The sequence below is a fragment of the Plodia interpunctella genome, chromosome 4 (assembly GCF_027563975.2).
Source record: "Plodia interpunctella isolate USDA-ARS_2022_Savannah chromosome 4, ilPloInte3.2, whole genome shotgun sequence".
NCBI classification, from domain to species: Eukaryota; Metazoa; Arthropoda; class Insecta; order Lepidoptera; family Pyralidae; genus Plodia; species Plodia interpunctella.
The window spans coordinates 9,860,970-9,933,058 of NC_071297.1; the positions used below are offsets into that span (position 1 = coordinate 9,860,970).

General features: G+C 33.3%; 1 protein-coding gene across 1 annotated transcript; it reads left to right on the top strand.

Moving 5' to 3' along the window:
• The first annotated feature begins 1,415 nt into the window (after positions 1–1,415).
• LOC128669131 (uncharacterized) lies at positions 1,416–43,901 on the top strand. Its single transcript, XM_053743644.1, has 7 exons — positions 1,416–1,641; positions 28,709–29,071; positions 33,971–34,088; positions 38,305–38,474; positions 40,043–40,117; positions 41,814–41,905; positions 42,119–43,901. The coding sequence occupies exons 1-6, from the start codon at positions 1,566–1,568 to the stop codon at positions 41,879–41,881; spliced, it is 870 nt and encodes a 289-aa protein (XP_053599619.1). The 5' UTR covers positions 1,416–1,565; the 3' UTR covers positions 41,882–41,905; positions 42,119–43,901.
• The last annotated feature ends 28,188 nt before the right edge of the window (positions 43,902–72,089 follow it).

Here is a 72,089-nt window from a genome sequence, read left to right on the forward strand (position 1 = left end):
CGTAACGAATCCATAACAATACAGATTCCAAACCGCTAAAAATGTACAAAACTTCTTCAGAGACTTTTCAATCTCAACGGAGGACCTCTTAATTTTCCTACTTTCGAAACAAAATAACATTATATCCCAACTGAAGCGGAGCTTCACTCTTTCTTATGTTCATGAAAGTTCACAAATCGGGTAGTAAACCCCCAAGTTTCGTTCGAAGCATACGGAACGGCTTTTGCCAAAAGCAGCCCTGCTTTTGGCAATTCGAAGTTATTTCGAAGTCTAGGCACGGTCGCCATTGGACCCCACACGGGGGGTTTTCCACCGCAAAGTAAAAAAAAATCTATTCTTGCCGACAGCTAAATTTAAGTCGATAATACTTTTATAGACTACAGAATAATTTATACACAACTACCTTAAAGTTTGGTTTCTGCTATAGAATATGACTTCTCTATTCCTCACGTGGATAAGAACAGATTTGACAGCTAATAACAACAAAACATACATTGGTAACAATATAGTTCCTAAAGAGCTAACTTAGGGTGGGTCGCACCAGTCAACTTTGACGGTAACTTTAACCTGAGTAGAACTGCGCAAAGTACGTTATTTTATCTAATCGATGGCGTCTAGTGCAACCCGTTTTTTTCTTATCATTTTCAATAAGCTTCGATTGTGTCATACTAATGTACTTCAGATAGGTACTTTTAGTTATTCTGTGTCCAAACTCCCGTATCACGACGGCCTAGTATCAAACCGAAACTTCGGCCATAGTCGACAACTTTAATACGACTTTCGCGGTATTCCGAGACGTTATCGTTATAAAATCGACATCATGTTTTTCTTTCTTCCTCTTTCGAGGCAGGAAAGTCAGCTGCCAGTGTTATCTTGTATCATATAAGATAACTTTCTTAGTACCTCTAAATCAAGTATTTGTGGAAAATGCCGTTACAAAATAAACATGTCCAAGCTTGTGGTAATTTTAATTGAGGAGAGTAAGTACTTTATGGGCGATTGATAAATAAAAACAATATTCAATAATGTAATAATATCTGTAAAAATCAACATCTACAATCCTATTTCTAAATATACACTAAAAAACCGGATCTACACAAAAAGCGGGCTACCTACTATTTAACAAAAGCCAAAACGGAAATCCAATTGAAATTGGTTTATGGGTGTTCAATTAAACGTGAATTAACAGAAGCAGGCAATCATCTACGAAAACGATCGTTCCTAATGATGTTTCGTTTAACGACGACAATAAAAATACAAATAGCCCTAGTGGCCATTCAGTCGAAAATTGACTAAACATGGCACGTGGTCCCTCTGAGGGAAATAGCTGTGTGAGGACACAAAACATGATACCCCTCCCTGCTTACCCCCAAGGCATTTACCCTCATGCTACACAGTTCAGTCGCTCTCGAAGCTTCGTCGCGAGCAGACGTGTAGTAACCCCCCTCGGTTGCAACAACTTTCTATTACGTCACTCGAGTGAAATTCTCATCGGTGATAATAAGTGTCCTCGAAGGGGTGTTTGCATTGGTTGAGTGGGATGTTGTATCGATGATACTGGTGCGATGGTGCGCGAAATCAGGCGTGTGGCATTCACGCACATATGCACCACATTTCTGTGGTTGCTCACCTGTATTAACGGTAAGTTTTAGTGTTTTAAGGGTCAAATTGGGTGCGCGCGGGTTGAAGCCATTCGATACGCTTGGATAGTCCGTCCGTTACAATTTCGACCTTTTCCGTTTCACTTCCACACCACAGTAGCTTTTTGTTCACTTTTATTTTGTTAGGTAATAGTGGTTTTCTTGTTATATGTAAATTTGGCGCGTTTGTATTTTAAACATCCTACATTTCCTTATGTTTGACTTTGGAAGTTTCTGGGTCGAAACACGGATGTTCCCTTTCCTGATTAAATATTTAACGGTTTCTACGAATTAGGGTTTACTGAATTCTCATTAAAATTTACGTCGTACCAACAATCTGTTGAATAGTACAAGTAAAATATTTATTTCAATGTCTTTTATTTTCAGTTTTAAAATAAATTACCTAATTATTTTTGGATAAAATCAAACTCATAGGATTGCTTATTTGAGTTTGCTCGTGTGTGATATGCTCGAAGATCTTTCCTAAATAGTTCTTGACCTCTTCGATGCATTTAAGTCTCGAGTCTGCATTTAAGTCTTTTAACCAAAAGAGGTGATGACGATTTTTCTAAATTACAAATCGACAATTATTTTCAAATCGTTGACAAATCGTTGATTAGTTTCGTTCCAATGCGTCAATTACTAAGAAATTAATATACGTTTAAAATATGCGATCTTATGTGTGAGTTTGGTGCAGGTATGAGGGATTTTGTTATACTTCTGAGGAAGCAAAATTTTACTTCCAAAAAAAATCACAAAAATTCAAAATCAAAATCTAAGCATTTACTAAGAAATCAGGCCAAATTTTGTAATTTAAAATTTGACGTGAAAGTAGTGTAGTAATATTATTGTAGTCATTTTTCAAAAAGCTACAAACTACGATAATTTATGTACAAAAAAGAAGAAGAAATTTGTTTTGCGTTTGTTCCATTACGTTTATTTACATGATCAATATAACCTTTTTAAGTTCACTGTTCGACCTTGATTTTCATAAAGTTATGGATTTTTAATTTTACTATTTTTTTACTAGATTAATACTGTTTTATAACCACTGTATATTCTGACTCAGAACTAACTCATATAAGCAGTAGTTTTCATCGACAACCACTTATAATAATAATAATAATCTCCATGGTGTGCTTGCGACTGCATGCTTTGGATTGTGCCCCACACCATTTCAGATCAAACATCTCACAAGGCCTTTATATGTTGGACCCAAGCCCCCTTGCAAGCCTCAAAGGACCGGGCTACGGCCCGTGAAACTCTTGAGAGATACAAATAATAATAATAAATCTTTATTGTCTCACCATAACCACTAAAAAGTTTACAAAACAACTTAAGAATTACTTAAATTATCTTAATAAAAAAGAAGAAGGATTATGGTGAGTTGATACCTAAAATAGGAAGACTCCTGTATCTCACTTCCCAGGGCAACGAACCCCCGGGCAACATCTAGTGTTAACAACGTGTTGCTACACGAAATCAGTGTTTCTGCACTAAGGTGCAGAAAGTTTCGCTGAGTTGTGGCCTTTTTGCCTTGCTGCAGCACATCAATTTGTTTAATTTTATGTTTTTTTATTATAAGACTCTGTTTTTTCTTTGGTGTCTGTCGCAAATCAAATAAAAGAATTATCTATCTATCTACAAATATCTACACGTATTGTATTGCCTGTGGCACGTAATCGGTCGGATACTATACGCAATTGTGTACATATAGATATACAGACATATAGACAGTAAACGTGACTGGCCCTGTACGTTCGTCAGACATCCGGAGCCAAAACAAACATATCGGGTGCGATTAATCGACTAAACATTTTGGGGCAAAGTATTAGCACTCATGTTCTAATGTTGTGGTTGAAAAAAACCGGCGCGCCGCTGACGTTTAAACGTATTCGGAGCAGCACCAACGACATTCTAAATGTGTTGTCTGACAGGATTGACTGTCCAATAATGAGACACTGGGTCATCACTGGGACAGATTCATGTGTCGTGACACACACATGAATCTCGATACAGTGACTCAATTCGTTCTAAAATACATGGACTGTTGCTTACTAACATAGGATAAGATTCCTACTAACAATTTATGGATTTTATGATCTGACAAATAAAGAATTCTTATTAAATATAATAGCATACTTTTCGTTTTACTGCAGCACATGTTAAAGTTAAAGACAAAGTCGATAGTGTAACCCACACTTAGACTAGATACGGTGTTTTGATCCATTGATATGTGAAGGCGTAGTTATATTGATACTTTAAAGTAAACTTATATAACTCGGCCGTATGAGGTTGTCGCTGCTTTAGAAGAAAACCAGTTAAAATCCTCACAAATATTACGTGTCTCACTTCAAAAATAACAAGTTTCATACAAACTTCCACTCCCTATTTCTCCCCTTTCGGGATAGAATTTCGGGATACAAAGTAGCCTATATTAGAATATAGTGGCCTGGATTAGAATCCAGGCCACATTCTATCTCTGTGTCGAATTTCATGCAGATCTGTTCAGTAGATTTTGTGTGATGCGCGTACAAACATACTCGTACAGACAGACAGACAGACAAAAATTAAAAAAAAAAAATTTTTTTGAATAGTTAACCCTTTATAGTCCTCAACCAATCTTCTTAAAGACTTTGCAAACATATAGTTTAAATTGAAGAATCAAGTACCTTTCATGATGGAAAAATAACTGCTCCCGTAGGAAAATTACGCGGGTAAAGTCGCTGGCAAAAGCTAATAGATAATAATTTGTCCAACCTCACAATCAAGTTATAAATAAGCAATTCTATTCTTACTTGACAGCTTATTGTTGGGAACTTTAACAAAAATATCAGTTTAAAAATTACTTGTAATTTCTGCGTCGACTATAGGTTTTAAAAATGCATCACTTAACTACCACTTTTAACATTAATGACAGCATTTCAAACCTGTTTGATAAAATAAAAATAGGTAATAGGTAAAATTATAGAACATTTCCTGGAATCGAGTCAAGGCAGAACTTTCAACTCGTACAAAAAAAAAACACCTTTGCTTACATAACAATTGAGCTCTTATCACGAATCTGTAACGATAATGATAATAGATATACGTGACAAGGTTATACGTACATATTATAAAACAATATCCCGTGCTACGTCTGTGTGTCTATTTGTTCGCGAAAACTTAAAAACTACTATACGGATTTTCATTCGGTTTTCACCAAAAGATTGTGTAATTTCTGAGAAACTGGGTTTACAATTTATTATGGTTTTAAACAGGAGAATCCGGGACGGGTATTATCCGCTAGTAATAAAATAATCTTTTGTGTTTCATAAATCGTCCGCGAAAGTGTTAAAAGATAACAATTATAGGAATTTCAAAAATAAATGTTTTCTCACCTTGAAAGAGTTAAAAATTCCCTGAATATTTAACTTGAAAACAGGCTAACTCCTATGAAGTTATTGTATATCAACTCACGTAGAAGTTTTCCGTTTTATTATTTATAATTTGGTGAAAGGAAATACTAACATTTCATATTGAGTTTATCATTGAAAAAAGTTTCTAAGAACATACGATGTAAAAACAGTTCGGTTTGTATAGAACATTGAACATATAAAAAAATATACATCAATTTGTATTTAAAAAATGGTAAGCCTTTCTGGCATAATAGGGACCAACACTGTTTGAATCGGTTTCTTTCGGCATTTCTTCTCAACAGTGGTCGTTCCGAAATGCTAGTAGTTTGTAGCTTGGTAAATATCATTTAATTTAGAATATGACGTGAAAAAGTGCCTGTGAAGGCCTAATTTCTGAATAAATGATTTAATTTTGATTTTGACATTCTATGAATAAGTAATTTAAGAGTATTTATGGATTAAAAATTGTTTTATTCTCTGTAATTAACAGCATTGACGTTAGGCAGGTGGTCAGTTATAAAATAGCAGCAGAATCTTCATAATTTGATGGTTAAATTTGTGCTCACCCTAACTTCGTGACGTCACAGTCCCGAATTAAACTGGAAACATGCGGAGATGAGAGGATCTTGGACATAGCCTCATAACACTGTATAAAAAATATAAATCCAAACGAAGCACTGAATTCCCATACATTATAGATGAGGTGCGATTTGCTTGATCGATGTGCTTGCTCAATTTGGCCATTTCCCGTTTAGCTGCCCGATTTATATATTTTATTCACTAAATTGCCACAGTTTTATGCTGTGGTTTTCAATCTCCCCCGCTTATTCCATTTTTAGTATTTGAGGTTAAGAGTTGGTTGCAACAGCGCAGTGCAGGTTAAAGTTAACGTCAAAGTTGACTGGTATACATGAGAGTTCCAAAATGTTGTATCAATCCTTGTTCTTCTCATAATCTCCATCGTCTAGTCCTTTTCCAACATCAACTTGTGCGTTGATTGGTAGAAAAAATCTTACTCGTTATTCATAAAAAAGATACTTTTATGTTAAGTATGTTATGTCTCTGTTTGTTGAGACCAAAATTTTAAAAGTGCAATAATGACAAAACGTAACTTTAGTTATGCTATCTTATCTTTTTTATGAATAACAGATTTATAATGAAAATAATAAACAAAACAGAGGCTTATTTCTAAAACGTTCTATTAAAAATATTAATTCAAATTGTTATATTAGAATACTTTTTTTTTTTTTCAATTTAATGTCGCTATATTAAAATATAATAATTACCGTCATTTTTACTATATTACTTTCAAAACATTACTGTGTTATTTTACCGTTACGACGTAAAAGGGAATGTTTTCTCTACATTATCGAATACTCGTTCATTCATTCTCTCTTCATTATCAAATAATAACATTGCCATTATGTATTTTCAAATTCATTCGGAATATTATAAAATTAATGTCACCTAGTAACATTAATAAATTTTATGAAACAATTTACGAGCTGTCAAACTTTAAAAAAATATACGCTAAGTATATACCTAATATAAAATAGTGTTACATACTTAATATATCTTCTTAGTATTAAACTGTAACATTGAAGTGCCTTACTTACAGTCCTTACATACAGACAAAAAGGTAGTATAATTCATAACCATAGATAAAAGAAATATATATTCATAAAATAGGTTCATAATAATGTATAATTATTTGACTTAAGTTGATATACATCACTTAACGACGTCAAAAATTTAGTTCTACGCCGACTTACGCGGACAAACTTCACCGCAGCCTTTTCTCCAAGGATGCCAATTGACAAATGTGTTATCAACTAACAGGTTAATGTAAAAATAATACACAAGGATCCTGTGTTACATTTCGTATACATGAACTTGTAAACAAATAAAATTAAATACTGGCATTATAAGCGAAATTTTTAGCAAAATTATGAGAAAAAAAATTAAATATAAAGTCTGCGAGAAAAAATGTAAAAACAAATGACTATGACCCACAATTTCACAGGCTCCCAGCCCGACCCTATCGTTTTTGACTTACGCAAACGGAATATTAAAACAGGCTTGAAACTTGCTGTATAACAAACTCACTTTTCTGTAATAACTATTTCACATAAGACCACCGACAAAGTATCTCAATAATATTATAAGAGCCAAAGTTTGTGAGTATGTTTTTCACTTCTACACGCCCACACGGCTGGGCCAATTTTTATTAAATTTGGTATTAGTAGGTAATACCTAGGAATAACACATAGGGTACTTTCATCCCGAAAGTATGCGAATCTTATAGGATTTGATCAAAAAGTCTCATAGTGAACAGTTGATGGCGCCACTGTGCATAAAAACATAAGTATTTTTTAAAAATAGTTAAGTGAGTAACATCGCGTACTGAAAGCACTGCAACGAAAGGGAGCGAACTCATTTTAATTATTACGAGAGAGAGAGAAAAAAAAAAACATTCACTCACAAAAAAACATTTCAAGGATTATAATTACCACAAAGCTAAAAAACCATTTCATAGAGATAATGAAAAAAAATTTTTTTTTCTTCATAAATCTATGGTATGAATTTAACTATGTACTTGATACCAAGTATACAGTGGTTCAACACTCAAATCAGGGATCGATGTCACAAGAACCCGCATAAATATGTAAAGTGACCGTGTGCCCGGCATAGCATTATAACAACATAAATTTCATGGATCGGCCATCTTGCCATGACGTTAATGACTGCTGCTGTAAAATATGAGGCCAAAAGAATCTATGTCGGTAATTTATTTCGCTAAATCTTTTTTCAAACATTTGTTGGTCAGCGTGCAAGTAAACCATTAACTTAAAAAATACTTTTAATAAAATGGTCCTATGTTTTTAGCAAATAAAAATATTAATGTAGCAATTATCAATTAAAAATACTAGAGATAATAACTTATTTTCTCAAATAACTTAGAATATTCGAATGTTTGTGAGGATTTTTTGAAACAATCATTATTCAAATAGATGTTTGCTTAGATCTTTTTTCAATTTGTAGTACTGAACCCTAAGAGATACGACCTGCGACTCTGGCACAAAATCTAGCCTAGTCCCCTTTGCACTATGAACGAAAAGTCACTCCGGTTAACAGTTTTATTTATAGTTTCGTCTATAACACATCTGTCAATTTAATATCTATAAATCTGACTTAACAAAAATTACGACTTCCCCTACAGAAACACCGGTCAATTACTTTAATAAATACGTATAAATAACCGGAAGATGTGGACATGAATGACTCGGAGGGTGATTCGGTGATTATATCATTTGCAAGTTCATTTTTTTATTTTGCTTCTTTGTCGCTGTTATCGTCATAGATTATCAATCATTCATGACAATTAGATTGCTAGAGCGACCAGCTAGAATTAGACTGCAGACCGCGGCATTACCCGTGTGATTATTATTTTTTAAATATATAATACCAAATTCCACAAAAATTGGCCTAGCCGTTTGAGTGTGAAGAATTAACAAACATACTCACAAACTATCGAATTATAATAGGATTTAAATATAATAACATTTTCTGTTTGGCCCAAATGTTGACTATTGATAAAATTTAAAGTATTATGTTACTTATATTATAAAATCATTTTAAATAAAGTAAAGTATACTTAAAATTTTTTGCGTCACAAAAAAATTGACATTCATAATTTTTTTGTCAGATATTATACAATATTATTTTTATATGATTTAAATATATTTCGTTTATCTCAAATTCATTTCAATGATTTAAAACAACAAAAATGAACAGTGGTACTAAAAATACCCTCCACGGAACAACTTTTTACTTTCACTTCAAAAAGAATATGCAAATCTTTCAACGAAACGTCAAAAAGGGTTACTTTATATCGACGGAAGCAAAAACCGGTAAAGATAACGCTGCCGGTTTTAATGGTCGCTCCAAATGGACATGTACAGGGAATTACGCACCGATGCCCCTCTTTACCATTTTTTGCCGGGTAACTATTTTTTTTTACTTATTTGCATCGGATACTTTTACTCTATAGGACATAAACGGTTTAACGCACTGTCTACCGCGTTTTACGGTTTTGACTAATCTTTGATCTTTACATTTGATATTTCGATATTCTCTGTACGTTGAGATTTTGTGATCCAGAATAAGCCTCCAAGTATAGTTAATTTATATAGAAAAAATGCTTGTCACATCAATGTTGCTTTGTAAATAGAACTATTAAAACAAATGTCTTCTTTATTTCAAGGATTGACTAATGATCACCGACAAGGTATGACAATTTATTTTAATTTACTAAAAATAAAAAATTGTCACCCTGTTCGCTTCGTCTGTAAATTTATGATGAAGAGACACAGTATGTAATTTTAAAAAAGAAAAATATACTCCAGCTTAACATACTATTTGGTATTTGGTGGCCATTGCTATCGGTATTACCACCGTTATATGGCTAATTACCACCATGGTAATAAAAATTTTAAATGTGGACATAATAAAATGTAGTGTAACTTTTGGATACCAAGCGATACGTAGCGCGCACAATATATTCTGGATTGAACTGGTTACAATCAGATTTTTATGCACGACCGATGGGGAAACAAGGCGATAAATAACATAAATTTAATATGAAAAAGTTCTCGATCTCGTTTTCTTTGCATCATTTGAAGCTGCAGAATGCCGAAATTTTATATGTCATTTCAGTACTAAGTACATTTTAGTATTTTAATACATTGATTAGAATTTACAAGAAATATGGTTATTACTCTTATTACATGCGTTTTTCCATCTGAATACTTTCCCCATTACTTACTGTTATCTTAAATTAAAATATAACTAAAATTAAAATTTCTATTTTTTCTTCTTCACATTCCTTTACGACATCAAAGCCAGCACTTTTTGTGTTTGTTCCTTCCTTTGGAGCCAGGTGGGAACGGCTTAGCACATTTGTTTCCTACGTATATTACCCGTCTACGCAAGTCAGTGCACGCGTTCTATAATGGAGTAATTACTCTAAGGTGGTTACCCTGTCGTTGGATGATAAATTGCTTAAAATTTACTCGATATCGATTCTCGATTAAATGTCCATTGTATGCCTATTCGACTAAAATAATTAAGTCGTTATTAAAACAATAGAGTGTTTTACAATAATAGTCGAGCCAGTTATTTTGGAAATGAAAAACAATATGATGTGATTAAAATAGATTAAACCTATTTGTCAAAAGTACTATTTGGCTCGGAAACCCTGTATTTTTAATTGATTTATATTTTGAAATTGACTTGTGTAGCAGTCATAGTTTACAAGATGAATTTGTAAAATTTCTGCAATGTATGTAATGTACCTGTCTTGTAATATTTATTGCAACAAATAAATTCATTTTATCTTTTACCTTGGTCCTTTTACAATAATCAGAATAATTCCATTAATATTTATAGTAAAAGTTTATTGCAAAAATTTACATGCTAAAAAGTATAATTATTTAACTTATTAAATTAACGGGTTCGATATCCCTAGTTTTCAGAGATTTTGAATCAGAAAATTGACGAGAAAAAGTGCCTGTGAAGGTCTAATTTCTGAATAAATGATTTGAATTTGAGAGAGAGAGAAACCAATAGATTTACGTAGTCTTTGAAGTACAAGTCGTTACAGTCTCAAAATAATGTCCAATCTACATAAAAACTTTTCAGAAATGACCAACCTCTGCACAAAACAATCTCATAGCTATTACCATAAGGAATTGTAGTTAGAATTTTTTTGAAATTTTAAGAAAGACAATAACTATTATATCTGACTTTGAAATAATTAATCTGTACTGTGGCAATAGTCAGTTTCAATATTATAATCTTCGTAATGGAATTTAAATGAGCTTTCAATTCTGATTGGGGATTTTTTTGGAAAAGATTTTTGAATATAAATTCTAATTACTGTCTTAATCCAAATAATAGAACATATTTTTTACTAGTTATCTACATTTATGTTAAACTAGCTTCGCCCGCGTGATTTCCAGCAAGGGAGCAATTATTTTTTAGGGATGAGTCCTTCTCCATGGAGGTACCTGTGATGTATATATATATATATATATATATATATATATATATATATATATATATATATATATATATATTAGGACAATATATTAGGACGAACCACACATATTGAGCTAGCCCCAAAGTAAGTTCGAGACTTGTGTTATGGGATACTAACTCAACAATACTATATTTTATAACAAATACATATATAGATAAACATCCAAGACCCGGACCAATCAGAAAAAGATCATTTTCCATCATGACCCGACCGGGGATCGAACCCGGGACCTCTCGGTTCAGTGGCAAGAACTTTACCACTGCGCCATCGAGGTCGTCAAAGTATAGTAATAAGTTGTATGTAAGTTAGTATATTATAAAAGGTGGTGGGTAGTCTAAATATCTTGGTTGCGAGATGTCATTATATAGCCAGTTTGGAATAAATGCTTGTTGCGTACGCCGTGTTGTTATTAGCTCCGCGACACCATCATCCCTCTGGACTATATCGACTGCGATATCACAGTAACAAACAAACAAGCTTTCGTATTTATAATATTAGTTTGGTGTTAAGTTTACATGGGTTATAATCCATGTTTCACACACCCCTTTTATCCAGCAAGTGAAGCAAACGATTTTCATTACATTTACTTACGAGTCAGCTTCTCGCTTTCAAACCTTCCGCGCCGGCGGTGTGAAATATATTAGGGTCGCCAGATGTCTGAAGGAAGTTTGGGACATTGTTATACAATTAATAAAAAAACACAAAATAATATAATAATAAGAATCAGATTAATATTTGCTGTGGGGGATCACAATAATTAGCAATAGGGTCCTCGTATAGGACCACTACAAATTCTCCCCTGGATACCGTATGAGGCGAGTAAGGGATAGAAAGCTGATAGGCAACCAATAGGATTGACATCAGTCAAGCAGCCGTTTTTAAAAGCACAGCCAAATCATAAAAAAATATATAGTTGACTAGCTTTTGCCCACAACTTCGTATGTGAGTTTTCGTATTTCAGGAAATATCTTCTTAGTTCTCCCCAATACTGTCCTAGAAACATACACATTAAATTTCAGCTTCCTACGCCCAGTAGTTTCGGCTGTGCGTTGTCTGTCAGTCAGTCAGTCAGTCAGTCAGTCAGTCAGTCAGTCAGTCAGTCAGTCAGTCAGTCAGTTAGTCAGTCAGTCAGTCAGTCACTCAGTCACTCAGTCACTCAGTAACGCAAGAGTTTTATATATACAGATTTTTTACATGAATCCTGGGCTTCAAAGCGTCAAAGCCCAATGAAACACGCGAGGGTAAGAGAGAGAGAGAAACCAATAGATTTACGTAGTCTTTGAAGTACAAGTCATTACAGTCTCAAAATAATGTCCAATCAACATAAAAACTTTTCAGAAATGACCAACCTTTGCACAAAACAATCTCATAGCTATTACCATAAGCGTTTAAATGAAAAGTTAGAGTAATCCAATAAAGATAACATTCTCATTGTTGACACTTTAGATAAAGGTGACTTACAAAATACGTTTTAGTGTCCCGTTAAATTTTATGGAACACTCAAATTGTTTAGTTATTTTGCTATGGCTCAGACGTGAACATGACTTTGGTCCATTTTTATACAAAATATTCACATATTCATTCCTTTCCTAAGTAAAATGTATAAATAGTAATTGTTATTTTCATCGTTGCTTAAAAGCTTAAAGAATTGGTGGCTATAAGATATCACGCGTACAGTCAACAACACATCAAGTTACCGACAGTTCTGATCTAGTAAAAACTATAAACTGAAAAAAAATAAGCCAAATATAGTACTAGGTAAATGTTAAAAACAATAATGGATAGTTTGATTTCTACAAATAGCAAAAATAATTTACTTACATTATGAAAACCAGGTGAAATGTTTTAAATATCATTTTTGCAAATTTTGATATACACAGTATATAGGATAGTTAACCTGACCTTCCGTAGTAGTAAGTTATAAGTGAAGGTTTAGGTTTCAACCCCTGTCCGTGCTGTATCTCAACCCGACTGTACATTGTAAAATTTTGTCTATCAATATTTGCATTCGAAAAAATATATTAAGGAATGAGAACAGAAGAAACGCAAAAGAACTGTACAAATCGGACGAAGGTTATAAGCTTGTAGCACAGCCAAAAAATCAGATTTGAAAAAAGAAATTAAAAGAAAACGGATAAGAAAAAATACTGGCTGGATAGGATCACTAACCGATAATACATAAAAAAAATATCTTCAACGACGTGGTGTCATAATACGTGCTCAATATGGTTACCCTCCTGCTCAGAATATGACGTGTGTGTAATTACTTAGCGAGCAGCAGAGTCATGCTTGTCATTGTCGCTAACTGTGGGGCTCGAGTGTCAATTAATTTTGTTAGTTTCTTGTACCTTCTAAACCGATTTACGAAAGAAGAGGATTTTGTTTACGTTCTTTTTTTGAATTGCTTGTCAAGTGTTAGCTTTTAGAATAGAGCGCATTCGAACGATTGTAGTCTAAATCATTTCATCGAAATATGAAAAATTCCATTAAAAAAAATAATCGCGGACCCCAAAACAAATCATTGCCTCTTTAACTTCACACGCACGAAGCTAATTCGGTGTCACCCCGTAAGAAATCCGATTAGGCCGACACAAGTTTCGTATTTATTCGATGACGTGAGAGAAAAACGCACAAAACTGGTCCTTAACGACCTATTCCACATCCCGCTAAACTACGATACTTGAGCCGTTGGTGCGTGACTTTTATGTATTCCGCTTATGTTTGTGGTATGAAATAGGGGCGAAAGAGAGCGTTATGTTTAGAATGACAATTTTTTTAAAATAATTAGTTTTATTTTGAAAAAAATATAGGTAACTATAACATACAGGTTTTATATAAAAAATACACTATCTTTAATAATAATCATTCTATTGGCCAGTCTATGTTTTGTCTCATAATTTGGATAACATGTAATAAGTGGGAAAGTCTATTAAATCTAATACACTTTCATGAATAAACCGCTAGACCGATTTTAATAAAATTCAGAATCACCTACTCAACCGAATTCAAACTAATTTGTTTATGAAAAGTCAACCTCTAAAATCCTGTAATAGGGGGTGAAAGAGTATATGAAAAATACTAAACTTTGCTACCATATTTTAAGATTGAGTTGCATTAGTCAATTTCGTCAAAGTCGTTGAGTTTCACTCTAAGTTTCTAACTTAGGCCGAATTGTAACATATACGCCTTTTCTCACTATCGAGACGGCAATCTGTTACGAAAAGGGAATTTTTAGTGTCAGGCCTGTGTGGTTGACCTCAACCTTTTACTTACAAAAAGTACAGTTCCGATGAAAAAAATGCCAACCGCATATCCGTAGCCTGAGAATTTTGTATCTTAGTGAATGTTGTAAAGACCCTTGCTTAATATAAAGGGTATTTTACAAAATTCCAGGTGAAAATTTCCTAAAAACATTCTGGTTTCGGCCGACATGACAGGTAAAAATAGCGAAATTTTGTGAGGATGTAAGTTTTTAGTTCTCTTTCACGCAAAATCTACTAAACGGATTGTTATATAATTTGGTACTTTTATCCCGAAATTCCTGCGGGACGCAGATAGTAAATCATATGTTTGTGAATTACGTGTATATTAAGACATTCAAATCGGGCATTCCCTAGAAAGATTGAAATAACGCTTTAGATCCAACACACACCAATGTTCTTTTCATTTTACATACACTCATCCTTTTCACACAATATAATGAGTATGTATATGGATAGCCAGAGTGAAATCAATTTTATAGGGGCGTGTGATTCTACCTTAGCAAATCCCCCCGTGGTGCCGTACGAGGCGACTGAGGGAGACATAGCGTAGGCAGCTGATAGTCCCAAGGAGTATTGACGTCAGGGAGACAATAAAATCATAGCCGAATCTTTAAAATAATGAGTTTATATTTTTCGTCAACTCCTGGGATCGCGGCGTTACAGCGCCGAACATTACCGGGAAATTCGGAGATTAGGGAGAGAAAGAACTAGTGTGAAATATTTCATGATCATATATTTAGTTATGGTCCATGACCCCACTCTTTATAAAATCCATGTTAAAAAGACTTTAAGATGACTTAAAACTCTAATTATATAAAAAAAAAGAAAATGCCTATAAAAGAAAGTAAATTGGCATGGCATTGGAATTTGTGCTCAATTCGATTGAATTGAGCACAAATTCTGTAATCTCCATATTTTAATCTCCTTTTTGCGAGAATCGTTCCCGGGGTATCCTTAGGGACGCTTTACATAACCCGAATCTTACTAACGTTTTTGCCTCATATGCCCAAAGAATATGTACATTTTCTATAGAACTTACCCCATAGATATATTTAGCAAGGAAAGGGTTGTTTTGGGACGCGTGATTAAACTGACAACCCAAAATATACGTTTTTACTCGATCGTCGAAGTATTTCAACAATATTTAGGTTGAAATATTTTTCTAGGAAACGTTTTATAACATTATTTTATGCTTTTGTAATGTAATAAATTGTAAAAATTATATATAATTATTATTTTTAAACAACTGAGCAAGCAAACAGACTTCGGTCCACCAGATGGAAGGGGTCACCGCAGGAGTGTTAGAGTTTTGTATCTTAAAAGTAGTTTTATTATCAGTTAAGGGTAGCTTAATTAATAAGTTACCTGTCATCCGCAACTTCTTAGATATGTTTGATCAAAATCGGTTCAGCTGTTCGGGGGTTTTTAATTAGTCATGTTGTTGAAGAATATACTCGTATTTTTTCAAGTATAAATTATTCATAGTTTACAAAAGTTTGAAGTGGAGGTGTTAGTTACTTTGTTGAAAGTTAATTAAAAATTAAAATATGGTAACTGTTATATATGGTAAACTAAAACGTGGAAGAACTCAATTTAAGCTTTTAACTTGGACGTTAATTGTAGAGGTTTTTAGTTCACTATTCGATACAGAAATAGTATTACGTCTAGCCACCTCTCTGTTTACCTACTTTTTTCCCTCCAACGCAATGTACGTATTTCGGCATCTTTAGTTGTTAGCTAGCATTTTTAATAAATCAATTTGTTTTTATTTAATCTATTTTGTACTGACGTAGCTGTTTCCCGCGCTCAAAAATAGCATATGTGGCTCAATCTACATCCTTTCAACTATCTCTATAAAAATATTACATTTTGACGTGAAAAAAGGGTCTGTTACATCACTCACAACATCAAATAATATAAAACAAAGTCGCTTTCTTCTATTTGTCCCTATGTATGATTTAATTTTTAAAACTGTGTTTTTTGATATAGTTAATTGATTGTGATATTCCTGAGGAAAGTTTAGGTGTGTATTATATATTATATTTACTAGCTACGGTCCAGGGCTTTGTTCCCGTGGGATTTTTGGGATAAAATATACCCAATGTATCATTCCAGGTTATATTCTACTCGTGTACCAATCCGTCCAGGAGATTTTGCATGAGAGTAACAAACATACTATTCACAAACTTACGCATTTATGATATTAGTAGAATAGATTATGTTAGGTTAGTTTTACCCGAGCGAAGCCGGGACGAGCCACTAGTTTATAATATTAGCAATAAGATTACACATTTTGGCGGACACTAGAAGAGACAAAATAAGTTTACTTGTAACTGCCACAGCAGTAATGAGGCCGCTAAAGCGTGAAAGAGAAGCTTGTTCTACCGAGTCATGTGCATTATAAAATGGCGGTCTGGAATGACTACTCTCATTTTTCACGTCTCAATCGGAAACTTTTAATGGGTTCCGTGACGAAGCTTCGCATCTTGATTCTGCGCGATATCATGTAATTACTTTTCCGTGTACCGATGCCATTTTTCTGACGTTGTGGATGAAAAGTGCTTTCAAGTTTGTAAGTATTTAATATTAAAGTACTTGGAGAATAGGTTTGTTAGTGGTTACTTCTTCTTCATAGTCGTTCCTCATGGCTGAGGGTTTCGTGGTCATTACGTGGAATTAAACACACACAACAACTTTCTTTTGGCATTACTGACGGAGTGGTTTGCCACTGCCTTCTCCATTTCACACACAAGTTAATAATAATCAACCAGTGTGCAGGTGCCCTCACGATGTTTTCCTTCACCGGAAGCAAGTGGTGGTCGATAAAATTCATGTGGCACGAGTAGGATCGAACCTGGGACCTTTCGATCCACGGGCGGGTGTCTTAACCATTACACCACCACCGCTTCCACCAGCACCAATTTTATAACATAAGTACCAGGTTGGTACTTAACTTATGTTATAAAGTTGCGTGGGTCTGTGATTCGAAGAGCCGGATTCAGAGCAAAAGCAAAACTTTCAATTTTGAAGATTCAGCTATGATTAAGTGTACAACCGGCCGTTTTCCTGACGTCAACCCTGCTTGTTATCTGTCTGCTGTCAACTGCATACAGGAATATATGGAGTGGTTCTGAAACAAATGCTAAAAGACACTCATTTAAATATTGTTGGTCCTTATCATAAGTTCTACGGTGTGTAAAAAATATTATCTCGAAATCATCGATAATAAAAATAAAACATTTTGCACTCCTACCTGGAGGGCCGGCAGAAGTGAAAACTTAAATATTACGTTGTGCACTTTCGACATCTGACGAATTTTCGATCAGGTCACGTGTCCTGACGCGAGTTTAACATTTTTACCCATCACATAAAGTGCACAACGCTGCTAAAGAAGTTTTCACTTCAATAATAAAAAAGTTCGAGAAGAAACAATACAGTAAACATAAAACATGCAATATGAAGATTAATGTTTTTGAATGAAAACAATTGAAGTAAACAAAATGATTTCTGTTTATGACATGGGTCAGTTCTGACAATAGTTGTCACTTGTCAGTTATTGATGAATTACATTAACGGCATTGAATTAGTAGGTACTCTGTGAAGTACTTACTAAATCCATGATTAACGGTAATACTCAGTGTTGCCAGGCAAGAGGAAACACTTCCCTCACTTAGTTTAGACTCCTTGTAGATTTACTGTAAAACTACTGTATATAAATAAATAGACAGGCACAAATCTCACATTGAGATTTGAGAGAGAGAGCGAGAGAGTAAGAGAGCACCCAGCTCGACACTAGAGTTATGGGATACTAACTTCGTTAAGTTAGTATCCCATAACTACCGTTCATTATAGTATCGTTATACTATATATTTTATAACATATACATACATCATATAGATAAACATCCACCCGACCGGGAATCGAATCCGGGACCTTCAGTGTGACAGTCAGAAATATTTATCAAAAAATAATGAGTAAGTAGAGGATTAGTTAAAATAAACAAAGTAAATTTTTACACCAAATATTTTTTTTTATTTTACAACCATTCTTGTTCGTCACATATATTTTCCCGTCTAATAAAACTTGAGTACATAAAACACGGAGTTACATAGGTGATGTTATATCAATTTTACTACGTTGTCACATTTTTATATGCTTTTTTATACTTTCGTGACATATATATAGGTTATCAAATTCATGCTTACTTGTATGTTACTTGTTTGAAAGTTAAAAATCTAAATACCGAATTTAGTTATATGAGTGTATCCTATATATTGCTTAACTAATATTGTAAATGTGTAAGTAAGTTTGTTTATATCTTCTCAAAATAGAGAAGGACATATGGTAAGTAGTTTTAGTCTCGGAATAATAACTGTTCCCGTGGAAAATTTACGCGGGCGAACCCGCGGGCAAGAGCTATTTTGATTATATTGACATAGTAATAGCCGTGTTTGAGTATATTTTTTACAAGGTTTTATTTAACTTGCAATGTATGTATGTCGGTATGTCACTATATCTCGGGCGGAATCTCGCAACTCCAGTTTGAATCAGACAATGTTTAATACCGTGTGGTTCCGCCCCAGAATAGGATCACTCCAATTCCTCGCGAGTACGAGGCGACTAAGGAACACATGCCTTAACAGTTGATAAGCAACAATAACTTCCCCAAACAGGGTTTACGTCAGGCAGGCAGCCGTCGTAAAATCATAGCTAAATCTTGAAAAATATATATTTTTACACGAACCCTGGGCTTCGGGGCGTCACAGCTCCGAATACATTAACGAACACGTGAGGATGAAAGAAGAGAGAGAGAAAACATAAATAGTGACACCATTATTATATAAGAATGTGTTCGCTGAAATAATATTATACTTACAAGAAATTTCAACTTATCAATCAAAATACAATTATCATCAAAGATTATTATTTCTGTCAATGGTATGACTGAGTGTGGAGCTATTAGATTTTATAACTGTCTGTTCGTTTGTCATTAATATTAGAGGATGCAAAGTGCTGACTTAATTATTCATACAAATCAATACGGCACATTGATAAGCGAATCTTGGAACTGACGTTACTATTAATAAGGCCATTGAGGTACACGATGATTATTATACATAAATTACTATATACATAATATTACCTACACCAATATGACTTTATATAGGTAATCTATGTAATCTATATATTATTACAAAACTGTAAGTTGGCTATATCTGTGCGTAGGAGATATTAAAGAAAAATACTTATGGGGCGTCGTTATGGGATTAATAGAAGCCAAATAAATTTTTTTTTAGATTTTTTGTCTGTCCTGTCTGTATGTTTGTTCGCGCATCACGCGAAAACTATTAGATGGAAGATGGTCTTATAGTTGTATAGCGGAAGATCTAACTTAAAATTTGATATAGGTTTCATCGCAACACGTTGCTTAGATCCCGAGATATCGATAATATTAATTTATGAGCGGACTCACGAAATAAACAACATAGATAATTAGAAAACAAAATAAATATAAAAATAGACAAGCTCCGGCCAAAGATAATGCACAAGTTTTAAAATTACATAATAATGATCGCTTAAGAAAATAATTGGTTTTAAGAGGAATCTTACTAATACTATAAATACGAAAGTTTGTGAGGATGTATGTGTGTATGTTTATTACTCTTTTGTGCAAAATCTACTGGACGGATTTTAATGGAATTTGGTACACGGACACTTTCTCATTTTTACTTTGGTAACATCTATCTACTAAACCAATCTTCTTGAAATTTTGCATACATGTAGTTTAAAGGATGGAAATGGATAGAGTACGGTTTCGTACCGGAAAATGTTCCCGTGGAAATATCGCGCGAGCGAAGCTACGGGCAATAGCTAGTACTGAATATAATTGAGCTTATTGAAATGATTTTTGAAGCAACATGCACTGTAACAAGTTTCATTTCACGGAAGCTTGTACCACTTAATGTTATCAAACTGTGGGGGGTCATTAAGTTTAATTTATGGCCGTAATTCCCTTATAATACATCGATGTTAAAACTTGAACGAAAATAAAAATACATTTTTATGTCAGGTCATAGTTTTATGACAGCACTAATGAATTAACATTCAATTATAAAGTTCATTGAGTTCGCCTTGTTATAAAATTTATATAATTTTTCTTCATATAAGTACAGCTTTTATAAGTTACTAGTTTTTGCCCCGGCTTCACTCGCGTTAGTTTCTCTGCGACCAATTGTCATACAAACTTTCACCATTAAATTTTCACCCCCAATAAATTTTCACCTGCCATTATAGTCATTTGGGAGCAGATCTTGATAAAAAAAACGTAGCCTATGTTTGAACGGGAGTCTTTAACTACTGAATATCAAGTTTCATCAAAACGGGTCCAGCGGTTTAGTCGTGAAAGCGAAACAGGCAGACAGACTTTCTCATTCATAAGATTAGTATGGATTCAACATAATTAATTCATTACATTTGAAATTATTTGGGTCGAATAAAATGCACGTATTGCACTTATAGTACGATGAAGGACTTTAAAGTGGAGATTAAACGATCTTTAAATCATAAAGAAAAGATAGATTATTTAAAGTAAAAATAGATCAAAATAAGTATTAAAGTCTGTAAAATAAGTCGATTTATTTAAGTTGAAGATAGTTGATTAAGCTTAAATTTGTTGAGTGCCTAGATAAAATTTTTGACATAATTTTCGAAAGTCTAAATATCTCATCACTAAAAACATCTTCCCGAGTAGAACCAGCTAGAATAGCTTGACCTACATTCCTCTCATTTTCATCTCTGAAACAAGAATATTTTTGTGCGCCACTACTTTGTTTTGTCCACTGTTCCCTCTGTAATTAATTAATTGAAACTTCCACGTCGTCTGTGTGAAAAGCCCGGAGGATAAAGTCTTGCAATAAGGTTTTAAAATACGTGTATCACTTTGTATACAATATTTTCTGCTGTGTTTTTTCTTACATCCATACACAGTTTTATAAAACTAAATCAAACGGTCGCTGCCACTTCTGATTCTTTTCAGTATTTTTATAAGCAGCATATTTTAATATACCAAAGTCGCTTAGACGCTCAAAGATCGGCAAGATTACAATCATTGAACAATGAGCTTTAAAGCATCTACTGTAGATTTATATTACATTGACAAGACATGAGCTGACAGCGAGCGATCCGCAAATTGTTTGTCAATTTAAAGTATGTCTACAGACTACGCTTCAAAGCTCACTTTTCAATGAACGTCATATTGGCAGGTGGGAGTTGTGCGGTCGAAGTGTTCTATTTTCATAGAAATTCAAGAAGTGGGCTCTCAGATCACACGCACATCTTTAATCAATATACCTATGCAAAACTCTTGCGTTACTGAGTGACTTGCTGACAAACAACGCATAGCCGAAACTACTGGGCGTAGAAAGCTGAAACATGGTGTATAGGTTCTTAGGACAGTGTAGGGGAGCACTAAGAAGGGATTTCCTGAAATTCCCACGGAAACCGGATTTTCACGTACGAAGTTGTGGGCCATAGTCTATAATATAATCATAATAAGTTTAGTATGCTTTCTAATCCTATAATATAGTGAGTTTAGATCAAAATATTAACTTTGCTGGCAGTCTGGTGAAGGACCTATCAAACGATATAACTGTACAGCGGCTTGTGAAGTACTCGAATAATTTCGCTCAATAGACTCGAATAGTTCGAATATCATAAAATATTCCCCGGGCAAGTTCCAGTTTAACAACACTACAATCTGCCCGAGTGATTTCGATCCCAGAATTTACGTTTGAAGTTGTTTGGAACTCGACTTCAGTTGTAATGGATATTGTAGACGTTTGATTTGGTTTGAGTTAATTTTCAGACGTGAAGTTTGTTAGGAGATATGCATATCTTACCAACGTAGGTTTGCAGATAATGATGATGAAGCACTGATAGATAGACAACATTTTTGTTGATAATATGTTAGGTTATGATTTGATTTAAAAAACGGAAACATATTCTGAAATTTTCAAGTATGTAAAATCCGATTTTTCAACTTTGTACCTAAGAGTTCGTACGGTAATATCCTATTTTTCACACAAACTGTTTTATTAATAAAAAGCAGGCAGATAAACGGGGAATATTATATGATCGTTACTGTCAGAGGCACGGCGTAGCAAGAAACCATTATTAATGGGTGAGACCGCCCAGTACTGTATAATGTATGGCGTTTAGTATAAAGTCTGCAACGTTGAGACCAATATTTGGACCAATTATGGGACCAATATTTGGAACAATTTATAATAGGTACTAGTTCCGCTTGTGGTACTGTACATATATACTTCGGGTCATTATGTGTGGTAACGTAATTCAAATTTCATCAAAATCTGCTAAACGGTTTAACTGTTAAAGCGTGGTAGGCAGACGGACATACAAAAAATTGTATGGAAATATGAATTATGTCGTGATTAAAATATATTATTGAAATTTATTAATATATTTCAGACAATAGGGTCCATGTTGTCAGTAATACTTAAGTATAGCAATGTTAGTAAAATCGACGAATGAAATTACATATGTCGACAAATTACAAGTTACAAATTAATTGGATAGTGGTCTCTAATTACATATCAAGTAATATGAAATTAGGGCACAATAATAAAACCAGTTAAATAGCAATTTCGAAATAATTTGAAAAGCTAATTAATTACCATTAATCCAAAATTAGGGCACAAAAATAGAACCAGTAAAATTCCGATTTCAAATTAATTCGAAAAGCTAATTAATCCAAATGATTTATTTGGATTAGATTATACGTTGGTTTATGTAAGTACTAGCGTTTGCCCGCGGCTTCACCCGCGTAAATTTCCCACGTGTAATTTTTTTTCCGGGATGTATTTCAAGAAGAGGCTTGAAGAGGTAACAAACAAACAACTTCACATTTATAATATTATTTAGGGATTGTAGCTTGGATCAAACATTTGCAATACACATTGGCCAAATGTAGGCAACGTACACTCGGGGTTTAAAACAGTGGTTATTATCATGAATATTCTATACGGCTGACCCAGGGCTGCATGCTTGAGGTCACCGAAATATGGGCACAGATTTACAAGATTTACCGAGTTATGTGTTGGTTATAGGTAGTTTGAAACTGAGGAATTTAACTTTAGCGTATACATAATTTATTTTAGTTGACCGTAAAATTAATATTTATTTTTATAGGTTTTAATTGCCATTAGAGACCTGTGGGCGAACATTGCAGTGTGGTTGTCGTTGCGTCACAATGGCGCAATATGATTGGTTTGCAGCGTCTCACTTTAAATCGGTCGGTTCGATGGTGAGATGTGAAATGCAAACCCGCACTGACTACTCTGAACGACATTATTATAATACGAAAGCATGTTATAATGTCGTCTGGAGTTTAAACGATTAATCAAGACTTCGAGTACTAGACACATTATGTTGTATTAGATAAGGTTTATTGTTCTATGTGTGTTAAGATAAGGTTTTAAAAAGTATACCTTACGTATTTTTTTATTTATGTACACAACATAACAGGGTTGCCAGAATGGACAGTGTAAGGAATATTTATATCAGAGGAAGTTTGAAAGTTGGGCCTATAAATGATAAAATTAGAGGTAATAGACTCGGTTGATTTGGACACGTGATGAGGAGAGAAGGGAATCATTTACTGAGGAAAGGCCTAGGAAGAGATGGATGGGTTGTGTCAGGGAGGATGTGAGGTTGCTGGGGGTGGATCCAAATATGGAGAAAGATAGAGAATTGTGGAGGGAACAGACATTTGCGCCGACCCCAGATGATGGGACAAAGTAGGGCAAATGATGATGTACACAACATGACAGTGTAAATATAAAACTTACAAATAAGAAACAAATAGAATTTTTTGTTTTTTTTTTTTTTTACCTACAGTTAAAACGTTTAGCCTGCAAAAATAGATAACAAAATACACATATAAACCCTCCGTCTGCAGCTTGGGATTGCATTTCAAGGAGAGTATTAAGGTCTCAAAATGTCACTCAATATGAAAAGGGTTTTCGCAAAAAATAGTTCGTATTACGAATATATTTACCATTTATTTCGTGAGGACTTTAGTTTTAGATTTATGTTAAAGAAGTACGAAAGTTAGATTTTTGTTAAAGTTTGAAAATCAGTGTTTCTTCTTCTTCTTTGCGTGCTGATGGCGAATCTACAAATGCTGTTTGTTTGTAATTAATATTTTGTCAAAATGTGAAAGTGAAAATTCAAAAAAAAAGATATGGAAAAATCTATATTTAAATGGTAATAATCTATGAATGCAACATTTAACTATGAACCTAATTTTCATAAGTTTAATTTTATTTAAGTTACAGCAACGCCAAATCGAGACAAAATATTTGTGTATTATTCCAAAATATAATAAATATTTGTTGGCCGTTTTGTAAAATAAGAAAACAAAACAAGCAAAGCAAAGCAACTCTTTGTTTTTTTATTTTACAAAATGGTCGACAAATACATGTACAAAAATTACAATTTTCAATCGTTCGAGAAAACATCGGTGGACCGATATTATTTTTTAATTCGATCAAGTAACCCAACTCTGGTGTTATTTATATTTAATTCCACAACCACCGGAGGCTCAGATATCCGGTTCTATTGTGGGGGTTGGAATCAAATTGACTGGAAAAGTCGCGGGGATGCTGGGCGAGGGTTGTATTGAAAATGGTGGATTTCTGAAGTCAGTCTTTAAGGTGTATTAATACCTATACAATATGTATATACATACAATCCTATTCCTATTAATATTATAAATGCGAAAGTTTGTGATGATGTATGTGTGAATGTATATATGTTTGGATATTAGTTACTCTTTCACGCAAAATCTACCGGACCGATTATTGTGATATTTACGTAAGAAAATCAACCAGTAGGTATATTGTACTCAGTATTACAAACCAGAAAAGATATTCTCTATATGTATTCGTTATCTCAAGCGACACTGTTCTCGGCTCTCAGCGCACCTGAATACTAGGAAATAATGACGGTTTCTTAGTGGAGTGTCCATTGTCATACGACAAGATAGTTGTATTTTTAAAAAGAATAATATTTTGAAAGAGAAAATAACGCAACTATTTTACATTGCATTCATTTCTTTATTATGTAATGTTATTGCTCTAATACTGATGTCAGAATTTATTCAGTCCGCCTAAAGGCATGTGACATGACTTTTAGTTATAGACATCTAGTATCAAGTAGAATTGTACAGGTCTCCTCACAATATTTTCCTGATGTAAATTTCGAACATGTGTCGATCGAGTTGTGTGTTCGAGTCTTAACTATTACACAACCACCGCTTCAAAATTCAGATGGATATTTTAATATCTTAATTGCTGAATATTATGGAATAATTACGCTTTCTCAGTGGAATGTCCATAGTCATACGACAATATAGATTAATAATGAAAGACACAACAATCGCGGCAGTGGAACTATAAGTTATTGGCATTAAGAACAATTATTCATAACTAGCTTCTGCCCACAACCTCTCCCGCGTTTATTTCCTACGGTAACTGTTATTTTTCCGGGATGGATTTAGGTACCTACTCTATGTCCTTCTCCATACTTCAAAATATACTTATGTATGCAAAATTTCAAGAAGATTGGTTAAGATATAGCGTGAAGAGGTAACAAATAAATAAAAACTTACTTTCGCATTTATAATATTAGTTAAGATGTGGATAGTTTCCACGGTAATTAGTAACGCTACAAAATCTACAAAGGAGTTTAAAATCCACTAAACCAACTGCATAAAAAATAATTTCACAATTCGCTACTCTGCTAAACTAAAACCCGTCGCCATTTCCACTGAATTTCACTAACGAGGTGGACTGACCTGTCAGCTGAGAGCTGGGTCAGCTGCAAGAATATACATTGTACTTTATGACGCTGATGGCTCTCGATGAGGAAACTTTACGAGCTTCGGTTATCCGCCACGGTATTACCATCTGCATTTCCATTTTAAGAAATTAATTTGTATCAATAAAAAGTCCAGATTATTTTAAATATATTTTTAATGTTGCGTGAGTTTTACTGAATTTAAATTTATATTTAAACTTGTTAAATGAAAAATTGTGACGAACATTACAATTAAATAGTATAATAACTGACAACCAAGGAAGCTTCATTCATTAAATCCTTGACTGTTATTTGAAGCTTAATAGGTTGAGGTTGAGATAGGCACTTCCTGTTTTCCATTGATTTCTCCCTCTTTTTTTACCTCGTGTCGTGTATCCCTCTCGCACTCAGTTTATCATTTTAACCCATTAATAGTTATAATTACAGCCATTGTACTTTGTACTTGTATTTCTAATGTTTTATTATTTTCTATCTACTTTTTATTTTTATTTTGTGTTTGTTTTTATAACATTCGCGAAAGACCAGCGCCGTGGCTCACACTATGATATCATGCTGAGAGAAGACCATTTTAGTACAATATTTATACTATTACATGTCCAGTGTTAACTAAGTCATGTTTTTTTTGTGTTAAATAAACGTTTTTTCTTTGTTTCTTTATGATTATTATATTTTTTAACTGTAAAGAATGAAAAAATATATATCCAACAGAAAAACTTTTCCTGATAATGCAAAAGCAGCAAAAAGAGAATTACGACCACAATAAAAGCTAAGAATTCCGATAAACCTATTGAGCATGAACAACGAAATTGTATAGAAATTGAAAATGGAGGTTACCTTTCAGTTTTGGTTTGAACTCATAAATGTTTCCGTATCAAAAGAAATAACCAGTAATTTGACTTGTATTACATACAAGTTATTTTTGGATAATTAGAGGACCGACAAAATTTATACGTTTAATTGCTTTATTTCCTTGCTTAATTGGATCAATAATATTAACTGTTTTCCTGGTGTGATCGTCAATATTTTCTTTTGACTTCTTGAGTTCATGTTTTTAATGAACTGCTCGATAATTTTATTAGATATTAAGAATATTATTACAATAATTTCATAGAAGGAAATTTTGTCATCAGGTTATCTACTCATACAAATATTATAAAAGGGAAAACGTTTGTATTTTTGTTACAGATAATCTTAAAAACAACTGGTATGATTTTTATGACATTTGTCATAAACATAGACAAAATTTCAGGAGTAACATAGAATGTCTTATATACTATTTCCATCTAAATTTAGCTTTGTTTTCCGATAAGAGTTTCTCTATTAATTTTTCGAATTAGGTTTTATTTTGATCTATTTAAATTACATTTCATAAATTTTGTATTTGAAATGGTTATTTACGTTTTTTATGTCGTAAGTCCTCGAGTGTCAAACCCCTTTTATTGCTTTAATATCATTACAAATATTTATATTAGCAACTAAGTGCTAAAAGCTTAGGGACAGGGACTCGGTAATAGGGGCATTCCTAAGAGAATTCGTTATCCAACACTGTATTTGCGATACAAAACATCGATGAAATTTTAAGTGCGACCGAATCAAATTTTTAAATCGTCCTTGCTGTTGGTAGCGCGGATGAATTTAAATAAGCTTTTAGAAGCGTTGACTGGGGAAACGTATAAATATTAATGGTACTTCGGACTACACGACAAGACTGATGGATATTGATGGATTAGCTGAAGATTTTCTCAGATTTTCTAAAAACGACTTAGCTCTGTGTTGAGAATTTGTCCGCTCATGATTATTAATTGTTTACAATGGAAGTTCCAGATCCATTTTCTTTATTGGTATTGACAGTTCAGTGAGAATTTATCGCTTTTTTGCACTATAAGCTCTCAATTAGCATCATAGATTATGTAAAAGCGTAATTTTGTTTATTTGAATTTGTACACTACATATCTTACGTACAACTGAGTTAAAATTGTTAAATCAAAGTACGCATTTGCGGTAATTTTTCATACCTATGAGTTTTACGACACAAGATACTTTAATAGATATTTAATTATACACTACTGGTTAATCATATATTACGTTAATTATTTCAAATAGGAATTAATTTGTGCAAAGTTTCTAACTTTCTTTCATCTCAAAAATGAGATTTTAATACATTATAAAATTGAGTACGTAATACTTTACCTTTCTTATATTCCTAGACAAAGAATTAAGTATTCTTTTTCATCTTGGCGCGTGGATATAATCGAACTTTCCTTGAAAAGTATTCTGTCATTTTTACCACCAAATAACTAACAGGTCCTTTCGTTATTTGGGAAGAGAATCAAATAATAATTAATAGCTGTGCTAAACAGAATACATATTGACTTTAAATGAAATAAATCTTAATTTCCTTTGTTACAGGTCTCCACGCCGTGAAAATAGCAAGATTAGTTGTACCAGAAATAATACAGTATGGTGTACAGGACTCAGTTATTTTAGACTGTGATTATACATATGGAAACGACACAAAAGGACTTGTAGTGAAATGGTTTTTCAAAAACAAAGCGCGACCTGTCTACCAGTGGATACCGTCGCAGAAACCTCAAGATCTAGGTATTCTTAGGGGTCGCGTCGACCTCACGTACAGAGCTTCTAATGATCCCCTGAAAATGCATAGGGCGTTAAGAATTATAAAACCGGACACAGAAATATCGGGCGATTATACATGTGTAGTTTCAACTTTTATGGAAGAGGACTCTAGGACTAAGCAGATGATTGTTTTTGGTGAGTTACCTTTTGACGACCTCGGTGGCGCAGTGGTAAAGTGCTTGCCTCTGAACCGAGAGGTGCCGGGTTCGATCCCCGGTCGGGTCATGATGGAAAATGATCTCTTTCTGATTGGCCCGGGTCTTGCATGTTTATCTATATGTGTATTTGTTATAAAATATAGCATCGTTAAGTTAGTATCCCATAACACAAGTATCGAACTTACTTTGGGGCCAGCTCAATCTGTGTGATTTGTCCTAATATATATTTATTTTATATTAATTAATTTATTTTATTATTTCATTAAATCACAAATATTTACGAAAAACACGAACTCACTTTGTAGAGTTTTTTTTATGATTGTGATATTTTTGTAGTGCATTTAATATAGTTTCCCAAGGAACTATAGAATATTAATATTACCCAAAATATAAACGTATGGTCAGCAGAGAAATTCACGACTGTCATAAATAATAAAATCCATTTCCAGTACAATTTAAACAGAATACACAAAAAGCGAACGTCAGCAAGAAAGTAACTCACGTTTCATTATAATGGAAATGTTGAATATTTATTAATATGATGTAAAAAACAGATCGGGATAAAACCTGTGACATCGGACGTTCAGAAAGCTGCTCATTGTAACACCGAAAATATCGATTTCATACTTGCAAATTCTCTGTTCTTTTAAATTGTGAACATTTTAAATTGACGTTTTAAAATATAGTCGTGGAAGTGTATTCCGGGATAGACAGACACAAAAACAGGCAGTCGAGCACGATCACATCGTACAAATTAATTATTATTACTAGTTGTGTTATTACCATAGATAAAATAAATAATTTTATTTATGGTTATTACTAACTGGTAAGAGATTTTATTAAATCTACAGTCAACTGACATGTGTTTTTTAAAGAGTATTAGATTCATGACCGTCTCCCTAATGCCCCTTTGGTATGCTGTGGAATCACGGTGCCCATCACTATTGAGTAAAATCTGTACTATTATTATAGACGTATATAAGAGTTAAGAGTTTGTGAGTTTGAGGCGGGTAATCTCTGAAACTACTGAACCGATTTCAAAAATTCTTTCACCATTAGAAAGGTACATTATCCAAGATTGCTATAGGCTATATTTTATCTCATAATTCCCACAGGAGCGAAGCCCCGGGCAACATCTAGTAATAAAATAATAGATCTGAAACCAATCGGTCCCAAACTCTGTCTGCACCTAAGGTATTAAATCATTTACAATCCAATCGATGAACTATTTACAAACATACCTGTGACCTGGGGCTGTCGTTCGTCAAATGGCCGGGTCGCGTTTTATCACCACCTTGTGTTTATGGAGGTCAGGTTATAGCCTGCCTATCGACAGTTCGAGGCGTTTAGTATTTATAGAAGGTTCTGGTAACGTTTACAGAAAGGACATGTACCTATTTAGTTTGTTGTTTCGAGTATCGCGAGTCTTGGCTTTGTCTTTGTAATGAATAAAGACGAGTTCGTGTACGTAACGTGTACTGTAAAAAAGCTTCAAGAGAGAAGCTCTTGTATATTTTTTTTATTTTTGACGTATTCCACTTCGGGCACCCATTTAACGTACACATAGTTATCTCACTTTTTTTTATTTCAATAATATTATTGTATTTCAAGTGTCATTTGAATGAGTGTCCAAAGTGGAATAACTCTGATTTTAGTTACATTACATCTAGTACAGTTCAAGAGCATAATTAAGTACCTAAAACATAGCCGAAAACATATGCTTTATTTAATTTTTCTTATAAAATTCTTAAATATTCCACACCTTTTTTGAGATGCTATAAATTGAAATAATTTAAAAGCTCAGTACGTAATAAATTTGGATCAAGTAATTTTTAAATTAATCAAAATATTTCATTTTCAATTAAATTCGACTGATCGTATAAAATAACATTTTTACGACAACTTTTTTTTATCAACTGATTATTGGGATGTCATATTTATTAACACATTTTCTTTAAGTAGACACATTCTATTTAATTACAGTAGGTACTAAATTTAACTCTAATTAGTAAAACTAAATGACATATAAAAAAATAAAAGAAATAATGTAGAAGGCAATGGCAAACCACTCCATTAATAGTCCCAAGAATGTCGTTGCGTGTGTTTCATTCCACGTAATGACCACAATCCTCAGCCGTGAGGAATACGACTATCAAGAATTTCAAAAGGAATTGCAAAATTTATTAAGGTAGAAAAAAATTGAAATTATCTCTAATAATTTTGACTCCTTGCCAAAAATTGTTCTGCAGGCGAATGAAGTCGCGGACATCAGCTAATATATAATACGAATATTAGCTTCATAAATATATATTATTAAACTACTTCAATCCAACATCTGCAAATGGAATAGGTACAGGGAATTTCATATTTGCGCCAGGGCAGCTCTCGTAAAACGTTTACTTGGTGTGGTGTCACGTACTGACTGTGACCGGCGCCTGCTGTATTACTGTTTAAGTGATAAGCGATAGCGATTATAAATTAAGTACTTTTTATGGTGAATGAAATATTGATTAAAGCAAACAATATTATAGTTTCCAAAAAAATACTTAATTGAAAAAATATACATTTTATGGCGTGCAGTTATGATAGGACTAACCTAGGCAGCTGGTAGGCAATAAGATCATTCCCAAAGTAAGTTGATGTCAGGGGGCCGAATATAAAATCACAGCTGAACTTTCAAAGATGTTAAGTTTTTTTATTTGCGTGCGTCATACCCCCCGGACAATAGCATATGTAGATGAGAAATAGAGTTATGCATAATCCAACAGTTTTTCCGAAATAAATTTTTAGTTTCGTCTAATCCATTACCCATTTGCTTAGTCGCGCTTCGTCATATTTGATTTGCGTCGCCAGACAACACAGAAATTGTATGAAGTTTCGACTTATGTCAACACGTGTTAGTGTCAAAACCTATAGATAACAATGGAGCACGACTGAGCTGTAACGTCGACATTCATACAAGCCCTTTAGTAAAACAAAATGAAAGATTTACTAAAAGTTCATTTTTAAATAATCATTTTAATAATCAAGGCTACGCCATCTATTAGTCGTCGAGTGACCGAAACTAAACTAAAATAAGTAACAAAAATATCGATACCGCTGTAAGCCTATCACTAACGCCAATCTGCAATGTTTTTTGTTAGGCTAAGCAAGTTTTATACATTCCGACATCTGCCATCCGCATCACGTCATTTTTTACGGCGATACCTAAGGCTTCACTGGAAATAAAACAAGGAAGGAATATTCCTCAATATGCTGTAATGCCGTCGATTCAATCAAGGCCAGGAAATTTCTGTTTTCCGGTGACAAACTTGGCAGATAGATTGCTATTAAGGCGATTTCTCATTGTACAACGTTTTCGGATGTACACCCTTTGTTTAATGTAGGCGTTGATGTGCGATGAGCTTATGTTGTGATAGAAACACATTAAGATGAAGATTAAAGGTATAGTAAGATCTCACTAGTGCTCTGTTATGATTCAAAGATATAGACTTATTTTTTAAAGTTAGTTTCATGTACGCATGACATTATAGGACTCAGTATACAGTAAAATAAAAACAAGGATTCAGTATTCTACATATTAAAAAAAAAACTGAAAATTTATTTGAATTTTGTTTGAATGTCAAAATACATAAGTTGTACGAAATAGTATGGTTTTAATTTCTCATATGTATCAATTACAACATAGTATTATCGTAGACGTGGTTAATATTGAACTGTTAAGTCACTTCACAACACAATTAACATTAATTCTATAAGACAAGAATATAGTAGCAATCAAATAAAAGAAGCAAAGAGTAAGAATATTCATATGATATTACTAAGTTATATTTACAATTTTTAAAATACTCTTGAACAGCCCAACGGGAGTTTGCTGGGAATAGAAGGATTTTAAATTCAAGACACATTGCTAAGTTTCTAGAAAACGCCTTTTTATTATCAAATATATTTCTGAATTCGAAATGTTCCTTGACATTTTTACTAAGAAATATCTAGTTTACGTTCTTATTTTTCGCAAAAAGGCGGGTTCTTTGGGACATAATACTCTTATACGACCTCGGTGGGGCAGTGGTAAAGTGCTTACCTCTGAGGTCCCGGGTTCGAACCCCGGTCGGGTCACGATGGAAAATGATCTTTTTCTGATTGGCCCGGGTCTTGGATGTTTATCTATATATGTATATGTTATAGTATCGTTGAGTTAGTATCCCATAACACAAGTCTAGAACTAACTTTGGGGCTTGCTCAATCTGTGTGATTTGTCCTAATTTATTTATTTATTTATTGATCCATGAGTTTTGACTCAAAAACGAGAAAAATGAGATGACCTCAAAACTTTTGAGGTCATCTAACTTTTCTTTAGTCACATATTAGTTATCTACTCATAAATAATGACAATACTATTTACAAACTTATCAATTTTTACGTGTTTATCAAATATAAACACGGAAGAATTGATAAGTTGTAATTATAACAAATATGATATAATTAGATTCAATATGCATTTTAATAATTGTCAGAATGTCTAGTATTAACTATATAATTTTACAAAGGCCTCTGTCAATGTAACTCAACTCCCTACCTTTGCTTTAGTATTTTTATGGTCTCCCTATTAAAAATGAAATAAAAAATCCTATTTTTATTTACAAATTTAGCAACTATATAACTGCATGGTTCGCTATCAGTAAATATTATTGAAAACATTTCTTCCAGTCAAACAAATTATTGAAAAAAAAAATTACCTAAACTTAACATTTTAAATATAAAATAAATGTCTGTCCATTAACATTCTCAACTCCAAATTTCTGATCAACAATGGCACAAAAAAGAAGCTAAGAAAAAAGAAAGAACACGAAACCTAAAATGTGTATCGTTGCAGTGCCGGAGACGCATTTCCGGCTGATGCAGAACAAGTCAGACGACGACACAGTAAACGTCATCTGTGCGGCGGACGGCGCGTTCCCTGCACCCAACCTCACGATAGCAACGCTTGAAAAGTAAGTTGATACAGTTATTATTATTAGACACCAGTGCAATCACCAGACGGGTGATCAGTCCTTTCACACTGGGACCGTTTAACCAAATTCACCGATATCTTTTATAATACTGTTAAAATAATATAGCTTTTTATTCAGATCACTTATCAGTAATACTATAAATACATAAACATTTTAATTTATTACACTACCGTAATATTTATTATTTAATTTTTTTGTAGATCCGTTTGACAATCGGCGTGACACTCTTACTACCTCTATATTATGTAAGATATTTTTTGCGCCGCACAACTTTTCTCTGTTTCTCCTAATGGTTAGCTGGGAGAGAATGCTTATAGCATTAAGTTCGCCATTTGTTTATAAGTATGTTTTTACTTGGAACAATAAAGTTTTATAAATAAATAAATGTATATGTGTAATAATAGTTTCAGTTAATTTTCTGTCAGTTTTTTTGACAAAGTAGAATCTACAGAAATGTGGCTATAAGTTTTTGGTATAAAAGTCGCCTGTATATTTTAGCTGCAAAATAACAAGACATACATTGTTGTCTACTGGTTTGAAGGTTAAAAAAATATGTGTACTCGTAAATTATAATGTAGGTAGTGTAAAAGAACCTAAGCCAGAAAATTGAAACGCGTAATAACAACTCTGGTGTTGCAAGCGTCCATAGGCTGCGGTAACCATTTTCCATAATTTATGATAGAGAAAATGAAATTACGACGCTTCTAACTTCAAGTAGCATTAGGCAAATGAATTATAATTGTATATTCTTTGATCTAGCTAAAAGCCTAAAGGTGAAGGTACAGTGAACCCATCAGTAAGTATTAAGCCTCTTCAGTTTCGGCTCACATTGTAAATTTTGATGGGTTAGTCAGATTAGACCGAGAAACGAGGGTATGATAATACAGTCTAAACTGTCTTTATTAGAACAATGAATACATGTAATGCAAATTTTCAAATAAATTATGAATTTGTTCTTTAGAACAAACATCAAAATTCTTCCTTCAGCTTTTTACTTAATCGAAAATAGCTTGAGGAAAATGAATATCCACAAATTACGTCTTGCCTGTCAATAATATATATATATATATATCAAACTTGAAAACAGATAAAGAACTAAATATAGGAAAGAAACTGCCAACATAAAGATATCGTACAAGATTTATTGCTGATAGTCACGAATGTACCCTTCGAGACAGTATTTTACTGAATATGTAAATATGTGATACAAATTTTGATTATATTTTTGATGGCATTCTCTTCGTGTAATATAAGTATTGTACTTTGCTATAAATACATGAAAGCTTTGTATTTAAACAATATTTTATGTTCATAAATACCTTTGCTGCCGTTGCCAAACATTATACCATAATAATCGAAATACTTTCCAAAATTAGGAATACCATTGCTTGCAAATTTAAATTTAACCAAACAAAACCCATTCCCTTCTGGCTTTGTGAAGTTTGAAACAATTTTAACAAAACAACCTAAATTGATTATTAACAAAGTTATAAATACAATAACAATACAGCAAATGTTAATTGTAAAATGGCAAGCTGCCCACAAATTTTGATGTTAAATTTGGTGCAATCAATATATAGCTAAACTTGGACTCCAATTTACTGCGATAGCTAGTTACTTAAGGATTTGTAATAAATTCCAGTAAATTTCGAAAGAACGCTCGGAGCGGCAAACATCGAAGTTTCCCTTTCCAGTGATTTCCGTCTAATTTCCAACAAAGAACTCAGATAACCGATTTGAGTGGACCCATGACGTGCCCTTGCGTGCGCCCGTTTGGAGATCTACTAAGGCTTTGCTATAAAACGGTAAATGCCAGGTTAAAGTGGTTTTTAGTCTGACGTATGAAGTTGGTAGTGCATATAGCGACCGCAATGCAGGGACCGCCTGATAACCACTAACGCTGTGTGCAATTGGATATGAAATGCTGTTCAGAAACTCTTGTCTGGAATTTGAATTAATGTCGCTTCACATCAGCTCTGACTTTTATGGCCTTATATAGGAGTCATATCACCTATTTTAAATCTACCATCGAGTTTTGTGGTTATTTTAGGAACTGGATATACAGATGCGAAAATATGTAAATGATTTAAAATAGACTTTAATTTATAGCTGAATGTTCTTCGTTTAAAATAAATAGAAATGTATAGACATATATATAACATACATATTATATATATACATAACAGACATAGTTATAAAAATTATGAAAAAATCTTTCTTTAGAAGCTGTTTATTTAAGAATTATGTAAGTTGCAATACATAATAAAATATGGTACTATTTTACTTGTTATATTCTATAACAGTCAACCTTTAGATTAAAAAGAAAAGCTGTTGACTATTTAACACGTAGTGTCATCATAAAATATGTGTTCAAAAGTATAAGTGAGGTCATTCTCAGCTTCTAGCTTGTAATTTTTAAAACGATGACACCAACACTAAGACCAATCTCTAAGTCAAGAAAGCCCGTATTAAAATATTTCGAAGAACTTGATACTCAAATAAACTTTAAACCGTGTCCGAAAAGAAAACCTTTCTTTCTTACAAAAACTACATTGTACAATAATGGCTTGACCTGAGTACCTGACCTATTTAATAAAATAACCTAATTTAAACAATAGAAGATGAATTTCAACTCGAACAAAGAAACTTGGCAACGTTCTGTGGCCAAGATTAAACTTGCTTGAATTTTCTACCACCTGCCTCACCTAGCCAAGTTTTATGGTCTGAAAGAAATATTTTTTGTCTACTTTTTTAATCTTCTCGTTTAATTTGTGGTTTATTTCTACTAAACATAGTAATTCTTCTGTGCTGTGGCTTATTTCTACTAGACTATTAAAGATTTTTGATGTTTGGGTCAATGAACGAATCGTTTAGGAAAAAAATTCTTAAAGGAAATTAAGCCCCAAAATTCGACTCCAATGTCTTTGAAATTACTTTGAACGATATGGTTACCAAAATTTTGTTTTAATCAATTTGTAAACATTAACATCTCACACAGATCTTTAACAATAATGAAATTTGAAGGCATTTATAAAAATCGATAAAAAAAATCAAACAATAAATCAAGAAAAGGTAAAACACATAAGACAAAAGCAAACAATGTACACCAACATTTTGAAACCATACAATTACATCTTACAATAAACTTGCGACGGCTCCAGGGAAATCTAAGTTCCGAACCCACAACAAACGTCACGAAATACAAGTTCTTAAAAATCTACAACTCAGGCGCAAACCGAGGGGGATTGAATTAGAAATAAAAGAAAAATATAGGAATATTCATAATATACCACAAAAAATACCACCTAATGAACCTTCTAATGAAGGAGTAGGTATGGTAGAATTAATGATTTTAGAAAAAAAAAAACATTCTTCCAGATTGACTAGTTGAAAGCAATGTACATGATTGTGACCTTTCTGTGACTTGACGGTACAGTCGAAGACAAAGACAAAAGACAAAGATTATAATAATATATGGATTAATTTTTAAGAGATTACTTTTGATGTTTATAATCAAGATTGATAAATCTTAACAAGATTTAAAAAATTACATTTTTGTGACATTTTATTATTGTCGTCAGAGAGATTCATTAACGTCATGTCCTAACAGAAATCTGTTGAAAAGTTCTCTTCTTGGATACGATATTCTGTACATGTTCTACATAACCTAGTGGAGGTTATGTATAATTATAATAATGTATTGAACTAAACGTGCATACCAAATTTCAACTGAATCGCTCTGCTTCGAAATTAAGTTCTAAAATTCCATCCGATATTTACAATTACATATTCTCCTCTTCTCTTCATAGTCGTATTCCTCATGGCTGAGGGTCGTGGTCATTACGTGGAATGAAATACACACAACAACTTTCTTTTCATTAATAATGGAGTGGTTTGCCATTGCCTTCTACATTTCGCACACAAGTTAATAATCAACAAGCGTGCAGGTTTCCTCATGATGTTTTCCTTCAACGGAAGCAAGTGGTGGTCGATGAAAATACTATACATGAGTCAGATATACAAACTCATATGGCACGAGTAGGAATCGAACCTGTGGACAGCCCGCCTGTGGACCTTAACCATTACACCACCACCGCTTCACAATTACATATAATGAATGTTAAATGATATATAAACATGTGAAAAACAGTGGAAATTTGTGACATCCAACTGATGCATCATCTTTTTTATCCAGGCGCCTGGACTCCACCACACATGTCCGTAAGCTGGAGAACGGGAGGTTTTCAGTTTACGCGTCGGTGACCCTGAGGGACGCTGACCTGCCAAACCCAGCGGAATTCATATGCACACTTAGGATACCACAAGCGAAGTATGCTGTTAGAAAAGAAACTTTATATTATCCAGGTAAGTGATACCCCCTGATTGATTACTGTCATTGATATTACAGAACGAAATCAAATTGGGTTTTGGTGAAAATCCACAATATATCACACCACAATTGTGTCAAATACAACTAATCAAATTTATCTCCAAATTCTCACGGGAGCGGCGAAGCCCCGGTGCGAGTATATTAAAAATGCGAAAGTTTGTGAGGATGTGTGTGTATAACGTTACTCTTCCACGCAAAATCTACTGGACGAATTGTTATGAAATTTAGTACACTAGTTGAATAACACATAAGATTGGTATCCCAAAATTCCCACAGGAGCGAAGCCCCGACGCCCAGTTAATCCACAGTGGGTCACTTCACACCACCATTGGGTCAAAATTAACTAATCGATAAAATATTTTCTCCTACCAATCCAGATTACAGCAATCACTTATAAAACAATACAAAATCTTTCTTTTGGCATTGAACCAATAGCAAAATAGCAATACTGGGAACTCCATCCATCTCAGTAATCCATCTATCAAAATTCGATCGCAATTCCCTGCTAAAATGGAGAAGTCTTTAGTCGCCGAGTTGTTGACTTTCAATTACGTGGGAACACATTTGAGATATTTGTTCTCCATACATATGTGTGCTAGACTTATAATTTGGGTTCCGTATTCAAAGTTTGGTAGAGATTTCTGAACACTAAAAATAGTACTTTTTATGTAACTATTAAAACACTTAATGCACAAACAGGTCTCCTGTTTACAAGTTTTTTCCCACCAACAATGAACTTAACGAACCATAAAATTATTCCCGAGGACCGTTGGAAGTATTTCATCTCTTTCCTGCAATTTAGATAGCTGTGTACACAAACTTTCCCCCGATAAAAAGCTTAAATGGCCTCCTCGCGAATTATTCCTTGAAATTGTTATTTTCATGCCTCCGTTAAAAAATATTCGCCGCCCTTATTCTCCTCTAGCGCATTAACGACGTTCGTCGACTTATAAAACGGTTAAATTGCTTGTTTTAAATAAATAAACATCTTTCTTTTTACGTCATCAAGTTTCATCCTGGCTGGTTTTTTCTTTATCTATACTTTTTTTAAAATATTCTGTTCATAACTCTGGTTCTTGGTTTCTGCAAGGAATTGTTAATATTCTTTTTTTGAATGTTCGCTTTGGCCGTCTGTTGTTGCCATCAAAAGGAACGTCTAAGAACCCAGGATTCGCTAATATGAATAATAAACAGTGTTGTGATGAAATAATATTATGAGTTCGTGGAACTCAGATTCAGTATTTTGCGTGGTAAAATTTTCCTACTTTGTGCAATATTTTTGACATGGACACTTATATGTATAAGTTTAGTCCAAAACCTCGAAGATTTACCTTTTATAAAATCATTTGTTTTTTAACATTATACATACAATATTATATGAAATAGAATAGCTTCAACAAATACTAAGTCTAAAAAATTTCGACTTTTGCCCCATCAGTTGATAAGTCAATATGTATGGGGAATAAAACTAAAATTGAATTTTTTTGCTGTAATAGTTTTCATTGGAGATCTCATTTATTTATTTATTTATTATTATTAACAGGTCCTATCAGCACTACACCTGAGATGCCAACAGCAGCTGATATGAAATTAGCAGCGGCAGTAGGAGTATCCAAAGGTAAATAAGCGTAGCCCTGAAATTTTAATTATATTTTTACTTGCTTAAGTAGTACTAGCGGCTTCGCTCAGGTAAAACCTTAATAAATTATACACCTAAACCTTCCTCAGGAATCAAACTATATATAAATAAAACCCGCATCAAAATTCGTTGCGTATTTTTTAAAGATTTAAGCATACATAGTGATGTAGGGACAGAGGAAGCGACTTTGTTTTATACTATGTAGTGATGTTTATCTATTTATCTGAGATAAGTATTTTTAACTTAACGCAAATTTCTGTAGAATAACGGCAAATAAGCAGAGATTTGTCGATCTCATATAAAACTCAACGAATAAATAAATTGAAATAATAAACTAGACTAATTATAAAATGTCTTGTAACAATGCGTTGTTCAAGTCGAATAATACTCAACTCTAAGAAATCTAATTAAAAATGTGTTGTAAATATAGTAGTACCTAAGCTAAATAGTCTTAAAGTCAAAACCAAGCATTTATTCACAAATGAAACCTTCACACGCACTTTTTTACGCCAAATGTTCAGTTATATAGACAACTATAAGATAGGTAATAAGGCAATTGCTGTAATGATTTAAGATTTCTTTCTTTCTGAAGCCATCACTTCAAAAATTGAGTGATTGGGACCGCAGTCCAAATATTTCGTGGTATCAATCACGATAAATATCAGTCATAACATATTTAAAGGGTTTTATTCCCATCAAAATACATAATAAACTTTATTAGAGGTACACAATAAACGACTGAAATTTTAATAAAGTATTTCAGTTTTTAATTAATTTTGTGTGACATCAAATAGATTGAATTAACAAAATAAAATTTGAAAGTATATTTGCTCAGGCGATGGAATTTAATTTTCCAGAATTCCTTTATCAGCACGGTTTAATGACCATTAAAACCAAAATCTTTATACAAACCGAATAATTACGGACTTTATGCAGAAAACTGCGAACAATTTCACTGCCTAAACCTTTGTGCCGTAGTAATAGAGACGAATTTTTAATTTTGGATATTGTGCCGTTGATTGTACCTGGATATTTCAAAAGAAAATTGATACTCTCAGAATCTAATACCCTTTCCTACCGGGTGTCGATTTTGCTCTTCCAATTAGTACAGTAATTACAGGATAGACAATGCCTTTTAGATTAAATTTCTAGTTCTAAAACTGGATATTTCCTTGATGTCTTTGAACATTACCGCCTTTTGTTTACTTTATTTAAGTAATATAAATAAGTATTTGTTCAACGTACCACAGTTCAATGCTAATTAATATAGTAATATATATTGAAATAAGAACAAGTTTATTTGTCAGGAAATTAAAAAAACTCCCACTTTCAATATTAATTTAGTTACAACTTTTGAATGGCTTAACCGATTTTGATCGAACGTATCTCAGAACCATCGCATAAAAATTTGCTATCAAATAAAAAGATCCAAATCGGTTCATCCATTGATGAGCTACGGTGCCACGTACACAGACAAATAGACAGACACACTTAGCGGTCAAACTTATAATACCCCTCTTTTTGCGTCGGGGGTATAAAAAATATTTTTGAATACTTAAAAAACTGATTTATTAATAGGTATATATTCTATATTTCCAGTTCTTAAGAAAAACATTTTTTTTTATTATTATCACATGTCCTAAAATGTGTTATTAACAAAACACATTTGTTTTAGGAGCAACTCTGTGTACTGCGCTGACGGCCATTATCCTGTCTGCGTTAGCGCCTTTACTTGTACTATGAATCACATAGAAAACATCGACAATCGTAAGTATTTTTTTATATATTTAATGTGCTAAAAGTATATAAAATATTTACCTAATATTATAAGTATGTTTATTTGCCCTTTTTTGAAGTCATAACGGAAAAGTGAATTTATGTGTGAGATATTAGGAAGAAGTAATCGAACAGAATTGTTGGCAATAGCTATTAGTCATGATTTGAACCTAATACTAATATATATGTTTTTTGTTTTTACAGGTAAATATCAGACATGGAAATTCCAATTAATGATATTCCTAGTCATTACCAAAGTGACTTTACCAAAAACTATACTTGGTACACAATTTTACAATCAGCAGAACTTTAGCTTATCTATGTATGAATTCAATGTTAATGGCTAAATTTGCATTTAAGTAGCTAACAAATTGTACAGAATAAAAATATGAATTTTCATATTTTAAAATATTTTTCTTAATAATACCAAATGATAAGTGTAATCGTGTAAATATTTTCTTATGAAGAAACTGTATAGTTATGATTTTTGATGTATAATTATAGAAAGGATTTGGGCCTAAACATGTGGAGGTGGAGACTTGGATTGCAGATATTTTTGCTAAGTCTTTAATATCACATTGATGATACAGTCTAGCTTTTTAAATGCAATGTTGGTAGTTTATTAAATGTATAAATAAACGTGGTAATAATCCAATTAATGATAATATATTATTATTTAATACAAACAAAGTTACGAATGATCTTTTTATTGATATGATTTTGTTATAAAGGACGAAAACTGTTGACTGTTTAAAATATAATAAAATCTTACTTAGCACATTGTAACCATATCCTACCAAACCTGTAGTAGTGTTTTCTACCATACGTAATATTTCTTTTGTACATCTATAAATGTAACAAATAAATATTTAATAATGACCACCGTATTTATTCTAATTAAGTTCGTATTTAATGTATATTTATTTTAAAAATATTAACAACAATGACTACCAAAATACTTGACAGGAAAATTTGTTAATTAAATATTTTGTTAATGTTAAAGTTTTCATTTTAACCTAAAGTTTATACAAATACGATATACGTATGACCTGTACAAATTCTATGAAAATAATTTAATCATTTATAAGGGATGATCCCATAATTTACAGGGTATCGTGTTTAGTTAATCATAATTTGAGTTTTAGTCATGGTTCGATATGAATTTTGGACAATATTGTAAAATTTAAAATGTTCTTGCCCTTATTCGTAAGCTCATTATGACGTCATCGTAAAGGCGAGTTCAGATATACTATATCTATATATAATGATATATAATCATTATGTGTTTTCTTCGACGATTCAATGTTACATCAATCATTCTCTTTGTTACTTTTAAAGCCTGTTTTATTTTTATAAGACTGAATTAAATTATTTTAAAATGCTATTTTAAAATAATCGACCTAGTTTACTTTATAAAAACAAACCTTGCCTTCTTTTAGGAATGCAAGTAGTATTTTCAACGTAATTTTTACCCTTGACTGAATGTATATTCAATTTTTATAAATAACTTTATGTTATTAATTATTAAATATGTTTTTTGTTTAATTTAATTAATGCTATTAAGTTCACTGCACCCTCTAAAACTCCTTTGTAAATAGTGCAATAAAATGCTCATTTGTCTTAGTGTTGTTATGCTTACAAGTGTCATTAAATATAAAAAATATTTTTTTTATTTGTAGCTGTTACGTGTGTCTGGACTCGCCCTAATTTTGGTAAAATCGTCACATCAATGTTAAAATGTATATGTAAAATTTAGTCATAATCACAACGCTATATAGCATGGTCAACAATCTGTTCACAAATAAGGGCTTACTGTAAATATTTGTATGGAATTTGTATGAGCTAATGTAAGTTATGTAAGTTTTTATTTGTGTAAGAAAACATTTGCTGTATAATGCCGTTTATGGATAAGATCCAGTCAAGACTTTATTGTGAGATTTCTTAAAATAATTAAAAGAATCGTTGTGTATGACTGTGTTTCATTACATTAAACATTTTTTACAACATAAAATGAATTTATTACATTGAGGTAACCAACAAAAATATAGGTACATAAATAATACAATTATCTATGCTAACATATTAATGCGAAAGTCTATTGTCTGTCACGTTTTTACCGTAAACGGTACCGCTGAGCCGATTTAGGTAAAAATTTGTAGAAATACAGTCTGTCTTCGTATAACATGCATGACCACGACTATGCCAGGGGAATATGAAAATTATACAAACTTTTAGGTTTTTTACATCAAAAGTAGAGGTAGTGAGAGGGATGCAAATATCAATCGAAGCGGTGATCTGAGAGTAATTTATATAAAAAAAAACTGTGTTGGTGTAATGGTTTAGACGCCCGCCTGTGGATCGAAAGTTCTCAGGTTCGTATCCTACTCGTGCCGTATGAGTTTTTATACCAATCTGACTCCACCACTTCTTCTTCTTCTCCCTTCTAGTGAAGGAAAACATCGTGAGGAAACCTGCACACTGGTGGACAGTTTAGTTCACTAGTGTGTATGCGATAACCAATCACTAGATGGCGGTAAGTAGTCGTAAAGGCATGTCAGATGCCTTTAGGCGAATTGAATGAAATCTGACACCAGTGTCAGCAATAAAACACTCGATATGATGATGATTCCGTGACTGAACTATGTGTACCGATGTCCTTATGGAGACAAAAGGGCGCGATGCGCCACAAAAATATTAAATGTATCGACGTATATAAAACAGATATTTATCAAAATACTAGGTTGAAATCTCTAACGACCATAGTATGGATTCTTTGGAGTTAGCTCGTTGGAGGATCGACTGAGGATGAGTTACGGTTTTAAAGATAGCGCAAGATTGAAATCTGTTCAGTTGTTGTAGAAGTGAAGCACAACCAACAAGAAACATTCTAGAATTTGTCTGGATTTCAAACGTTGTTAATTAGCGCGATTGTCCTGCTGTTAACGTTGCAGCTTGTGAGCGTGAGCGCTAAAGTCATCCGCAAGCATAAAATTTGTAGTAAGTGATGTACATTATAATGTTATCTAAAGATGGGACTAATAATTATTTGGATTTTGTGTCAGTTATTGAAAATATGAACCAATTTCATAAAACTATATTACACTATGGCAAAGTTAAGCGGTTACCTTTAGTACGTATCAGTACATTTCAAAATCAAGAAATCAATAAATAGAAGAAAATTTTCGGAGACCTAAAAAGCAATGAAGCACATTATCACATTTTACTGAAATTGTAGCATTATAATCTAAATTTAGTAATTTATATATATATAATAGTAATAATACAGTTAACACTGTAAAAGAAAGGACATTTTAATGATAAAATCCCCAAAAGACCAAATCAGAAAAGTCGTCGGGGTATAATTTGTAATGTTATAAATACGATCAGAAATAACAAAATACCTATCAGAATCAGCGCAAAAGGCGAAAGAAATTCATTTGACGCACACCCCTGCCCAAATAAGCAATGAAGTCGATTTATCCTTCGCAGCGGTCAGAGGTGGCGCTTTCAATAATTTAGATAGTAATTCCGGCAGAGTGAAGTGAAGTTATCAATTATTCAGTGAGGGCCGAAACTCGTGGGAGCGAACTAATGCATCCAAAAATGTTTTCTAATTTCACCGCTCCGTGGCCAGTGCGATTGATAAATCTATGGCTTTTTTATTCCGTTTGTATGTAGATTTTTCACTGTCCGTGAATTTTATCGGAGGATTCGTGGTTTTCAATTACATTAAAGTTTAAATATAAAATATTGAGCTTGTAGTCATGAGATATATATTTAAGTACATGACTACTGCTAAGATAGGTAATAGTAGGCACCTACTGATTAAACACTTTATAGAATAAATACTGAATTTATAATTTTTTTTTACACAAATGAAAAGGAAGAAAGATGTATTCTATTATTATGATCTTATAATTTTTCTTTCGCATAAATTTGAGGAACTTTCATTAGGACACGATTCTATTCACAAACCAAGTTTGAGTAAGCATAATTGAATGGAATTATTTGAAAATCTACATTACTAAAAACCGCACAGATAGAGACTACGCGAATACTCGTACAATTTTTACGAAAGTCATTGACTGTAAGTTAACTTCACAAATGAAGCACGTACCATTACTGTCTAAATCGTCTAAGGATTGAAAAACTGCTTCCCGAGCAAAATTCTACTAACCCTCTTGGTTCAAATATCACAAAAGATAGCAAGGTATTAACTGTAACGAGGTCGGACAATATTGTGGTCTAAGGCAAAAAAAAATGGATTTTATTTTCATTAGAGGCACTAGCTTGTCCAAGGACAAATCTCAAACATCTAGTACTTGAAATGGCTATTTGAAATTGTGATTTGTACTGTGATGATATTCTTACAGGAGCTGATACTCCAGATCAACTACGTTATATTCGGAACTCGATCTCCAGTGAATTTGCAAAAGGTTATTTTCGCTTGCGCAAGTATAGCTTGCCCGAGTTGTTGTCAGACTCTCTCAGTCAAGAAGAAGGAGAACTTACCATTAGCAATATAAATTCAAATACAAATTCAATTACAAATATAGAATGACAAACTGTTAACAATTTTACGTCTAAAACATACAGAAAATATTTCTCATGTTACTTGTACCACACAAAGCGGGAAGGGATTTCACTGGATCCGGAATGGCTAGGGTCATTTTAATAAACATAACCAGGTGAATCATTGCCGATGCCCCGTATAATTTCGGGGGCCGAGTGATCTCTTTGTTGTGCCCTAATTATAGTATGTTAATCACACCCTACGTATTTATGAATTTGGATTTGAATACAATAAATAAATAGAATTATCGGAATATTGAAACAAGGAATTCAAACCGACAATATGATTTACAAATAGCTGGAACACATTTCATAAATTTTTCGGCATTATTTAATGATGGCTAAAAATAAAATAAGGATAAAGGGAAGTATTAGGAAAATATTTTCGGAAAAATTTGCCTCATTTAGACATATCAGAGAAAAATAAATTATCCACGTATTCGAAACTTCTATATGTTGGAAATTAATTCATCGGAACAACTCTATAAATTTTCTTGACGACAAATTTACTGTTATGGCAAAACGACTATAATACCCTATTTCCAACGAAAATATCCTAGTAGATTATTATTTATTTAACATCAAACAGAAAACACAGAACAATCAGATATAAACAATAAAATTATTAGATTTAAATCTAAAGTCACAATCTTCAATGACGGCAGTTGTGTTGATTAATGGTTTCTATAACAGCAATTTGACGTGTGATGAAGGGGCTACTGATTCATACCATTTATTTAAATACGTAGGTACCTAATTTTTATTTCAATGTAATCTTTATTAATGTATCAGGCATAGGGCACGCTCAGGTTGGTGGCAAAATAAAAAAATCTTGTAGTTTACATGTTATTTGGAAATTTACAAAATTAGCTTCACGAGCGTGTAGGAAAAATAAAGTATCTACAAAAATGGGTAATAAAATATGTAACAAGACAGGTCATATATTTTTTTGACAGATATTAAAGAACAATGTGATAATGAGGCTGAGCCGCTAAAAGTTGATTCGAATTCGAAACTAAAAGTTTACGTATTGTTAAGAAAAATGTTTTTAATATTGCTTTGTCTAAATCATCAAACAAATGCATCAATATGAAGCATTCAGAAAATTCACTCAAACATAGAATTACAACGATAAAATTTACATCGGTACAGACAATGATCGATTCATTAATAAGTAATTAAGTTATCTTAACGAGGTACCGTTCGATTTTATGGTAGGTACGTGTAATTCGATTAACTCTAAATCTATCACGAGTGGGTATCGAATAGAAATTGGGGACTTACCTTTTATGTATTTCAATTAAATTTGAAATAACACAAGATTTACTGAAAAAAGATTATAATAATGATACATTTTGAAAAATCAATATTAAAATAAAATTGATTTATTTATTTAATACAAGGCACGCTTACAGTGTTTACGTATATAATATAACCGTAAGTAAATTGTAGTTGCAGTTTAATGCGATACATAAACACCAGTTAAAAGCGAGCACAACATTTCAATTTGTAGTCATTGTCTCGAACGTAACCTGCGAAGATGAGATGAGAGAAATTTACATTAGCAAACATGTAATTTGGTACAAAAATACTCGTATGTATTATACTAAAAATAGCTTTAGAATGCATTTAAAAACTCATTTATTTTTGTGACAAAAATACAATGAGTCTTGAAAGAATATACATTAAAAAAAAAAAGAAATAAATATATCTTAAAGTCTGAGTCCAGAAACTAAAACATATTTTATTCATATTCGAACACTGGCAGAAGAGATTTATGATATCTATCAATATGAACTAGTTTGTGAATGAAAACATTTCATATCAAGGTTCATTCGTTTGTGATTCAGCGGAGGCGGTCCTACGTGAGTAAAGCTTACGCATTCACCTGTTTCCTTGATGTACAAATCTAGAAGTGATTGAATTTTTTTTGTTTAATAAAAAATAATAATACACTTCATGGTGACAAGCGCTTACATATTTCTCAGTCTCTAAAATTACATCAAACAAACAAAAAATTCAAATTTATATGTTTCTTTAACGAATTCAAATTAATTTAACACAAAAGTTAATTTTTTTGTAACCAGATAAGTTTGTTCTTATAGCTCCATATAAAAAATGTAATATCAATTTATTTATTTTATATGTCCTATGTTACACCTCCACATACATATATCACACTAGTCTTGCCCGTGGCTTCGCGCACATAAATTCCCCACGTGATCAGTTATTTTTCCGGGATGAAATGTAGCCCATATTCTGCTCCATACTTCAATCTACATGTATGCAAAATTTCAAGAAGATCGTTTCACTAAATAAATCGTATTGTGGCAACATACAAACTTACTTTTGCATTTATAATAGTAGTTCGATTTTTGAGTTGTTATAATAAATATATATTTTAATTTCCGTGGCCTATTTTACACCCACACAAACATATATCCGTGTGGGACCGTCTCATTTGTTTTGCACGGCGCACGTAATAACGCGATCAAAACGTATGAGAATTTTGACAGGAGCGCGTGACGGGAACTTTAAATGAGAGAAAATGCTCAGGGTAAATTGCAATGGAGCCTCTAGGTCACAGGCTGAAATGGGAGAGTGAGATTCTCATTTCGTACACGTGATCTAGGACGTTTTTACCTTTACTTTCTTGTCTTGTTTAGTTAAAAAATGTAATATCTTGCAGTTACGTATTGTATGTAGGCAGGTAGGAATTAATGACGGGGACAATATTTTGGGAGAATGAGACTTTGATGGTTCAGCCACGTGGATAGGATCAACCAGTTATAGGAGCGCACATCGCCCAAGAGGGAAGCGTGGGATCGATTAAGAAAGAAACGACTTTTCGGTCTTCCTGGTGCTGTGGCAGAGGGTCGTAGTTATTACGTGGAATGAAACACACACAATAACTTTCTTGGCACTACTAATGGAGTGGTCTGCCATTGCCTTCTCCATTACTTACACAGGTTGATAATCAATCAGAATACAGGTTTCTTCACGATGTTCTCCTTCACCGAAAGCAAGTGGTGGGCGATGAAAATTACTATGAATCAGATTGGTATACAAACACATGTGGCACGAGTAAGATTCGAACTTAGGATCTTTCGGTTGACAGGCGGGCGTATTAACCATTAGACCACCACGCGTACCTACTATAATAACGACCAATTATGCAAAATTAAAATCCTTACCTAAACTCAATGACTGTGGATGATAGCTTTTAGTTCGAGGCTTAAATTGAAAATTACGCTTTGATGTAAGCGTGTACGGTATTCGCTTAGAGTGAGTTAATTACTACACGTATAATGTGCAATTAAACCCTTATTAATTTCACGGGAAGAGTCAATTTATAATGGGTACGTTAAGGAGACTCCTGTGCGTGATTTTATTAAATCTATTTTTATAAATATTATTATATTGCTTATAAAAGTAAAGACGCTCTATAATTATGTTTTCTTGAATGTGCCACAGACCTGGTGGTGTGGTGCTGGAGGCGCATGGGGAGAATTAATTGGACAGATAAGAAAACAAATTATGAAGTACTAGACAAGATCAAAGAGAGAAGAATATTATTGAGAGCAATAGAGACAAGAAGGGGAAAGATGTTTGAACACCTTATACGACACGACAACTTTATGAAATATCTGATTGAAGAAAAAATCGAAGCAAGAAGAGGAAAAGCAAAGCCAAGAAGGGCATTCCTAGATGAAATAAAAGAAAAGGCAGAGCTCGTGTCATATAGGGAGGTGAAATTGATGGCTGAGGACAGAATTAGATTGAAAATGCTCCACCGACAAGAACAAAGTTCTTAAATTAATTGATGATGCCACAGACCTAGCCCATTTACAGTTTTGTTATATGTAGATATCATCAAAAAATTAGAGTGCAGGTTTCCTCACGATATTTTTCTTCGCCTATGAACACTACATGAGTCAAACTTGTATTCACACTCACGTGGCACGAGTAGTATTACAACCTGGAACCATTTGGTTCACAGCCGCTTTTAACCAATAAACCACCATCGCTTCAACTGGTCAAGTGCGATGAGTTTAAACATTTAATGAATATACAACATAACATTAACATGTAACGAATGTTAATGTTATGTTGTATATTCATTAAACTTGACATTTAACATCACGACAATATTGTTGTGACATCCTAACCCCTTTCGCAAAGGTCATCTAAATAATAAACGACCTATATTCCGAATTAATAATCTTGAATAACTGCTGTCGACTAGTCGAATTTTAGTACTTACTAAAATATCCGGTGGCGCGGTAATTCACACGCTCGACCTATAACGGTCACGGTTAAGCACTTTCTGCATGATCGGTCACGGGATGGGTGACCAAAAGTGGGTATTATTCGAGCCTTGGATGGCACGTCAAGTTATTGATTGGTCTAAGCTATATTTGCAGTTGTTTAAACCCAGTATATATTAAATGTATTAAACAGGGCACGCGTGGTGGGTCATGGCCCATCGGTAAGGAAGACCGGTGAATTACCGAATATAATATATCTATAGGTACCTACACTTCACTCTAATTTATATCTCTGCATAGTTAAACTGTAAATAAACAAAGACTTTTCTAAAGAAGAAATAATAAAATGAAAGAAAATAAAATTTCCCTTGTGACGTACGGAACCCTGAATACAAAAAGTTAGTTTAGATGCAGTCAACTGCACGTCAAGTTAACCTGTATGGACCTTTAAGCGACCTGCGATTTTACAATAAATTTATAGCTTTATGTTGACTGTACATAACAATGATAAAACAAGAAAAGATATTTTGGGTTTGAAAATATAACATAATTAATAAAAGTTTCATAGATTTGTTTCTTATTATACTTAAAATGAAAGAGTTTTTTTTTTTGCGATTTTTGAGAAGCGAAGATTTTCTTTGAAAACTTTAAATTAAAATATCGTCTCTAAAATCATATCTTAAAAAATAAAAAATATATTTTTTCGTCCCATGCTTTTGAACTTTCCTGTGATTTTCCAAATATTTCTACACTTTAAAGGTCATATTTGAAAGCAATTTGAACTTATAACACCTACTTTTGCACTTTGGCAATATCTGCTTCGGGCTCGCCAATCCATTTGTTAAAGATCAAAGTTGCTAATGCTCGAAGCTAAGTGAAGCGAGTAAACTCTTTGATCCTAAATTTGAATCTAGATATTAGGGTTACTTGCCAACGAAGAGCTATTCTAAGTATATAATATAATCTATTTCCATTCCACACGTGAGTTATGCTAACTTTAAATGAATTGTTTTTACTCTCACTGGATCTACTTCCTTACGTTAATAAGTGAGAATGATTTGTATGACTAAATAATAAATTGGTGAATAAAAAAAGAAAATGACGTGACTTGAATAGTACATGTGCGTGACTGAATATGTAATGTAATTTTCTGTCAAATTATCTTAAAATCAAAAATTATCTTGAGCTCCTCCGCACTTCGGAAGGCACGTAAAGCCATTAGTCCCAGTTGTATTTAAGTCGTCAATCCGCCATGGGCCCGCGTGGTGGGTCATGGCCCATATTCATTATTAATCTGTAAGGAAGGCCATCGCCCCAGCACTGGGGAAGTTTAAATGGCTGTTCATGATGATGATGACTTTTCTTTCAAAGACCTACTTGGAAGTGGTGGTTCAATGATTAAAGCTGTGGACCGAAAAATCACAGATTCGAATCCCACGAGTAGGATTCGAATCTGTGATTTTTCGGTACACGTGAGTTTTAATTGTATACTAATCTAACACATGTACAATAGTTGTTATAGACCACCATATAAAAAGTAGGAAAGCGGACCTTGGACTTCGACGCTCAATGACTGAGGAAAGTACCGGGAAAACGCCCAGATGATAGAGAGAGAGAGAGAGAGAGAGAGAGCATACAGCCGATTCATGGTTAGTAACTACCGTGGCACAGGAATACCAGCAACCCGACCTAGAGTTATTTGTGACATTTTGTGAAAATTTCCATAAAATAAAAATATATTTAACCTGACAAAAAGTAAATTAGCGTAGCTTAACACTGGTTTGCAACCTTTAATATTAATCGTCAAAATCCCATTCGATTGGAATTTTTGTTCAATATTCAAAGTTATTTTAGGAATTTCAACAAAAGAGATTGAACTGTAAAATTGTTTGAAATATTTATACATAAAGTATTGAAAGTGATATCGATATTTTGGGACAACTTAAAATACAGATGGATTTTAAAATGGTCTGATTGGAATATCTGAAATGGCAGAAATATTGGTATTTATTGTTGATTAGCTTTTGTACGCGGCTTCGCCCGTGTAAATTTCAATTATTTTAATATAATAGTTACGAAGAATGGGTAACAACACTCAACGGCCCACAGAAATAACTGAGCATGTATCGCGTGTACGATGGACTCAAACACAGAAACCGGCACAATACACCCAGAACCGGAGATTATATATAATTATGTGATCACAGGTATTATTACATTAGCCCGCGTTGGGAATCGAACCCTCCCCCAGATAGCGCACGGGCGTAGTGACCACTATGCCACGAAGGTCGAGGAAGAGAATTGCCTCAATGCACTGATAATGAATATGTACGTAACTTGTTTTTCAATAATAAAGTTGGAGCCGCTTCTCTCGCTTATGAAGGCAGATCTGTGTACCATGGGTCCAAAAATGTATTTTTTTTTCTCTAATAAAAGAAATTACATGACTGGCTAAAAACGCTATAAATGCTAAAAGATGGCGGAATCCTACATTCACTCTTCCTATCCCAAAAATCTCATGAATGAGCCCGCATTCATGAGATTTTTAAGAACAAACAAATGTAAAATACAACTCTCATCGTATAAGAAATTCCTTGCGCACAAATTGTACAGTCATGTAACATGGAACTCTACGTGGCGATGATAGCGGATATTTTTCAAAGAATTCGAATGGGTGTATTTGCTGTCGTCTGTACTAGAGCACTTTATTTGTAACTCAGATTGTAAGCTTATTATTCAGAGTGTGCGACGCGACGGAATTATAATTGTGTCCCAATTGTTTGTGAGATAATAGCTTCTACTTTCATATGATGGTTGGATACGCGAAGTTTTAATAACTTGTTACATTTTTTATTATGTTGAATAAAAATGTGTCACTACCACTATATAGTCAAAAATAAAACGTCGCTTCCTGCTGTATATATCTGTTCCTATGTTTTCTTGGATATTTAAAACTACGTAAACGATTTTGATGCGGCTTTTTTTAATACATAGAGTGGTGATTCAAAAGGAAGGTTTAGATACAAACCTTCGTGGTTTAAGGAAAGCATTATTATAATAATTTAAAAAAAAAGATGTACAATTTATTATAGTTTTAACTGAGCGAAGCCGGGTAAGCCGCTAGTTTGGTTAAATATAAAGATGGCAATGGTTGGATTTAGCATCGGATAGAACGGCTTGGAAGGAGTGACCTAGGTTTGCCCAGCAGTGGGACGGAATAGTGATAATAAAATAGGAATTGTAACAATATGTAAACACTTATTCCAATCAATCAATCAATCAATTCATTTATTTGCATAAAATGTAGGTGACAAATGGTTTAGAGTTTAGTTTATTGTAGGAAAAATAAAACATACCAGCACAAATAATCATGTAGAAATATCACAAATATAACATACGAAAATAAACAAGCTTACACGAATTTCCATCTCCAAACAACCCTACAAGTATTTCACCTTGAGGACAAGTGTAGGTAAATCACAGACACGACATATACGCAGATATAGTGTATAGAAACGTAATGAACACCTGACCTAAATTAAGGCTTTCAACACATCTCTTAGATTCCAGTTAGTTAACTGGAGTGTAAATCCAAATTTAATTATGGGAAACTGAAGTGTCTTATACTAGCTGATGGCCGCGAATTCGTTCGTGTGGATTGGCCCCAATAAATCATGAAAATGAAAGTGAGGAAGTTTGTCAGTTATGCCGAACGAGCTGGATGGATTGTTTATCAAATATTATATACGATCCGTCGTCATCGAAAATTAGGCCTAAATTGTTGGTCAAATTTTCGTGAATTTTGGTAGTATAAAAATTGTGCAGCATTTTTCAAAATTAATTGAATGGATCTCGATGCACAGCTAGATATTGATATATACAATACTAGCAGCGCCCCGGGCTTCGCTCCCGTGGGAATTTCGGGATAAAAAGCACCCTATGTGTTATTCCAGGTTATATTCTACCAGTATACCAAATTTCATAACAATCCGTTCAGTAGATTTTGCGTGAATGAGTATTTTATAATTTTGAAATGTGGAAATCGGGAAATTTTGATGTCTTGAAATTACATAGTAATAAGTCATGTTTAGGAAGACATGAGTCACGAAACTCGTAAGTTGATTGGTGGAATTGAGATTCTTAAATAATAACAGTTTATTAACCTATCACTAGGGGTGTCTGTGAACTTCGCTAGGGCCTATCGCTATAAAAGAACAAGTAAAAAGAAAAAGCTTCTTGATGCTACTGCACGCGTACCTAAGTAAAACATAAAATCTATCAGAAATGTTGTTTTAAAACTCGTGTTCTCATTATTATGTAACACTCATTCGGTTATAATTCTACGTGACTAACAACTTAAAATAAACTTGAAACGCTAAGTACCGCGTGTGTGGGTGTACACAAATTAGCATAAAAATAGGACGACGTTAAGTTCAACAAGAAATTAGGCAAGTAAAATTTTCTTCAACTTTGTTAAATTTTCCCTTATGAAAATTGTACGACATTTAGATGGTAATTTATAAAAAAAATCGCCAAAAGAATCTGATAGCACTAGTTCAAAAGTAGTCAAAAAGTTATTGACAAAAGATGGATGAGAAGGCAATTCTAAAATAACAGTGCTAATAGAAGAGTCTCCAGTTTAAGTGACGACCTCGGTGGCGCAGTGCTTGCCTAACCGAGAGGGTTCGATCACCGGTCGAGTCATGACGGAAAATGATCTTTTTCTCATCAGAAAAAGGCATATGTATTTGTAATATAAAATATAGTATAGTATGAGTTAGTATCCCATAACACAAGTCTCGAACTTACTTTGGGGTTTAGCTCAATCTGTCATTTGTCCTAATTATATTGTATTTATTTATTTATTGCCCTTAATCATTAAGGGCTATAAATAAATATAAATGAATTCATTGACTTCATAATCTACGTGGGATGAGAATCAGTCGGCGCATACTATGTATCATCTGTCTCTCTCAGACCATCGTAGAATAAAGTAACAAAATAATATTATAGAAATCCAACAACCCAGCTTAACAGAAATCCCAGTTGCACACGCCACCTGGTCACCTTCCAGTGAAACATTGGAGAATTTTCCAGCACGTGAGCGAGAGATGTAATGTAATTTATCTACACTCATGATGCTCTCATTTGGAACGATTTACAGTACTGTTAGTATACATGCCACGGATTTACTAGGGGATAGATACCGAAGAAGCGGCGGTGGTGTAATGGTTTAGACGCCCGCCTGTGGATCGAAAGGTTCCAGGTTCGAATCCTACTCGTGCCAATTGAATTTGTATTCCAATCTGACTATATGTATAGTAGTTTTCATCGACCATCACTTGTTACTGGTGAAGGAAAACATCGTGAGGAAACGTGCACACTGGCTGATTATTAAGTTGTTTGTGAATTGGAGAAGGCAATGACAAACCACTCCATTAATATTAGTAGTGCCCAGAAAGTGTGTGTTTTATTCCACATAATGAACACGACCCACAGCCTTGAGGAATACGACTATGAAGAAGAATAAATACTTAATACATTTCGACTATATTAAAAAAAAAAACGTTAGCTCGAATTGCTTGTGGAATTTATACAATTTTTCCATAATTTTTCCTGCACTTTTTTATATACAATTTTTATTTTCTTCAGTGGCTGAGATAATATTGTAATTGATCTTTCAGTGGTAGTAGCCGGGTATTCACTTATTACAAAAGTATACATCGTATCAATACAAGCCATCACACAACATGCGTTATCTAGCTAGATGCAAATATATGTCTCTGCTTTCAAAGCTAACCGCTGAGGCACGCTTTAGCTCACTAGAGTAAACCTGTGTATTTAAATGTCGAGTTTATTTGAATGTAACAATGATATTATGTTTTAAGTTACGGTGACATATTTACAGGCTCTTATTTTGTTGCACTTGTCCCCCGATGTTTGTTTGTCTGTCTGTAATCAAAATCTTGCAAATTATTATTTATTAGTTTATTAAAAAAATCGCGTTTGTTCTGTGTGAAAATTTGTAGATAAAATATTTTTATTGGAAAATAGAACTAAAAGCTTTAGAAATAGGGTCCTGATTTATCGTTAGGTTACGCGGAATACTAAAAAATATGAAATTAAAAGGTTAAAATTTCATTCGTAAAGTTAGATAGGTAGTTGTTACTATTTAAATCTTAAACAAATTCTTAAATTTGAGACACTTTAAAAACACACTTAGGATGGATTGCACTGACAACTTTGACGTTAACTTTAACGTCAGCGGCGCGCCGGTTAAAATAAACGTCGAATTTGACGGTGCAACTTTCCTAATTAATAACCTAACTAATCTATTTTTAAACAGTTCAGAAAATTTTAATTTGCGTTAATCTCTTAGCAATTACGGTATTTTCCTTAATTATATGGAATTTTGATCTCGTGTAATCTTAATATCCGTGTGTTTATCTGATGCCCCTTAAAATATAATTAATAAGGAGGAAAATCCTTTTCCGGGATACACTTGTGGCAACCATTTTAAAAGCTTGCTAAGCCATTGATGTATAACAACGTTGTGATAGACAAAACAATTACTTGGAAAAAAAACACTGTTGATATTTTATTTGTTTTTCTGGAACCAAAAATCAAGATTATGATCAAGTTTTAAATAATACCAGCAGCGCGTGCCTGCTTCGCTTGGGTAAAAACATAATAAATTACACACATAAACCTCCCTCAGGAATCGCACTATCTATTGGTGAAAACCGCATGAGAATCCGTTTTGAGTTTAACGCGAACAGATAGACAGACAGACGCGGCAGAGGATTTCAATTTATAATATGTAAGGAATTAGTTGATTATGATTGTTTGAAACATATTTTGTTTCTGATATTATAAATACCATTATGCGTTCACGGTTAAGCTATGAGACCAATTCAGGGCGGAGCCATAAGCAACAACTAGTTAAAAATTTTTTTTTTAAAGTGTTATGCTGGCTTCATTTTGACAAGGAATGCGTGCCAATAGTCTGTCAACTAGAGGTTCGGAAGACCGTGCGGCCACTTCGTATCTACTGCATCGCAGAAGACCTACTACGAAACATTCAAATACGTAGCACGTTACTCACATGTACATTCTTCACTTTTCCCCATACTGCGGAAGAAAAGGACGCAATGACGTGTTACGTGTTTACATGTTTCAGTTTTTTATGTTTCATGGTAGCCCTCCAGGGACTAGATGCTATGCTCTGAAGCTCTTGGACTAAGGAAGAGACTTTCTTGTGAAAATAAAAAATAAATTGTAGAAAAATTTCGATTATTCTACTACCATTACAATATCTATGACAATGAATGCTTAAGTTCGCTTCTTAAGTTAATTTAAGTTAACATTTTCACGCTTCAATTAGCTACCATAAGGAAGTGGGAAGTAATTAGGCTCTTGTTATTTTTAGGTATTGCCAGTGAAATAAGTAAAAGCTATGTGCTTGGGTTTTAATTTACTTTTAAAATCGTCGACATTAAGTTTTTGGGAAGGTCTCATTAGTATCGTCATGTCTGTCCGTTCATCTGTCTGTAATCGATTTGGATCATCAATATTAAAATATTGTTATTTGGTAGAAGATTCTTCTCCACTCTATTACAAAAGACATAAATAACTTGCATTGTGAGCAATTCAAGTATTTAAGATATTTTTTTTAATATTCCCAATGGGAATCAAGGAAGAATAAGTAGGCAAACTATTAAGTAATAAAAAAATAAATTAAAAAGACTATGGCATCTGTGCTTAACACTTAGTAGTGTTAAGCACAGATGCCATAGCAGCAAACACCAAAGCACAGAACACCAAAGCATTTTTTCTCGATAAAATAGTTTTTATCGAGAAAAAATGCTTTGGTGTTTCAAATTATGTTTCTCTCAACTGAGCATCCGTGGCACGTCGGAGTCCAGGGTCCTACTTTTTCGTCTCCACTTCGTATATTTATACCATAATTGAAAGGGAAAAATATTGTTTACCAAACAATAGATATACTAGCAGCACAGTTGAGTTATCAATATAATAATACCCAATTTTTCCACCACTATATCAAAGTAAGTTACCGAATACCGAAAACTGGAGCAATGAACCGGTTAATTCAATCAGCGGTATCTATTCACCAAACTCAATTTACGTAAGAGGCCTTAGATCTAAAACTAAATAGACGGCATATCTTTGAAATCATCCCCATAGATCAGGTGTTCCAAAACTTTTGCCAAGACTGAAACCTCTTGGAAAACTAAGCATTTGACGGGATTTTTTAAACTAAACCTTTAGACAGGTAATGACGTGACAGCTAACATTGTTAATCAGTCTTTTTTAATGAAAATCATATTTTACTGTTTTATATTACTTTACAAAATTAATTTAATCAATTAAAAACATTTTCCATTGTGTTTTTCATGTTATAAGGCCACAGCATTTTTAATCTACGAAGAAACCACTGAATAGACATTGAACAACCGTATTCATAATTATTATTCTGCAACATTTAAAGTTATAGAGACGATGGAGCACTATTTCTACTACCGGACTATTGAAGAAAAACCGTGACACGGTAGTGATTCTATTTTAACAGTTGGTAGTGTCCCTTTTGCCAGGCATCTTACTATTAAGAATAGTAAGGTGCCTACTATCTATAAATATAGATGATTACTTTCTATTTACATATTGTATGCTATAACATCTCTTAATTCCTCCTGCATTTAATTGCATCACTTTCCCAATCATCCCAAGTCCTTTTACGTCCAAATACTTTTAGACCTAAATGCAACAGTCCCTATGTGGGTTATACTGGTCAACTGTGACGTTAACTTTAACCTGCGTGGAACTACGCAAAGTGCGGCGGCGCGCAGGTTAAAGTTTTCGTCAAATATGATTGGTGGAACCGAAGCTCAGTTATGTTTAATACCTGATAATTTATTGATATAAAACATATTAGGGTAGGACCTAGTGACACCTAACATCTATGATCTATTTAAGTATTTGTCTGTGTAGTCAACAGTACATCAAGTTATCCTGCATGAACCTCTATGGCGCGCCAATAGCGACGAGTTTGCAATGAATTTGGATAGGTTGATGTGCTGTTGAATGTACATGAAACGATCAGAATCACTGTTCTGTAACAGGTGGCTACGAATTGGTTATTGGTTATATTATTATGTTCATATATATACGCCTACATAATCCCTCTATAATAATATATTATGTATTTTGTAGACAATATATTGTGTATATTTTTATACGAATTCTTAAATACAAACCTATCGCATCATAGTTGTATGATTTAAATATCTAAAATTGAAATTAACTTTAAAATATATTGAGCTAAATTGTATTGTAATTATTATATCCTTCTTATCCTTCATCGGAAAACAAAGTCGCTTCCGCTGTCTGTCTGTCCCTATGTACACTTAGATCTTTAAAAGTACGCAACGGATTTTGATGCGGGTTTTTTAATAGCTAGTCTGATTTACGTTAGGTTCGTATGTATTTAACATGCATAATGCCGTGCCGTATTTGTTCATCAATAAATAAATATATTAGGACAAATCACACAGATCGAGCTAGCCCCAAAGTAAGTTCGAGACTTGTGTTATGGGATACTAACTCAACGATACTATATTTTATAACTACATATATATAAATATATAGATAGATAAACATCCAAGACCCGGGCCAATCAGAAAATTATCATTTTCCAAAATGGCCCGACCGGAGTTCGAACCCGAGACCTCTCGGTTCAGAGGCAAGCACTGTAACACTGCGCCACCGAGGTAGTCAAATGGCAATAGAAATTACAATCTAGTGAGCAGTAAATACAGTTTTGAAAGAATCACTTACGTAACCTTTCAATACTATTAATACGTGTGGTGTGTTAATGTTTGGCCCAAGCATGGTGCAGTATCCTCATAACATATCTAATTGATTTATGACATTATTACGTACGTTACTTACATTTAGCTTTTTTTTTGTGTGACAATTTTCAATAATTTTATTGGAAATACAACTTTTTATTATTCATTCAAATTTTGACATTTTTAATAAAGATGCAAATTCGTCCTCCTAATTTTTAATATATGTATAAGACCTGTATGCGTTAATTGACGTGTTTGGAGAAAAGGCTGCGGTGAAGTTTGTTGCGCCGCTTCTTCTTCACCTGCGCTTTGGAAGTCGGCAGTAGACTTAGTTTATTTTTTGACGTCAGTAAGTGATGTATATCATCCTAAATTAAATACAGAATTTTGAATTTTGAAAAGAATAAGTGTTGAAACATAAACGGACTAGATTAACAAAGTTAAACTCAATGGATCCAGTAAATTGACTTCTTTCTTCTGGAAGTTGACCTCGGTTCAAAAGTCGTCTGCATGGGTACCTCACTCTCATATAAGTATTTCTGCTGATAATCAATAGCATGCATTGTTGTGTTCCGGTTTTAAGGGTGAGAGGACAAAAGATCCTAGGCCACAAAGTAGGCAACGTATGTCACCCCTGGTGTTGCAGGAGTTTATTGCCTGTGGTGACCACTTACCATCATGTACGTGTGACTACGGCTGTAAGGCTGCTTGACTATCAATCAGCGCAATAATAAATAAAAAGAGCAAAATGGCGAAGAAGTGAAAGATCAAACAATATTATCAAGTTTTCTATAAAATACCTCAGATGACGTCGCATAAAAAAATATGTAGATCAACAAATAGAGTTCTATGAATAATTCCATTATGAAACAACATACCAAGATGATATCAATTCTAGTGTCTTTGTAGATTTAGTGTGACACAGTACATAAAGGACCGGCCCTTTCTGCATCTTGGAACTAATTCAATTTAATTGCTACGAGATCGCATTCGCTTGTCGTATGTAAATTTAAAGGGACAGTAGTGGAGGCTGTATGTATGTCAGTAATAATGTTACGAAGATCCTTTGCGATGGGTGTGTAATATAATGACGTATATATAATAACATATGGACTAATTTTACTTGAAATAACGCCCGATATTTCTAAAATTTTTTATGATAAAATCACACAGATAGATATTTACGACGCCTGTTTTCACACTACACATTATTTTGATACACGCAAATTTGAACAAAATTAGTTATTTAAAATAGAAGTTAAAAACACAATACAAGCTTCAGAGCAAACGAAGTCTGTTACAAAAACTTCATCTTGTTGCATTCCGATTACGACGTCGACTGCCAAAAAGGCACATGTACGATAAAATGCAGTATTCATCAATAAACCAGTGGCTCCTAAAAGAATGGTATTTGTGCCAAAAAACTTTGTTTTATTTCGCATACCATGGCTCGTTACGGAATGGAACTACTTAGTAAATTGAGTCGGGTGGCGCAGTTTGAATCCTTTTTACTATCATAGTTTATTCAGGATTAAGTTCTTTGCTGATTTGAATTTAGCTTAGCGTATTGAGTCTTTTATTCTTTGTATAACTTGGAAATAAACCTGTGAAACGATGTCTGCCTGAAGTTGTTTGTACAGGATTTATTTGTAATCTAACTTTATTTGCCTTCCTTGCCTGATTATCGTATTTCAGAGTTCTTTAGAACGCATCATTTAAAAGGTTTAAGGCAAGAATATATTGTTTGAATGCTATAGCATTCCCAAGACGGGTTGACGGCAGGCAGGCGGCCTGTAACAAAGATATTACCTACATATATATAATCTTATCTTTCAAATTTTAATATTATTTTTTTCAAGCTGAACCCGCGCCTCACGGTATCACGACCGAACGTGAAATCAAAGTGAGAGACGGTCGGCCTTGAAAAAGATTCTTCATTTCGTGGCGGTTAAACATCATACCAAGCTCCAGACAACACTTTTGCTTGTCTAAAGTTTAAAATCCTAAGTCAGTCCTCCAATATCAACAATACCCACCCGAGCAAACATCTAACATCCGATAATTTAGCGAAACTCCAATTCAGTAATTGTTTTTCTTTTGTAACATTTCAAAAGTTGGCGAACTGTTAACCCTTTTCTTCCACTTTCTAAAGTTTGTTAGGCACCAAATGCCATTCGCAGAAAATTAATGGCGAATTTTTCCAGTTTTTAACTTCCATTTCTCAAAACGGATTTTCATTATTTCATTTGGACTCGTTGAAGATCCATTTAGTTGTGGCCCGTCAGAAGTTCTCTAAGCAATTTTAAACTTTATATTAGTTTATAATCGGTTCGAAACATAGAGAGAATTGGTTCGCGATAAGAGTAAAAGTTAAATGCGTTTTATAATGTTCTTATTGACTGAGTACCTTTAGAGCCTCGTAAAGGCAATTAATTAAAAATTCAATTCCGATTGATAGAATGATACTTAACTAACAGATTATTTTTAATAAGTCAAAATTTTTAAACAGAATATGCAAACAGTAATTTTTGACTTACATTTTTCTGACACCATTTTGTAAAAAAATATATTAGAATTTATATATATAATAACATTTTAAAATACAACAAAACGTTTATAGAAATGTATATCTTTTGTTTTTCTCTTAATAATAAAAACGACTACTATTACTAATAAGAACTAACTCCTAAATCTCCAATAACAAAATGGCAGTCATAAAAAAGCAATAATATTTACAACCAAGGAGAAAATAACAATAAAAACCATATCAGGAACGTTTTTATCTATTATCTTCGAAAGCCCGATTTGTCTGGATTTAATGATGTGGAAATAAAATATATTGATCGTCCGTTAGAACCGTTCTAACAATTTATTTGTGGGAAAATTTGAATGTGATTCTAAAAACAATTTATTTATTATTTACGCGAATGCGTGCCGAATCAAAAATAATGTTATATTTTTTTCTGATGTTTCAAATTTAAGAACATAATAATGAAAAACTAAAAATATTTTTTCATCATTTGGAAAAATATTCTTAATTACACAACCAGACGCATACTAGCTATAATAGGTACAAGTAAACCAGTAAAATGTTATGTTATTATAAATAATAATTTTTGTTCTTATTTCAAATAAGAATATGAAAAGTTTTTTCATTTAATTTAAATTTAAGAACGAGTGGTAAAATTTAATTTTACGCAAAAACTAAGTATTTTTTATATGTATGGATTTAAGCGAATGCGAATCTCCGATTAAATAGTGATGTAAACCATCAATAAAGTTACTAAATATATTACTTAGACATTAATGTATTACTAAAGCCGATAGACTCTCCTCTGGGTTAATGCATATCGATTTGCCATCATTCTAGCTGCTGACCTCAGTGGCCATGGGATCCGCGTAAGGGTTTTACTTATTTATAGTTTTGGGAAATTTACAACTGTATGGGAAGTGACTTGGATTTTCCTTAGCTTACGACTTCTAAATTGAATGGTATTTCGATATTTTTTATACTAATGTTAGTATTTTTTATACTAATGTAGATGACTATGTCATCAGGCTTTTGCTCCCTCGTGACCCGAACCCTTGTCAGTTTTCTAAGTTTTAGTATATACGTGAACTACCATTATATAATTTTTGAAAGATATGTTAATTTATAATTTTATTATTTGGGTAATCAACTGAACTTTAAATTAATTATTTGTCTATTTAAACAAATGTGCAAATGGTGGACGACATATTGTATTCTCTACCAGTCATGTTGAAACCGCTAAATTCGGTGAATTTATTTCCTTAAGTATATAACCGTCATAAGAATCTGAAAAGGCCTTAGATATAACAAAAATATTTTTTGAAATTCGAACTGCCAGTTCCATTGATTAGGTATAATTTCACATGAATTTCTTTTAAAATAAACTTTCAAGACCAAAATCATATTCGCAGTTTTAAAATCCGAACCATATAAAGATAATTCACATTCCGAATTAGTAAAGTTTTATATTACTGTTTCCAATCGATGGATTCCGATAGGCACTTGGCCAGACAATGCTATGAATTCGATATCTCTCATAGGTACCGCATTGCGACTGCTCGGTTATCCACCCACACCTGGACACGTTATGCTAATACTGTGATGCAAGACACAAGACTAGCGTTAGACTATCTACATGCCGAAAATATTCTCGAGAATTGCCTTCAGGTCATTCTTTGTGAAATTTCCAATGGGATTTAAAGCTTTGTAAATATGTATAAGTAACATTCAATTTGATTTTATTATTATTATTTTTTTTTTTACAATATTTAGAATATGACGTCAAAAGCGTCTGCTAAACTCCAATTTCTGAACAAGTAATTTGACATTAAATCTTAGGCAGAACCGAAATAGGTATACGTAAATGACCGTACATTAATTAATTACTGGCTTTTAATTTATTTTAGTTTTGCACCTACTAATAATGGAAGAAAACATAAAATTGGGAACACCGGTTATTATTTAATGATCTTTGCTACCGCAAGTATTTTCGGTAGATGTTTTTAGGCAAGGGAAAAAAATCCTTTAAGCACACTCAAAAAGAAGAAATGAATCAGAGAAAGTCATATTAATTAAAAAAGATTTTTTAAATAAAACAAATGGCACGTTTACATTTTGGACCACAGCAATACAGCATAAGTGCATCGGAGAAAATATTATAAGAAATATTCTTATTCAAAAGTCGACACACCAGTGTCTTGTTTATGTTTGTGTAAATATTTTTGCAGTATGGATTCTTTAATGTCGTACTCGAATTCATAATGGACTAGCTTTTGACCGCGGCTCCTAATGCGTTATTACACGGGAACAGCTTCCTCCGGTTAAGCAGTAAAGGTCGACGTAGCGACCTACAAGTAGGCTTCGAGAAAAAAAAAACGGGAACAGCTCCTTTTTTGGGATTCATTGTATAGTACAGTCAACAGCATATCAACCTACCCGAATTCATTGCAAACTCGCCGCTATTACCGAGAATTAGAGGTTCATGTCTGTACCTAATGTATTTCTCCGTACTCTTCTCTATACTCGTATTCCTCATGGCTGAGGGCCGTGGTCATTACGTGAAATGAAACACACACAACGTTTTTCTTGGCGCTATTAATGGAGTGGTTTGCAATTACCTTCTCCATTACACACATAGGTTGATAATCAATCAGTGTGCAGGTTTCCTCACGATATTTTCTTTCACCGGAAGCAAGTGATGGTAAACAAAAATTACTTACTATACACGAGTCAGATTTGACTGGATCTTCATTTCTTCAAGCTTATTATGTCCCACTTCTGGCAAATGCACTCTTTCCTTCATCCGATAATCTCAAATCTATAATAAAATTCGAAAATAACATTTCTGAGAAACAAAACTCATGAATTATATTTATTTACTTCGATAATATAACGAAATAAAATATATCCCTAATTCCGGGCAATTCTATAATAAGGATAAACCAAAATTTGGGTATAATGATGCAGCAAAAAGTTTGTGACAGTCCCTCAGTTATGAGAGTTGAAGTTAGTAAGTCATTTTCGTACCATATGTTGCGAGTTCAGTGTATTCGTTAGTATGTGAAAAGTTGGTTCGTTAATTTCGGGAAGTCGCCAAATAATTTTCAACTTTCTACCAAAGTTGAAAGAGCCTATATCATACATAACTTTGCCCGATATCGGAATAATAAGATAACTATTAATAGTTATACATCTCATCTTTTCTCATCAGAATAATCAAAAAACTAGTTCTTAATTAGTACAGAAATATACGTGCGAGTGAATTTTTAAAGCTGCAACCAGAAATAGTGAAGTCGGACTGCGCACAGTGCGTAGTCCGACTTCACTATTTTCATCTCACTCGATCGTACACGATCGAGTCGATTCGCAGTGAGATGCAGCTAACCAATCACAGTGCGATATTGTAACGCAACGACAAACTAGATCCCGAACCCGAATCGACTCGACCGCGACAAGTTAAATGTAAACCCGTATTTCGCCCTCAGACCAGGTAAAGGTGAACCTTTGGACCATTTAAGAAGATAATTTAGATACCCGTTCGAAAACAAACACACTTTTAAAAAAACAAGTAAAAACCAGTGTTTTTAACGCGACGAATGGAAGTTATAAGGGCAGGGCCATAAAATAAGGCATAGTAGACACTTCATGGAATTCTGTACATAATGCTAAAGTAACAATGATATGTCAAAGACATTATTAGAAATTAAATGGCACATTTATTTTAAGATACTTTAACAGTTCAACGTTAGTAATTTTTATTATTTTCTGTGATGAAAGAGATAAGTTTTTAAACTAGAAATATGCAATATTCTATTGTAATTTAATTCTTCATTTTGACCTGGAATCGAAATTATTATAGCATGCTTAAAGATAAGCACTAAACCACAGACGTCATCATTGAAAACAAATATAAATCTATTTAACAAAACACTAAATTAAATTGCAAAATTTAACAAAAGCAGACAAAAATCACATCTGAAGTATGTAATTTTCGCGATTGTGCAAAAATAATAAAACCGTTTTAGCCGTCACACCTTGTACAAAGTTGCCAGCTTCATATTTCATTGCGGACGCAAAAAGCTCGAGATTAAAGCTCTTGTCGCGGTGTATGCTTCATTAAAAGCTTCCGTATAGAAAATTAAACCGCCCGTTAAAATTTTTAATGAAACGTTATTTTGTGGAAAACTTAATAGCGACCGTGATTAAACTTGTTAGTTGTCTGATGTTGATATAAATTTGATGGAAGCTGGTTTTATTAGATGTTTAACGGACGTTTAAACCTCGTTTATATTATATTTATTTTATATTATTCGGGATAGGTGCAGACAGGTCCTGTCTGCACTTATCCCGAATAATTTTTAGTCATGTGGGTGGAAAATGATAGAATTTGTCATATACAACCTACAATACAACCATGTCCTCCCGTGGAAGTCGCATAAAGCGACTAAGAGATAAAAAACCTTAATAGCTGATAGGCAACAACATTCTCAAAGAGGGTTTACGTCAGCCCGGTCGTAAAATTATAATCGAATTTTCAAAATTTCAATTTTAAATTTTGAATATTCTGCTGTGTAATAACGACTTCGTGTGTCTTCTCTGTTCATGTTATACGTTACTTGTGACTAGCCTGCTACTGTATACACGTCCTCTCAACCTATCGCCGGTTGACTGTCAGAGATCTGTCAAGTCCGCCGTTGTACAATGTATCTTTCTTGTATTAATTTTGATTAATGTGCTTATTTTCGTGCAATAAAGTTATTACAAACAAACAAACGATTACTGGATGTCTAATGTCAACCTTTGTTGGATATGCAATTGTTGCCTATCAGCTACCAAAGCTATGTGTCCCTTAGTCACCCCGTACGATATCTATTAAAGTGGTTCATTTCTAAGGTAAGAACTACACACTTCACTACGCCGATAAGGATTCTGTATCGAGCGCGAAAGTTCGTTGACAGTCAAAAGCTAGATTATCCCATATTCACGCGAGTAGGGATTTTCATATGTTATTCAGTTGGTAACGATAGTGTACTTTACGAAGACGCATTACATCAAATATTTTGTTGTTTGTGCCAATCAACAAAATGTTTGATCAAATATTCGACCAATCTTCTGAAATTTGGCATATATATAATTAAGAGTAATGGGGAAGGACACTTTTCAACATACCTTTCAACCCGGAAAAAACTATTGTTTCCGTGGGATTTGCGAAAAACTTATATCTTAAAAATCACTAGATAATATCTTATAAATCGCCAAATATAAAATCACTAGATGGCGCTGTGTGTAATTTAAATGCTCTATGGATATGTAAGTAAGTCAATTATCCCAATCCTATTTCAATACGAAGAAAAAACTGTTCCCGATGGAATTTAAGCGGGTGAAGCCGCGGGTAAACAGCTATTACTTATATAATTATCATAATAATTTTCATCGAGTTTAGTGCAATATTATCACGTATTTTTCGTATATAAGTTGTGGAATAATATGAAAAGTATTGTTCTAATTTTGTGACCGTGTTACTTACTGATTTTTTCGAAACTTTTCATACAATCACCAGCCTACACGGCCTCGAAGGTAGGTATTTTTGGAGGGTGTATTCTTTAACAGAGGTGGTGTAATAGTTAAGACACCCGCTTGTAGATCGAAAGGTCCCAGGTTCGAATCCTACTCGTGCCAACATGAGTTTGTATACCAATCTGACTCATGTACTTATAGTAGTTTTTATCGACCACCACTTGCTTCAGATGAAGGAAAGCATTGTGAGGAAAAACCTCCACACTGGTTGATTATTAACTTGTGTGTGAAATGGAGAAGGCATGGGCAAACCACTCCATTACTAATGCCAAGAAAGTTGTTGTGTGTGTGTGATTAATTCCACGTAAAGACCACGACCCTCAGCCATGAAGGAATACGACTATTGAAGAAGAAATTTTTCAACACCCACCATACTTACATACTTACATTTGTCTTCACAACCAAACGTATCTGCTCAGCGTATTTATCACCGATCGAAAGTAGAAATAAAACGGTGAAAAACTCCGCCATCTTTTTGGTTGAGTAAAAAATTTAGTAGTGTTATTTGGAGGGCGGTCCCAACGGAAATATTGGTTCTACGTGACAAATGCCTATGTGGACCCATGGTAATGTAGTGGTCGCCTGAAGTATCGTATTTTTAGTACGTTGTTTATGTATTTGATGCCTGATGCGCGTATAAAACTGCCTTTTTACTTTTTATGGTCAAGTATCCGATGAAATAAACAGTTTATAAATATTATATTTGTGCAGTGATTTATTTTCCTATGAGCAAACTTTAATCAGAAATAGGCTGAAATTTTATCAAGGTACGTTAACGTCATTCGGTTGAAATCTTAACTGAATCTTTGAAAATGTAAGGTTTATTTTTAACGCTGACCCGAGGCTTCAAAGAGAAAGATTATTTATTTACAAATTCGTGAGTTTACATTATTTGTAACTAGCGGCCCGCCCCGGCTTCACTCGGGTTAAAGCATAACAAATTATGCACTTAAACCTTCTTCAGGAATCACACTATGTTTTGGTAAAGACCGCATGAAAATCCGTGTAGTCGTAGAGTTTTCCGCGAACAGATAGATAAACAGAAAGACGCGGCAGAGGACTGTGTTTTACAATATGTAACAATGTGGTGTAAATAGAAACTATGGGTATAAAAATGAAAGCAATGTTGCAGCATCTCAGATCAGAATGCATAGGGAATATGCGAAGACGAGTCCGAAGAGAGAATCCGAAATTATTATTTACGACAAAGCTTTCTTTCTTATATTTTACTGTCATTAAAATTTGTATTATTTTTAAAGAGTGGATAGTAACTTAACTATTGTTATCGGGCGCAGAGCTGCAGAGCAGCTGGTATACAACTAGTTTTTAAGGAATAAAATTGTAATTGTGTCTCGATTCTTTGAAACAGTAATCGAATCACCTTTCATTTAGCTTTGTGATTTCCATCGATAAATTGAAGAAGATCGAACGCGCTGCAGGATTTTATTTGCAGGTGATGGAGATGTTGTACGTATTCTGTAAATAATAAGTTTAGTGATTTTCTCTATAAGTATAATCGTAATTTATATTAATGGTAATTTGAAATATACGTATAGTTATATATTATACACATTTTTTTATTTACATCTAAGCCGGTGTTTCATTAAAAATAAAACATTAAAAAATAACGTCATTCTTACCTACAAAAAAAGAAGACGTAAAATTGTACAAGCATGGAAAGCATCGACAACATAATAAGAAAGAATGAAACAGCAAAGGGAAGCGAAACAAAAAGAACTGTAATAGATAGAACAAAAGCTAGAACTCTCGAAGAAAGAAAAGAACATGAATAAACACATGAATGAAGTGAAGGCATATAGAACGAAGTATTCGTTCTATATGCCTTCACCTCATTCTTTCATTCACTTCTTCTTCATTTGAAAGTAGAATAGTGGAAATAATACAAAATAAAAAACGAAACGAAAATACTAGGTAGTATTTTCGTTTCGTTTTTTATTTTGTAAATCCTAACTTGATATCTCCTACGAAATTAAAAACATTGGTTTGCGGCAAACAGTGTTTGAACACTAGATAATATGTACAGATAAAAACCATGCAGCCAAACTTTAACGCATATCGGATTTTCCCAGAATAATTCCCTTGCAGGCTCTTGCAGAGTAGGAAAAGTCGGGAATCAGCGACGGAGTGCTATTTACATCCCAGATTCAAGGTTTTTTCTCAGGGCATATTAAAGTGGCTGTTTATAATGAGAAATAGCATTTTGAAAAAGTGTAACCTTTTCGAAATGTGTAATTGACAGAGAACTAATCTCCGATCTTCGTGTACGTATCGCGTTACAACTTTTTGGTCCTGCGATATGGAGTCGAATCATTAAACACAGAAAATCACAAAAAAAAATCCTTTGAAATGTTGCTTTATCGTCGTATGCTAATCATATCGTGGCATGACATAGTGTAGAGAAGTCCTTCTGTAAAGTATGTTGAAAGTTAAAGATGAACTTCTGACGAAGAATGTTGTAATACTTTATTCATGTCATACATAACACCAAATGCAGAATTTAGAAGATTATCATCCGGGACAAAATCCAAGGCAAAATATGTGCAGGGAAAAGGCTCCATTCCTGGTTAAGAAATCTCCGCGACTTGTTCGGCTGCAGTACCACCTGGCCTTTTCATGCTGCGGTTTCAAAAGTAAAGATAGGATTGGTATATAATATTTGTGTTACTCTCAATTTATCTTAGATCTTTTCTTATTATCTTATGGAATCTTAAACGTGGGTTTATTGTATAAGAAAACATATTTTGTATTCACATACCGGAATAAAAGATACATAAAGATTTTTCTCATTTAAGACGTGATTTTCACATTTGCAAGTACAATTTATTCCTACCATCTTAGTAAGGAGCTGTTTATATGAACTTCAGGAATACTTGATTTAATATTCGCTTGCATGAATATTAAGTTCGCATCATTCTGATAGATTAACAAATATCTTGGCTCTTAACAAGCTTATTTCCAGTATTAAATACGTAAAAATTTGAAGAGTTTATTGCCAAGAAATAAAGCAAATATTGTAGGGTTCCTAACATGATTATAATAATGGAAAACAATGACTCAGGACATATATCGTTGGAAGGACGGAAGGAAGCCCAGCATTGGGTTATGGAGAACTGGAGATGACGATAAATTATGATAATAACATGAACAGACAAATTATACAATGAGAGACATCTCTTTTTCGCTCATGTCAACATTTTTCATTTACTTCCTCCGCCAAAGTTTCGATATATTCCATCAATAAATATAAAAATTGATTAATTTATATGTATATAAATGTATTGAACACATACTGTTTGTCTAGCTCATGGTATAAACGACATTTTAGTTTGTCAGATTGG

Coding starts and splice junctions, on each gene's coding strand:
- LOC128669131 (XM_053743644.1), top strand. CDS start 1,566: ATGGTGCGCGAAATCAGGCGTGTGGCATTCACGCACATATGCACCACA. Junction 34,089..38,304: donor ACGATAGCAACGCTTGAAAA/GTAAGTTGATAC, acceptor TTTTTTATCCAG/GCGCCTGGACTCCACCACAC. Junction 40,118..41,813: donor GGCAGTAGGAGTATCCAAAG/GTAAATAAGCGT, acceptor CATTTGTTTTAG/GAGCAACTCTGTGTACTGCG.